General features: G+C 45.3%; 2 protein-coding genes and 1 non-coding gene across 6 annotated transcripts; 2 read left to right on the plus strand and 1 right to left on the minus strand.

Annotated features, from left to right (window-relative positions):
- The first annotated feature begins 15546 nt into the window (after positions 1-15546).
- Positions 15547-21029, plus strand: RBL15 (RHOMBOID-like protein 15). 4 transcript variants are annotated; one of them, XM_048675674.1, is made up of 13 exons: positions 15547-15771; positions 16265-16430; positions 16886-17189; positions 17978-18010; positions 18098-18189; positions 18292-18365; positions 18483-18577; positions 18648-18735; positions 19493-19635; positions 20049-20100; positions 20184-20237; positions 20510-20584; positions 20679-21029. In XM_048675674.1, exons 1-13 carry the CDS (start codon positions 15748-15750, stop codon positions 20682-20684), a joined length of 1206 nt encoding a protein of 401 aa, XP_048531631.1. In that variant the 5' UTR covers positions 15547-15747; the 3' UTR covers positions 20685-21029. The 4 variants fall into 4 exon arrangements, with proteins under 4 accessions (XP_048531631.1, XP_048531632.1, XP_087377807.1 ...); XM_048675675.1 differs by having other exon boundaries at positions 19493-19590; XM_087521681.1 differs by having other exon boundaries at positions 17978-18189.
- Positions 21030-21453: 424 nt separating this feature from the next.
- Positions 21454-21527, plus strand: TRNAE-UUC (transfer RNA glutamic acid (anticodon UUC)). Its single transcript has one exon. It is a non-coding gene; the product is annotated as a tRNA-Glu (tRNA).
- Positions 21528-26486: 4959 nt separating this feature from the next.
- On the minus strand, positions 26487-29089 carry LOC125510481 (glutamyl-tRNA(Gln) amidotransferase subunit C). Its single transcript, XM_048675676.2, has 5 exons — positions 28802-29089; positions 28670-28710; positions 28261-28316; positions 27103-27157; positions 26487-27018 (listed from the first exon to the last, which is right to left on the minus strand). Exons 1-5 carry the CDS (start codon positions 29012-29014, stop codon positions 26943-26945), a joined length of 441 nt encoding a protein of 146 aa, XP_048531633.1. The 5' UTR covers positions 29015-29089; the 3' UTR covers positions 26487-26942.
- Between the last annotated feature and the right edge of the window lie 43000 nt (positions 29090-72089).

Consider the following 72089-nt stretch of genomic DNA (forward strand, 5'->3'; position numbering starts at 1 on the left):
ACCACTTCAGCCCATGGGGCCCTCCGGGATAGGTGGCCCCATCCGGTGGACCCCCGGGACCCTTCCGGTGGTCCCGGTACAATACCGGTAACCCCCGAAACCTTCCCGCTGGCCGAAACTGGACTTCCTATATATAAATCTTTACCTCCGAACCATTCTGGAACTCCTTGTGACGTCCGGGATCTCATCCGGGACTCCGAACAACTTTTGGGTTACTGCATACTAATATCTCTACAACCCTAGCGTCACCGAACCTTAAGTGTGTAGACCCTACGGGTTCGGGAGACATGCAGACATGACCGAGATGCCTCTCCGGTCAATAACCAACAGCGGTATCTGGATACCCATGTTGGCTCCCACATGCTCCTCGATGATCTCATCGGATGAACCACGATGTCGAGGACTTAATCAATCCCATATACAATTCCCTTTGTCAATCGGTACGTTACTTGTCCGAGACTCGATCGTCGGTATCCCAATACCTTGTTCAGTCTCGTTACCGGCAAGTCACTTTACTCGTACCATAATGCATGATCCCGCGATCAACCACTTGATCACATTGAGCTCATTATGATGATGCATTACCGAGTGGGCCCAGAGATACCTCTCCGTCATACGGAGTGACAAATCCCAGTCTCGATTTGTGCCAACCCAACAGACACTTTCGGAGATACCTATAATGTACCTTTATAGTCACCCAGTTACGTTGTGACATTTGGCACACCCAAGGTACTCCTACGGTATCCGGGAGTTGCACAATCTCATGGTCTAAGGAAATGATACTTGACATTCAGAGAAGCTACAGCAAACGAACTACACGATCTTTGAGCTAAGCTTAGGATTGGGTCTTGTCCATCACATCATTCTCCTAATGATGTGATCCCGTTATCAATGACATCCCCATGTCCATAGCCAGGAAACCATGACTATCTGTTGATCAACGAGCTAGTCAACTAGAGGCTCACTAGGGACACATTGTGGTCTATGTATTCACACATGTATTACAATTTCCGAATAATACAACTACAGCATGAATAATAGACAATTATCATGAACAAGGAAATATAATAATCATTTTATTATTGCCTCTAGGGCATATTTCCAACAGTCTCCCACTTGCACTAGAGTCAATCATCTAGTTACATTGTGATGAATCGAACACCCATGGAATTCTGGTGTTGATCATGTTTTGCTCTAGGGAGAGGTTTAGTCAACGGATCTGCTACATTCAGGTCCGTATGTACTTTACAAATTTCTATGTCTCCATTTTGAACACTTTCACGAATGGAGTTGAAGCGACGCTTGATATGCCTGGTCTTCCTGTGAAACCTGGGCTCCTTGGCAAGGGCAATAGCTCCAGTGTTGTCACAGAAGAGAGTCATCGGCCCCGACGCATTGGGTATGACTCCTAGGTCGGTGATGAACTCCTTCACCCAGATTGCTTCTTGTGCTGCCTTCGAGGCTGCCATGTATTCTGCTTCACATGTAGATCCCGCCACGACGCTTTGCTTGCAACTGCACCAGCTTACTGCCCCACCATTCAAAATATACACGTATCCAGTTTGTGACTTAGAGTCATCCAGATCTGTGTCGAAGATAGCGTCGACGTAACCCTTTACGACGAGCTCTTCGCCACCTCCATAAACGAGAAACATATCCTTGGTCCTTTTCAGGTACTTCAGGATGTTTTTGACCGCTGTCCAGTGTTCCTTGCGGGGATTACTTTGGTACATACCTACCAAACTTACGGCAAGGTTTACATCAGGTCTGGTACACAGCATGGCATACATAATAGACCCTATGGCTAAGGCATAGGGGATGACACTCATCCCTTCTGTATCTTCTGCCGTGGTCGGGCATTGAGCCGTGCTCAATCGCACACCTTGCAATACAGGCAAGAACCCCTTCTTGGACTGATCCATATTGAACTTCTTCAATATCTTGTCAAGGTACGTACTTTGTGAAAGACCGATGAGGCGTCTCGATCTATCTCTATAGATCTTGATGCCTAATATATAAGCAGCTTCTCCAAGGTCCTTCATTGAAAAACACTTGTTCAAATAGGCCTTTATGCTTTCCAAGAATTATATATCATTTCCCATCAACAATATGTCATCCACATATAATATGAGAAATGCTACAGAGCTCCCACTCACTTTCTTGTAAACGCATGCTTCTCCATAAGTCTGCATAAACCCAAACGCTTTGATCATCTCATCAAAGCGAATGTTCCAACTCCGAGATGCTTGCACCAGCCCATAGATTGAGCGTTGGAGCTTGCACACCTTGTTAGCATTCTTAGGATCGACAAAACCTTCCGGCTGCATCATATACAATTCTTCCTTAAGAAAGCCGTTAAGGAATGCCGTTTTGACGTCCATTTGCCATATCTCATGATCATAGAATGCGGCAATTGCTAACATGATTCGGACGGACTTCAGCTTCACTACGGGTGAGAAAGTCTCATCGTAGTCAACCCCTTGAACTTGTCGATAACCCTTAGCGACAAGTCAAGCCTTATAGATGGTCACATTACCATCCGCGAATGTCTTCTTCTTAAAGATCCATTTATTTTCTATGGCTCTCCGATCTTCGGGCAAGTCAGTCAAAGTCCATACTTTGTTTTCATACATGGATTCTATCTCGGATTTCATGGCTTCTAGCCATTTGTCGGAATCTGGGCCCGCCATCGCTTCTTCATAGTTCGAAGGTTCACCGTTGTCTAACAACATGATTTCCAAGACAGGGTTGCCGTACCACTCTGGTGAGGAACGTGTCCTTGTGGACCTACGAAGTTCAGTAGGAGCTTGATCCGAACTATCTTGATCGTCATCATTAACTTCCTCTCTAATCGGTGCAGGCACCACAGGAACATTTTCCTGAGCTACGCTACTCTCTGCTTCAAGAGGCATTACTTCATCAAGCTCTACTTTCCTCCCACTTACTTCTTTTGAGAGAAACTCCTTCTCTAGAAAGGATCCATTCTTGGCAACAAAGATCTTGCCTTCGGATCTGAGGTAGAAGGTATACCCAATGGTTTCCTTAGGGTATCCTATGAAGACGCATTTTTCCGACTTGGGTTCGAGCTTTTCAGGTTGAAGTTTCTTGACATAAGCATCGCATCCCCAAACTTTTAGAAACGGCAGCTTAGGTTTCTTCCCAAACCATAATTCATACGGTGTCGTCTCAACGGATTTCGACGGAGCCCTATTTAAAGTGAATGCGGCAGTCTCTAAAGCATAGCCCCAAAATGAGAGCGGTAGATCGGTAAGAGACATCATAGATCGCACCATATCCAATAGAGTGCGATTACGATGTTCGGACACACCGTTACGCTGAGGTGTTCCAGGCGGCGTGAGTTGTGAAACGATTCCACATTTCCTTAAGTGTGTGCCAAATTCGTGACTTAAATATTCTCCCCCACGATCTGATCGTAAGAACTTTATTTTTCTGTCACATTGATTCTCAACCTCACTCTGAAATTCCTTGAACTTTTCGAAGGTCTCAGACTTGTGTTTCATTAAGTAGACATACCCATATCTACTCAAGTCATCAGTGAGAGTGAGAACATAACGATAGCCACCGCGAGCCTCAACACTCATTGGACCGCACACATCAGTATGTATGATTTCCAATAAGTTGGTTGCTCGATCCATTGTTCCTGAGAACGGAGTCTTGGTCATCTTACCCATGAGGCATGGTTCGCACGTGTCAAATGATTCGTAATCAAGAGACTCTAAAAGTCCATCTGCATGGAGCTTCTTCATGCGTTTGACACCTATGTGACCAAGGCGGCAGTGCCAGAAGTATGTGGGACTATCATTATCAACCTTACATATTTTGGTATTCACACTATGAATATGTGTAGCATTACGCTCGAGATTCATTAAGAATAAACCATTCACCATCGGAGCATGACCATAAAACATATCTCTCATATAAATAGAACAACCATTATTCTCGGATTTAAATGAGTAGCCATCTCATATTAAACGAGATCCTGATACAATGTTCATGCTCAAAGCTGGTACTAAATAACAATTATTGAGGTTTAAAACTAATCCCATAGGTAAATGTAGAGGTAGCGTGCCGACGGCGATCACATCGACCTTGGAACCATTCCCGACGCGCATCGTCACCTCGTCCTTCGCCAGTCTCCGTTTATTCCACAGCTCCTGCTTTGAGTTACAAATGTGAGCAACCGCACCGGTATCAAATACCCAGGAGCTACTACGAGTACTGGTAAGGTACACATCAATTACATGTATATCACATATACCTTTCGTGATGCCGGCCTTCTTGTCCGCTAAGTATTTTGGGCAGTTCCGCTTCCAGTGACCACTTCCCTTGCAATAAAAACACTCAGTCTCGAGCTTGGGTCCATTCTTTGGCTTCTTCCCGGCAGCTTGCTTACTGGGCGCGGCAACTCCCTTGCCGTCCTTCTTGAAGTTCTTCTTACCCTTGCCTTTCTTGAACTTAGTGGTTTTATTCACCATCAACACTTGATGTTCCTTTTTGACTTCTACCTCTGCTGATTTCAGCATTGCAAATACTTCAGGAATGGTCTTTTCCATCCCCTGCATATTGAAGTTCATCACAAAGCTCTTGTAGCTCGGTGGAAGCGACTGAAGGATTCTGTCAATGACCGCGTCATCCGGGAGATTAACTCCCAGTTGAGTCAAGCGGTTATGCAACCCAGACATTTTGAGTATGTGCTCACTGACAGAACTATTTTCCTCCATCTTACAGATGAAGAACTTGTCGGAGACTTCATATCTCTCGACCCGGGCATGAGCTTGAAAAACCATTTTCAGCTCTTCGAACATCTCATATGCTCCGTGTCTCTCAAAACACTTTTGGAGCCCCGGTTCTAAGCTGTAAAGCATGCCGCACTGAACGAGGGAGTAATCATCAGCACGTGTCTGCCAAGCGTTCATAACGTCTTGGTTCTGTGGGACGGGTGCGTCACCTAGCGGTGCTTCTAGGACATAATCTTTCTTGGCAGCTATGAGGATGATCCTCAGGTTCCGGACCCAGTCCGTATAGTTGCTGCCATCGTCTTTCAGCATGGTTTTCTCTAGGAACGCGTTGAAGTTGAGGACAACGTTGGCCATTTGATCTACAAGACATATTGTAAAGATTTTAGACTAAGTTCATGATAAATAAGTTCATCTAATCAAATTATTCAATGAACTCCCACTCAGATAGACATCCCTCCAGTCATCTAAGTATAACATGATCCGAGTTAACTAGGCCGTGTCCGATCATCACGTGAGACGGACTAGTCAACATCGGTGAACATCTTCATGTTGATCGTATCTTCTATACGACTCATGGTCGACCTTTTCGGTCTTCTGTGTTCCGAGGCCATGTCTGTACATGCTAGGCTCGTCAAGTCAACCTAAGTGTATTGCGTGTGTAAATCTGTCTTACACCCGTTGTATTCGAACGTTAGAATCTATCACACCCGATCATCACGTGGTGCTTCGAAACAACGAACCTTCACAACGGTGCACAGTTAGGGGGAACACTTTCTTGAAATTTTATGAGGGATCATCTTATTTAAGCTACCGTCGTTCTAAGCAAATAAGATGTAAAACATGATAAACATCACATGCAATCAAATAGTGACATGATATGGCCAATATCATTTGCTCCTTTAATCTCCATCTTCGGGGCTCCATGATTATCGTTGTCACCGGCATGACACCATGATCTCCATCATCGTGTCTTCTTGAAGTTGTCACGTCAACTATTACTTCTACTACTATGGCTAACGCTTTAGCAATAAAGTAAAGTAATTACATGACGTTTATGTTGACACGCAGGTCATAAATAAATAAAGACAACTCCTATGGCTCCTGCCGGTTGTCATACTCATCGACATGCAAGTCGTGATTCCTATTACAAGAACATGATCATCTCATACATCACATATATCATTCATCACATCCTTTGGCCATATCACATCACAAAACACTTGCTGCAAAAACAAGTTAGACGTCCTCTAATTGTTGTTGCAAGTTTTTACGTGGCTGCTATAGGTTTCTAGCAAGAACGTTTCTTACCTACACCAAAACCACAACGTGAATTGCCAATTTCTATTTACCCTTCATAAGGACCCTGTTCATCGAATCCGATCCGACTAAAGTGGGAGAGACAGACACCCGCCGGCCACCTTATGCAACTAGTGCATGTCAGTCGGTGGAACCGGTCTCACGTAAGCGTACGTGTAAGGTTGGTCCGGGCCGCTTCATCCCACGATGCCGCCGAATCAAGATAAGACTATTAACGATAAGAAAATTGACAATATCAACGCCCACAACTACTTTGTGTTCTACTCGTGCATAGTAACTACGCATAGACCTAGCTCATGATGCCACTGTTGGGGATCGTAGCAGAAATTAAAAAAATTCTACGCATCACCAAGATCAATCTATGGAGTATTGTAGCAACGAGGGGAATAGGAGTGCATCTACATACCCTTGTAGATCGCGAGCGGAAGCGTTCAAGTGAACGGGGATGATGGAGTCGTACTCGCCGTGATCCAAATCACCGATGACCAAGTGCCGAACGGACAGCACCTCCGCTTTCAACACACGTACGGTTGGGAAGACGTCTCCTCCTTCTTGATCCAGCAAGGGGGAAGGAGAGGTTGATGAAGATCCAGCAGCACGACGGCGTGGTGGTGGATGCAGCAGGATCCCGGCAGGGCTTCGCCAAGCACAAGCGGGGAGGAGAGGTGTTACAGAGGGAGAGGGAGGCGCCAAGAGCAAGGTGCAACTGCCCTCCCTCCCTTCCACTATATATAGGGGATAGGGGAGGGGCGCATGCCCCCTTGGAGATCCCATCTAAAGGGGGGTGGCGGCCCCTGGGGGCAACGGCCCCCTTAGGGTTTCCAACCAGGGGGGCGCATGCCCCCTCGGGGGGCAACGGCCCCCTAGGGTTTCCAACCCTAGGCGCCTTGGGCCCTTGGGTGGGTGCACCAGCCCATCAGGGGCTGGTTCCGACACCACTTCAGCCCATGGGGCCATCTGGGATAGGTGGCCCCATCCGGTGGACCCCCGGGACCCTTCTGGTGGTCCCGGTACAATACCGGTAACCCCCGAAACCTTCCCGCTGGCTGAAATTGAACTTCCTATATATAAATATTTACCTCCGGACCATTTCGGAACTCCTTGTGACGTCCGGGATCTCATCCGGGACTCCGAACAACTTTCGGGTTACTGCATACTAATATATCTACAACCCTAGCGTCACCGAACCTTAAGTGTGTAGACCCTACGGGTTCGGGAGACACGCAGACATGACCGAGACGCCTCTCCGGTCAATAACCAATAGCGGTATCTGGATACCCACGTTGGCTCCCACATGCTCCTCGATGATCTCATCAGATGAACCACGATGTCGAGGACTTAATCAATCCCGTATACAATTCCCTTTGTCAATCGGTACGTTACTTGTCCGAGACTCGATCGTCGGTATCCCAATACCTTGTTCAGTCTCGTTACCGGCAAAAAGTCACTTTACTCGTACCGTAATGCATGATCCCGCGATCAACCACTTGATCACATTGAGCTCATTATGATGATGCATTACCGAGTGGGCCCAGAGATACCTCTCCGTCATACGGAGTGACAAATCCCAGTCTCGATTCGTGCCAACCCAACAGACACTTTTGGAGATACCTGTAATGTACCTTTATAGTCACCCAGTTACGTTGTGACATTTGGCACACCCAAGGTACTCCTACGGTATCCGGGAGTTGCACAATCTCATGGTCTAAGGAAATGATTCTTGACATTCAGAAAAGCTATAGCAAACGAACTACATGATCTTTGAGCTAAGCTTAGGATTGGGTCTTGTCCATCACATCATTCTCCTAATGATGTGATCCCGTTATCAATGACATCCCCATGTCCATAGCCAGGAAACCATGACTATCTGTTGATCAACGAGCTAGTCAACTAGAGGCTCACTAAGGACACATTGTGGTCTATGTATTCACACATGTATTACGATTTCTGGATAATACAATTATAGCATGAATAATAGACAATTATCATGAACTAGGAAATATAATAATCATTTTATTATTGCCTCTAGGGCATATTTCCAACATTGTCACCTCCGTTTGGCCGTCGGTTTGAGGATGGTACGCCATGGAGAAGAGTAGCTTGATTCCGAGATTGGCGCATTGGATCTTCCAAAAGTAGCTAAGGAACTTGACGTCGCGGTCCGAGACGATAGTATTTGGCACACCATGGAGACGCAATATTTCCCTACAAAAGAGATTAGCAACATGTGAAGCATCGTCTGTCTTGTTGCAAGGAATAAAATGTGCCATTTTTTGAGAAACGGTCCACAACGACAAATATGGAATCTTTCCCATTTAGAGTCCTAGGCAAACCAAGTACAAAGTCCATGCTAATGTCTTCCCATGGTTGGTATGGAATTGGTAAAGGCATATAGAGGCCATGATATTGAGCTTTGGACTTAGCTTTGCGACATGTAGAACATCGGTTGGTGAAACGATTGACGTCCCGAAACATCTTTGGCCAAAAGTAGTTCTTCGAGAGCGTGGCGAACGTCTTGTCGCATCTGAAGTGTCCCATTAAGCCTCCTCCATGATATTCCTGTAAAAGCAACAAACGAAGAGAGGACTCGAGAATGCAAAGTTTGTTAGCTCTCATAAGATATCCGTCTTTAATGTAATAGCGTTCCCAAGATGTATTCGACAAACACTTGGCATAAGGAGTAGCAAAAGTTGCATCATGCTCATACAAGTCTTTGATATGCTCGAAGCCAATGACATCTAACTCAAGCTGCGTGACAAGCATGCATATGCGGGAAAGAGCATCCGCTACAATGTTTTATTTTCCCTTGATGTACTTTATGACATAGGGAAAAGACTCAATAAATTCACTCCATTTAGCATGATGCTTGTTCAACTTTGTTTGTCCCTTAAGATACTTGAGAGTCTCATGATCGGTATGAATGATAAACTCATGGGGACGAAGGTAATGTTCCCATTCATGCAAAACACGGACTAAAACATATAGCTCTTTGTCATAGATGGGATAATTGAGTTGCGCTCCAGAAAGTTTCTCACTAAAGTAAGCTATGGGGCGCTTCTCTTGCGTTAACACACCTCCTATGCCATTACCACTAGCATCGCAATGAATTTCAAAAGGTTTGTCGAAGTTGGGTAAAGCAAGCATGGGAGCATGAGTAAGCAAATTCTTAAGCTCATTGAATGCGGTATCTTGGGATGGTCCCCAAACAAAAGGCGCATTCTTCTTGCTCAAAGCATGCAAAGGCGAAGAAATGGTGCTAAAATCCTTCACAAAGCGACGATAGAAACCCACAAGGCCAAGAAAACTACGCACTTGATGCAAGTTGGTTGGTTGCGGCCAAGTCTTAATAGCATTGATCTTGGACTCATTAACATGAACACCCTTAGAAGAAACAACGAAACCCAAGAAAACGAGCTTATCAACACCAAAAAGGCATTTCTCCATATTAGCATAGAGGCGCTCTTTTCTAAGAGTTTGCAAAATGGTGCGGACATGGGTGACATGCTCTTTGATAGTTTTGCTAAACAGAAGTATGTCATCAAAGTAGACCATAACAAATATACCAATGTAAGGGCGAAAGACATGATTCATAAGGCGCATAAAAGTGCCCGGTGCTTCCGAAAGACCCATAGGCATGACTAACCACTCATACAAACCAAACTTGGTTTTGAAGGCGGTTTTCCATTCATCACCCTCTTGTATGCGGATTTGATAGTAACCACTCTTAAGATCAATGTTGGAAAATATAGTGGCACCGCTAAGCTCATCAAGCATATCATCTAGGTGTGGAATGGGATACCTATAGCGAACGGTGATAGCATTGATAGGTCTACAATCGGAGCACAAGCGAAAACTACCATCACGTTTTGGCACAAGAATGACCGGAACGGCACAAGGGCTCAAACTTTCACGCACATGTCCATGGTCTATGAGATGCTTTACTTGCCTTTGTATTTCTTTTGTTTCGTCGGGGTTGACACGGTATGGAGCTTTGTTCGGAAGAGGTGCTCCGGGGATGAGGTCGATTCGGTGCTTAATGCCTCGTAGATGAGGTAGACCCAGAGGTAGCTCATCGGGGAACACAACTTGAAATTCCTGCAAAAGAGAAGACAACACTAGAGGAAGAGTGTGAGATGTGTTAGTTTGTGGTGCATTGTCCTTGCACACGAGGACGTAGTGTAGGACACTAGATGGGTTCTCACACACTTCTCTTATCTCTCGTTTGGTGGCAAATAGAACTAGGTTCTTGTTTTAGCTCATCGTGGAGGCACTCGATTTTGGCTTGTGGCGCTCACTCTCTTTTTGGTGGCTCGCTCTCTCACTATGATCTCCGTGATGGGTGGCTTGCTTGTCGGTGATCACTTGACTTGGCGACATTGGACGGAGGACGTACTCCTTGCCCTTCATCTTGAAGATGTAGTGGTTCGTTTGGCCGTTGTGGAAGACTCCTCTATCGAATTGCCATGGCCGTCCAAGGAGAAGATGACAAACGGTCATTGGAACGACGTCGCACTACAAGGTGTCTTCATAGGCGCCGATTTTGAAGGAGACTTGTACTCGGTGCTCGACTTGGATGATGCCGGAGTCACTAAGCCATTGCACTTTGTATGGATATGGATGCTTCATCTTGGGCAATTGGAGCTTGGAGCAAAGTTCTTCACTTGCGAGATTATGACAACTCCCTCCATCGATGATGACCTTGACGGATCGTCCATTGATGCCGGCCTTGGTGTGGAATATGTGGCATCGTTGGTCTTCTTCTTGGTGATGTTGGAGAGTCAAGACTTTGGAGACAACAAGTGTGGGGCTTGAGTCTTCATCGCAAAATACTTGTTCTTCTTCATTGTTCACTTGGCGGTGCATGGCGACTTGCTCAAGGGCTTCCATTTCGCCTTCACTCATGGAGTCATAAGTGCCATCGTCGTTGAAGACCATGGTTCGCTTGTTGGTGCACTCGTAGGACTTGTGGCCTCGGCCACCGCAAGTGAAACACTTGAAGGAACTCGTCTTGACGGTCTCATCGGTTGGGGTTGATGATGATGAAGCTCTCGGCTTGAAGTTGCTCATAGGAGGATGGCTTGTAGTTGACGAAGCTTTCTTGGAAGTTGACTTGTCGATGTTGGAAGTAGAAGGCTTTGTAGTCGGTGTTGGAGTCGTTGAAGCTTGGTTGTTGGAGAAGCCGTAGGACTTGGATGAGAACTTGGCATACTTGAAATCATCTTGCACTTGGCGTTCCGCTTTGGTAGCTTGGTGCACTAGCTCGATGAGATTGGAGTATGGTTGGAAGTCGGCGATCTTCTTGATGGGACGATTGAGTCCATTCAAGAAACATGTCATTGTTTGCTCATCATCTTCCGTGACATTGGCTCTTATCATTGCAATCTCCATCTCCTTGTAATATTCTTCAACGCTCTTTGTTCCTTGCTTGAGTTGTTGGAGTTTCTTGAAGAGGTCGTGGTTGTAGTAGGTAGGTACGAAGCGTGCTCTCATGACATCCTTCATTTGCGCCCAAGTAGTGATGGGTTGTTTACCTCTTGCCTCTCGCGCGCTCTATGATTTGTTCCAACCAAATGAGGACATAGTCTTGGAACTCAAGGGATGCCATCGTGATCTTCTTCTCTTCTTCATAATTGTGCAAACGGAAGATCTTGTCAACCTTCAATGCCCATGAAAGGTACTCTTCGGGATCGTTGCTTCCGTTGAACTTGGGCATGGTGAAATTGAGTTTGCCATAACGTTGCCCTTCATTGTGTTGGGGTTGGGGATGATGACGCCCATGTTGTTTATGATTGTGCAACTCGTGGTGCTCTTGGCGCGGAGGGTTGTTATCGTCATGTTGTTCTTGTCGTGGAGGATCTCCATTGTCTTCATGCTCTTGATTGACTTGTTGTTCTTGGCGAGCTTGTGGAGGAGCTTGTCGAGCTCGAGGAGGAACTTGACGATGCACGCGAGCTTGAAATCTTCGTTCTTGAATTTCTTCGCGAAGTGCTTCCTCTTGTTCACGGGCTTGTCGGCTTCGGTCGGCAACGGCTCGACTCGAATCGCGTAGAGCTTGTTGCGCCGCAAGTGCTTGAGCGTCACAGAGTTGTTGTTCTTGACATTGTGCCTCGGCATCTTGAGCATTTTGGTGTAGACGCGCTCGCTCTTCCTCTTCATGTTGGCGTTGTCGTTGTCGTTCTCGGGCTAGCGCAAAGGCCTCTTGAGTTTGACGTTGTCGGCGCTCTTGAGAGTCGGTGTCACGTAGCGGATTGAGGCTTGCTTGACGATCGGTGCGCGTGGCCCGGCGAAGAGTGTTCGATGTCGGTGTACTTGAGCTGGAGAGGGTGAAGTCGGAGTGGCGGCTTGAACGGCTCCTTCTTGAAGTGGAAGGCGAACGGTTGAGCAACAAAGCACGAATTTCGTCCATCCTTGCGTCATTCTCTTGCTTGTGATCGTCGATCTTGTGGTCGAAGTAGTCCCTTGTACGTTGCTCGGAAAGTCGCAAGCCGGCGGCAAGGTTGTCGATGCGTTCACTCATAGCTTGCTGCTCTTGATGCAAAGCACGTTGTGCACCAAAGAGGTGACTCTTGGTGACGAAGGAGTTCATGTCGTCGTCTTGCTCCATGAAGAGTGGGTTGGTAGAAGTACTTGGCCTATCCATCATTCCAAGACAAATGTGAGTGGTAGAAAGAGAAGAACGAGTACCAATGTACCTTGACCGGAGTTGAAAGTGGATTGAGGATCACTCCAATGTAGGACAAGGAAATAGCACAATTGGTACTAGTTCTTGTCGGTTTCTCACACCTACACAAGTAAAAGCTTTTGGTGGAGTTTGGTTAGGATGGTGGCACAAAAATTTGATGCAATTGTAAGTGAGCTTCAATAATGTTGGAAAAGATTCGCAAGATGCAATGTAACAAGTAGACCAAGCATATAAGGTTCACGGAAACACACGCGCAAAAAGATAAGTGGGGTTGAGCAACCAAGGGTGAGCCAAAATGTGGAATCCACAAAAATGCTCTTGTTGCACAACACTAGAGAGACGCTAGCACGATTACACAATAGGCGGATACAAGGACTTGTGCACAACCTACTTAGCAAAAATGCAACGACTTCTATCCCAAATATTTTGTATGAAAGGTGTTGCTATGATATGATCCAAGATGATCGAGTATGACAATCTTAATGTTGTAAGATGCTATGGTTCTTGCTTAAAAGCTCTTTTCTTATCTTTTCTCTTTGCTTAAAAGCTTGTTTGGCTCTTTGATGTTTGAGCTCTTTTCTCATGCAATGCTTGACGAACCAAGATACCAAATGAGTATGCGATGACAACTTTGTGACACAAGAGATGATACCAATATATGCAACAAGGATGTATGTATGCTATGGGAAGTATGATCACTAATGTGCACAAGTCTCGTTGCCAGCAATACTCGATGGCTAGTCTCGATGGGTAAGCAACACAAAGGAGTAAGGCTATGATGGCTATCAATGTAATGGCAAGAGTGATATGTCCAATACCAAGATGAGGTTACCGGTCTTGCTTCCGGTATGGTGTCAAAATGGTGGCACGAATACCAAGATGTAGTCGAGGTGGTCGTTATTGATGACGTTGTAGGACGGCGGTGATGATGTAGGACACGTCCGTGGAGAAGATGAGCGACGGTGATGTCGATGTCGAACCGTACCTAGATAGCCGAAACACAAAAGGATACGGTACCGCAACTCAAATTCTCAAACCTCGAAGTAGCAATTGTGTCGGAGAGCGAAATGGTCCAAAAATGGTTGGGTTATGCGGAAGTGGTGGAGGTATGCGGAAGTATATATGGTATATGGTGGGCACCGGAACAAAATTTGGTGGAAATTGGGCGGAAAACGGGGCGGTGGATGGAGATGTTGCTGCCAGGGGTCGGATGTCCGGGTGGAAGGCCGAATGTCCGGGGGCCGGATGTCCGGGCTGGACGGGCCGGATGTCCGGGCTCTAGATCCGGGGACGAACAGGATGAACACCGCGAGGAGAGGTTAAATCCGGGCGAAATTCGGAGGAATTTGTGGATGGAAATTGGGGGAAAAAGGATGGAAAGTTAGATCCACTCAAAACAAAGCAAATCCACGGATCCAAACCAACAAAATCTCAACACACCAACAAATCACAAAAAAAATTAGGGCTATTTTTGATGAGGATTTTTTGAATTAGGACGAAAAACAACAAAACAAGGCTAGAAACACAACGGGGAGGCTCCGAAATCGTGATCAACCTAGCTCTATATACCAAGATGATGTAGGGTAGAACCCTAATCGCCCGATCTTTCACGAAATGAGCGGATCCCGCGAAAAACACGAGGAACACAAAGAGGGGAACGAGGAAAATCACAAGGGGAAACAAGAGAGGAACACTCAAACTAACAAGAATAAGTCACACATGGGCTAGATCCTCGAGTACATAAAGTAAGATACACGATCCATGATCAACTAGGGACGATACAAAAGGGTAACTGGTTCTTCTCCGTGAGGAGGTCTTGATGTTCTTCCCTAAAGAGGGGTCTTGAATCCGCTTGGGGGATCTTCTCCGGTGGAGGCTCGAATCTCCGAGGAGAAGGTAACCAAGTGGATGAGCAAAGCTCTCACACAAAATATGAGCTAATCCTTTGCTAACCCTAGAAAGTTGTACGGGGTGGAGTATATATAGTCTAGGGGGGAGAAGGGATACACGGGCCTCGGCCCTTCACTGTGCGCAGACAGGGGAAGCCGGATGTCCGGGCTGGTCGGGCCGGATGTCCGGGCTTTCACGCGACGCCGGATGTCCGGGCTGGAGCGGTGGCATTTGTTGCTCTCAGGTTCGGAGGGGCCGGATTTCCGGGCCGGTGGCCGGATGTCCGGGGGCTCGGGAGAGGCCGGATGTCCAGGCTGCTGGGGCCGGATGTCCGGGGCCTGTAGCCTTCTGTGGCTGGGCTACTGTAGTGGAAGACGCTCCAGGGGGTGGACTTCCGGGGCCTTGGCCGGATGTCCGGGGCCTGGGAGACGCTCTTGGCCCCTTCCGTTGGTTCTCCTCTTCCGTGGACTTGGGGACTTGTACATCTTCATGCACATCTTCGGGGGGACCCTCTTGGTACCTAATCATGCACAACACCTCGGACTTAGGTAGTAGCCATGTCTCATGCATAGAAATTGGAAGTTCGGAGAGGAGTGAGTTCACCTTATCTTCGATAGCTTTGGCTCGGACTCGTGTCATTGGTCCAAGTGGTGTCGTTGGAGGTGTGGGTGCGTCCATGGGGATGATCTTGGGATGCTCCGCATCAGTTAAGTATTCTAATTCTATCAACAATGCAAATACTTTACTAAATTAGCGACACTTATTTTGGGACGGAGGGAGTATTCAGTTAGGTTTTGCTTTGACAGGTTTTTTTTGGCTATTTTCTTTGACAGGTTGTACATATTTTCTAATTTCATGGTTAATTTTGTTTTTTCATAAATCATCCCCGCGTGGACCCTGGGACCTGTTCAGGCCCCTTCGAGCCCAAGTAATGCTCATCTTTTACAGCAACGGCACATTTCTTCTTCCCCGAGGTCGCGGCCGGCGCCCCCAAAACCCTCGAGATCTCGCTAGTCCGCACACCCCTCCACAGACACCCCAACCTCCAGCTCTCGATCCCAGCCCGGCGGAGCCACCAGCACCGGAGGCGCGCCCGAGATGCGCCCCAACATCATCACGGAGGTGCGGGTTCCTGTCCCCAGTTTCGATTTCCGGGTGAATTTCCGCGGGCGCCTTCGGATCTGACAGAAGCTAGCCCCAAATCGCCGCGGGGTTCCTCCTGCCACGAGCTAAATCCCAGGGGTTCCGCGGAGAAGCGCTCCGAAGGTTTCGTGGGAAGCCATAGTTCCTATCGATAGGAAATCGATCCTGGCTTGTGCGGGGGTTCCCCCCGGGGGGCACTGATTGCTTGAATTAAGCTAGAAAGAGGAGGCCTGCAAGTTTCGAGCCAGATTATGAATGGGTTTTATTTCCGGGCAGTGGGCTTGGTTCCCCTGGTTTGATTTTGATAAGTCTGCTGCTTCGCTGTTAGGTTTGTAGGGGATTGCTGTGATGGCTCTTAGAGCGGTGTTTATGCAGTGCGTTTACTGGAGTGGAGGATACCACAGCAGGAAATGTGGCAAAATTTTGGCGTTTTATTCTTCTTAATTACATCTATATGTTTTCGTGGATGCAGGCTGGGGTTTCAACTAGGCTGAACCAGTGGTGGGGCAGCACCCCATTCATTACTTCTGGCCTTACCATAATATGTGCGGCGATATATCTGGTGTGCCTGTTGGTTGGATATGACTCCTACGCCGAGATATGCTTCTTGCCTTCTGCAGTGGCCTCACATTTGCAAGGTCTGTTTAATTCACCTTCCTTTTCACGGAACATAAATACAAGTTTCTCCGACAATGCTGGAATAGTTCTTTTGTGGAAAGAGGAAATCTATCATTTACGCTGAGCATATAGGTTCTGTTAAAGGTCACCTGGCTTAAACCTTTCATTCGCAGTGATTGTTTTAATGGTGCACATCCAAGTTCCATTCATGCATATAACACAAGAAGTTCTATTTACACATGCCAATATGCCATCAATTCATGAAACACCTGTTCAATTCTTCCAGAGGTTAATACTACCTGCTGAAATGTTCGTAATCGTTGAAGTAAACGACAAAAGACTCACGCTACTTGGGATATCCACCTTTCTACAGATCCAAATGCTGAACAAGCTCAAGGCTACTTATAAAATTTATGTTGTAGTTCTCATTTTCTTTTGGTACGTCTACCCTGACGTGGTGCTTATTTTCGTTCAGTGTACAGGTTCTACACATCTGTTCTGTTTCATGGCTCTTTGCTTCATGTGCTATTCAACATGCTGACCTTTGTACCCTTGGGGACCGAGTTGGAGAGAATTATGGGATCAGTCCGTCTCTTGTTCCTGATGTTCCTTCTTGCAACAACCAATGCAATTTTCCATCTCATCGTCGCCTTCTTGGTGGATTATAATCCTTTATACCATGTCTCATATCTTGTGGATGAATGTTCGATTGGCTTTTCTGGAGTTATATTCTCAATGATAGTCATTGAGACAAGCCTGAGTGGAGTGCAATATCGAAGGTGCATCCCTTCTCTGGTTGTTAATGCTACACCTACTTTTATGATTTGCATGAGGGTTCAGTTTATCGGCATGAATTGATTATATGCCTAATGTTAAAAATGTTTGCTTACTCAAATTGTCTGTTGAGGTCGTACCCTTTTTTTGGTATGCTGAATATAAGATTGTAAACTGTTGTCAAAATCTTGAAACATGATATCATGCTGTATGATAAGTTTGTAATGCTTTCGGACTAGTATAGATATGGTCAATTGACGGCCATAATTGAATAGTGTTTAATTATTTTCATTTATTACATCCAATTAATAAATGAGGAAAACTCACTCTGCTATAATAGAGTTATATCTATTGCAAAATCGTATTTAAACCCAATTAGGCATGCTAGACATAGACTTCTGTATGGAGGATAGATGGCTCAAATGTGTGGCTAAAGAACATTCCTGCATATGAGGGGTTATTCACTAACCCAGGGGTCCAGGATCAAAGGTTGCACAAATGCAAGCAATATATGTTTCCAGTTTTCACTAGATATCTTGAACTACTATAATTTTCTACATATCCTTATTTGTTTTTTCTGGTTGTTGCTTTTATATTTCCCTGATATTGCAAGAGCATCATCACTCATTAGCCAAGCATCTAGAGAAGTTAAATTGAAACTTTCTCCATTTTCAGAAAGAAAATGCCCCTTCTTGAAAGTCCACAGATACCCAAATTTTTAAATGAAGCCATTACTTCATTTTATTTTATGACATTTAATGCATATGAAGTAACATCCTCTCTCATTTGCCAGTGTCTTCGGTCTCTTCAATGTCCCTGCAAAATGGTATTCATTCTATGCACCTGTTGAATTTCTTGCATCCAGTTTACTATGTTTAATTATACAGCAATATTTATATTTGTGCATTGTCAGGTATGCATGGATTTTGCTGATACTGTTTCAGTTTCTCGCTAGTAATGTTTCATTACTGGGGCACCTCTCTGGCATCTTGTCTGGATTTGCATGTTTGTTCCTTGTACCCATTTGACCTTTTCCTTTTTTGAGTCTTTATGAGCTAGATTAGGTATTTTTATCACCTTTATTGAGCTTTTCTTTACTTCCCTCAGACACTTATGGGTTGTTCAACTACTTGCTGCCTGGACCATCATTTTACTCTTCTATCGAAGGCTTGTCCATGCTAGTAAGTTTTCTTTTCCAAATGAATCAACTTGTCCTTATGTTGTCTTTCATAGTTCCATTCTCCTCTGGGAGACATTTCTTTCTGTTGATATGTTTTTACTGAGATGTTGGATATCAGTCTGTTTGTGTTAGGCGTCCTGGCTTTATTCTCTGTACTGGAGGAACAACATATGGCCAGCTTCCTACACATTCTAACATGTCCACTCCACCCAGGTATTGTTTCCATACTTTTTTATTGTTTTGCTGTCCAGGAAAGTAATGAATCAAGTTCTTGAATTTACAGCGCTCTGATAAATGCAAATTTCTTGAGAAATATTTCGTCATGGATGCCAAGTAGGCGGACATCCACTGTTCAGACGTCTACTAATCAGGTATGAAAAGTAAGAACACAGTTTACTACTTATGTCTGCTGTTGATCTCATGGTCAGATTGGCGAAGCCATATAGTTTTAGCACAATACATTACTACAATGATGACCTAATCGTAGTAGGTCATCAAGAAGACATAATCTGAACATTGTTATAGACTGGAAGTTTCTAGAGCTGCACTTGGTTTACGTTATTGTCCTTGATCTAGTGGAAAAATAACCATGTGATATGGAGGCAGGGCTATTGATCCATGGAGCTTTTCCTGGAAGCTTTCTTGTGAAGCTTCTATGAGCTCTAAAAGACTATTGAGATCGAATCATTCCACAGATAGAGTATATGACTAGTAATAGTTAGTTTTGCTGTTAATATTTTGTAACCTGGCTGTTTGAGTGTGAATAAACCTATTCCAAGCAATTGTGTAGATAGTGGATAGAACAAAAAGCTACAGTTGCTAGTGCAATATATGCATTCATAGAAGATGGTGTATACGAAATTTATATACAGAACTGTAAACTAATACGTAGATTGTATTGTACATTAGACCGTTCCTCGTTGAAACTGGTCCTGCTTGACTCAGTTAGTTGAAAATATGTTAGCTCATATGTCCTATCAATTTTATGGTAGCTCAGTTCAAGTATATAGATAGCACTTATTTTGGCAGCCATCAAGATGATGCTGTCCTAAGCTTACAAGGTTCTCTGAAATATGGGTTATCCCTGTAATGCATAGCTTAAAGACTTTGCCAAATATTCTCTCATAGGAACAAGAAGACCCGAGATTTCCAGGGAGAGGGCGGACGCTTGCTTCTACAGGAACTGAACCAACTGCAAGGGAGGCCAATGCAAATTTGCATGCTAGGTTGTTGGATAACTCAACCCCAAGCGACCTTCTAACAAATTCACAGTAATGCATTTTCTACTCGACACTTCGTCAATGTATTACACATTTACGTTGTCGTCACTTGTATATTGAAATCAGAAAAGCAGCAGTGTTTAGAAGGATATATAATCACAAGCATAATTTTTTAATAAAAAACTTCAAGCATATAATCATGGGGGTCGTCATTTAAAGGATGATCTTTTTTTTGATAAAAAAAATAACACTTAATTAGGTACATTCTCGTATTGAAAGAAAATGCCATAGTTACTACTTAGGAAGTGTGTTATGTAATAGCAAGGAGAAATGGTTTTGCTTAATGTCTCTCCAAGAAATGGCATAAGCTTACATAAGCTGTTATCTAGCTTTTCAAGGGCTATTTACCTGAAAAAAGAGGCACTACTTATTTAGTTTGTAATTTTGGACCTTCGTTGTAACAGGCATACAGCAGCAAACGCTGTCAGAGCTGATGCAACAGTAACAGCTGACCAGGTATTGTGTTATGTACCCTTTGATTTCCCGTCGGCTGTTGCTATTGGTTTAATAATGGTTACTGGACAACTTATCCTCTGCAGACTGATACATTTGATGAAGAGCTTAAGAAGTTGGTTGCGATGGGCTTTGAAAGGGTATTTACTCACAGCCTTTTTGCAGTTTGTCATGCTAGTGCACGTCGGTGTGCAAGAGACCCATAGTAGATTTGAAGTAAAAAATGGGTAAAACAAACCGGATTACTTAGATGATTTAAGCAAATATATTGACGGCCATGCTTGATGTTACTACAATAAGCATCGGAGGACAAACTAACTCAATCTAAAGCCATATTTATGTTAGAGGCCAGAACTGTTTATGGTAGAGGGGATCGCAAGCATCTCACGGATGGAATGGTTTCTTGCTGCAGACTCAGGCTGAAGTTGCTCTTGCCGCCGCGGACGGAGATCCAAACGTTGCCATTGAGATTCTCATGAGCCAGCAGGTTTTTACTGATACTGTCTTCAAATTAATTGTTCAGTGTTCTGTTACTCCTTCTGACATCACTTTCTTTTGCTGCAATTGCGGAAACATTCCAGGATTAGGGATTAGCCACACAATTCTATATCGAAGTGAGCGCAGTTATCGAGCATCATATCTCTTGCTTATCTGGAGGTTAGGTTCAGACTGTGGATGGGTAGTGGACTTTATAGAGATCATGGTGACAGAGTGGTTTTCGGAGAAGGTGCCATTGATTATGCAATTTGTATAGGTGCAGAAGCTACTGTGTAGTGCCTGCTTGCATTTGTCCAATCTTATGTAGTACACTAGTACTGAACATGGAAGTGTCAAGGGCTCCAGTTCCAGGCATCAGTTGACTGATTTCATCACCGCGCGTGTATACACTAAGACTTGAAAGTATTATCCAAAATGATGACGCTGATTATCCAGTTTGTATAGTTGCAGAAGCTACTGCCTAGTGCCTGCCTACTTGCATTTCTCAAATCTTATCTACTGAAACATGGAAGTGTCAAGGGCTCCAGTTCTGGGCGTTTACAGCAAGAACTTAGACGAACCCAACAACCTGTTTTCCCTTGAAAAACGTAAAACGATAAAATGGAAGTTTATGTACAAACCGTGATAGGGCCAACACCCCAAATTTACAACGCCACAACGCCTTAGAACCACTGTCCCTGCTTTCGCCTATGGGTGATAGCAGTAGCAGGCCAGTGAGGTCAGGCTGTGCATTCTCAAAGATCGCTGCGCTATGATGCTTCCTGATCCACCATGGAGCATCATCAGTGGAGCAGTACCCTTGCGGAACCCCTAGGACAGATCGTATGAAATATCAACGACAAAGGTAACATCACACAGTCCATTGTCGTCCAGCCCGGTTAGGATACCTGGCTTTCACCCAGGCGACCCGGGTTCAAATCCCGGCAATGGAGGACTTTTTTTTTGGCATTATTTCTATCATGTTCATGCCTTCCAGCTCTAGCTTCGTTAAATCTTTTGGTTCTGGTTTGGTTTCTGAATCAATGTGACATTTCTGGCCATGCGTGCGTTTTTCTCCAATCCCTCATTTGAGTTTGGACGCCCACATTATTTCTGTCATGTTCACGCCTTCCAGCTCTAGCTTCGTTAAATCTTTTGGTCCTGGTTTGGTTTCTGAATCAATGTGACATTTCTGGCCATGCGTGCGTTTTTCTCCAATCCCTCATTTGAGTTTGGACGCCCACACTATTTCTGTCATGTTCACGCCTTCCAGCTCTAGCTTCGTTAAATCTTTTGGTCCTGGTTTGGTTTCTGAATCAATGTGACATTTCTGGGCATGCGTGCGTTTTTCTCCAATCCCTCATTTGAGTTTGGACGCCCACACTATTTCTGTCATGTTCACGCCTTCCAGCTCTAGCTTCGTTAAATCTTTTGGTCCTGGTTTGGTTTCTGAATCAATGTGACATTTCTGGTCATGCGTGCGTTTTTCTCCAATCCCTCATTTGAGTTTGGACGCCCACACTATTTCTGTCATGTTCACGCCTTCCAGCTCTAGCTTCGTTAAATCTTTTGGTCCTGGTTTGGTTTCTGAATCAATGTGACATTTCTGGCCATGCGTGCATTTTTCTCCAATCCCTCATTTGAGTTTGGACGCCCACACAATATAAATGCACCAAAGAAAAATGATGAAAAATAAATAAATTTTAGGCTTACACTTTTCCGTCCAAGCAAAAGGCGTGACTGATGGTTTGAAGAAGGCATGACATCCCATTGACTCCACACACGTTCATTTGGTACCCTTTTTTTTTACTATTCAGATTTTTATCATCCGATTTGTGTGCACTAGAGAAAGAATAACCAATCCTAGTGACTGTACTCCAGCAGTCCGGGAACATGATCTAGCCAATGCAAAATTTGAACATAGAATTCCGGCTAACCAAGAATATTTTACAGGATTAAAAATCTAAAACCCACGGAAAACTCAAACAGAAAACATGACAAGTCCTGAGGTTAAGCCTAACCCAGAACACGTGCATGGTCAACAAATTAAAGACGGTTTACCAGGTATAGCATCGCATAACCCCTATTGCCGTTTGGAGGCATGGCCACCCCACATTCCAGAACATAAAAGCATATGAAGAAAATGACATGTATTTGGTCCGAACGTAAAATGGCACATCCGTATGGATCATCTATTATAGGCACCTCCTCAAAAGAACTTAACGAACCCAACAACCTGCCATAGTGGGCATTTCCTCTCCAGCGTCTATCAACTAGCGCACCGGCACTTTGTATGGTGCGAGATTAACATTCTCTAATATAGAAATTACTGTAAGAAAAATATTCTCTAGTAGAGAAAGAGGTACAAGGGATAAGTAAAGTAAAATGTAACCTACAACTATAACAAATCTGACATGATTTTCCATGAAACAAACAAACCCATAACTTGTAGGCCTTGTGACACAATACTCCTAGATCATGAGCAAGACGGCCTTCACATTTAGCCTTCAAAAACATCTATAAAAACAAGACCATTCATGTATGTTCCCTTCTTATTGGCTTTACTTATTTGAACTTGTTCTAGCAAAACAGGGAGAGAACATACGTAAGATTACTCTTTGCAAATTGGTCGAGCATCCTATGACATTTCTGGCTATGCCGACCCTTGCATGTATCCGTCTATCTGACTAACCAAGACACATTCACGTTTGTTTTTCTCCAATCCCTCACTTGTCTGAACACCCCCACACTAAATGCACAAACGAAATGTAACATAGAAGCTAAAAACAGAGCAGGTTGTTGCCCACACACGATAATTTGCCATCTGAGAGCAACAGCCATGAGTGTGTATATATAAGCTGCAAGGATGAAAGAAAGCGTGACTAAGGATTTGAAGAAGGAATGGCATCAATTTGAGTCCACAATGCGTTCATTTGACACTATTTCTGTGACGGTCACGCTTTCCAGCTTCTTTAATCATACATGCGTTTTTCTCCAATCCCACATTTGAGTTTGAACGCCTACACAATAAATGCACCAAAGAAAAATAGTTTAAATATAAAGTTTAGGCTTGGGGTTGTGCAACTTGAATGAGAACTAATTCAGGCCAACACGATACTTTTTCATCCGAGCAACAGCCATCGAACTTTCGAATGTCTATAGTCGAAAAAAGTATGACAGATGGTTTGAAGAAGGCATGACATCCCTTTGATTGCACACTTTGGTACCATTTTTTTAATGTTCCCACTATCCAGCTCTTTGTAGTCTGATTTGTGTGCACTAGGGATGCAGAGCGGCACCCGATCCACCCCGCTTCATAGTATAAATAGATCACATTAGCTATAACTTCCCCACCCAGATTTAGCTTAGTTTGAACCATCCCCCTACTTATGCAGGATATGCGGGACGTCCGCTTGCATCCCTAATTCCACCTAACCCAGAACATTTTACTACAGGATTAAAAAGCTAAAACCTGCAGAAAAATCAAAACAGAAAGCAAGACGGGTCCTATAAGCTGGATAAACACTAACCCAGAACACTTACAGGATTAACAAATTAACGACAAATTACCAGTTGATAGCATCACACGAACCCGATCGCAGTTTGGGATGCATAGCCCTAGAAGCCACCCACATTCCAGAAACATAAAAGCATATTAAGAAAATAACATGTATTTGGTCCTAACGCAAAATGGCACATCCGGATGGAGCTTCTGTTGCAGGCACTCCAAATCCGTCGCTCAAATTGTTGAGTCGTGCCGTTCTAGGCGAAAGGATGTCAAACTTAACTCGGCTTGCTGATTGCTTGCTCAATGCTTTGCAAGTTCAATTGTTTCACCGTGCCTCGTTGTACAATGGAATAGAATGTTAACAATGTCATAATTTTGATTTACAGACCCCACATGTCATTCTTTACTCTTTAGTCAGCGCATTTGGCACTTTGTTGTATGGATCATAGTAACTTGGAAGGGCCTCTATTATGGCATCTCTGCATTGATGGAAACAGGAAAGATACTCAGCCTTTGCTGCAAAGCTTTACAACAGGTCAATCGAAGACATGAAGCCTTCTTACCTGTTAGAAAATGGTTCCGCCTTGTCTTCTCTCATAGAACTATCAGCTGCAGTATCTGTGACCCAAGATAGTCAAACATGAAAACAATTAACAGAAGGTGGCAGACAGCCAGAATAAAAGACATGGGCAACATAATTGCTTAGTGGAATTTCTAGGAACTCTGATAGCTTTAAAAAAAGTTGTATGTTTGTACAACGAATGCAACCCGAGGGAGCAAGATTATGGTATTGAGATTATATTGAGGGATATTGCTATACCATATGACATGACGAATGTCCTGTATGTTATTCACATGAATCAGCACAAGCATTCGAGCAGCATATCTGTTGCTTATCTGAAGGTTAGGTTCAGTCCGGATGGATAGTGCACTTTGAGAACGGAGCATAGAGGAGATCTTCGTGACAGAGTGGTTTTCGGAAAAGGTGCCATTGATTATGCAATTTGTATAGGTATAGAAGCTACTTTGCCCTCCAATCTTATGTAGTACTGAAACATGGACGTGTCAAGGGCTCCAGTTCCAAGCATTAACTGACTAATACCATCACTGTGTATACAGCTCCTCGAAAGAAGTTGACGAACCCAAGAATCTGCCCTAGTGGGCTTTTTTCCTCCCGAGAACACGCAAAACCCCTGTGCCTTATCCATTGATAGAATAAAAGTTTATGTACAAACCATGATGGTGCCAACACTCCAAATTTACACCACTTTTTGCCTATGGGTGACTTCGTCGAGCAGCAGTGCCGTAGCCAGGTTCCTCGTACGCCCCCGGGCCAGCAGTGTATATACAGCAGCAATTGTAGCTACAATGCGCTACTACAACTAGCGTCAACGAAGAAACCAAACCCCACGCCTCAGGGCATGACCCTGGCAGCCCTGGGCCTTGCTACGCCCCTGTTGAGAAGGCTGGTAAGGCTAGGGTATGCGTTATCAAAGATAGCTGCCTTATAATGCTTCCTGATCCACCATGGATCATGATCCGTGGAGCAGTGGTACCCTTGCAAGGCGAGAGGATGGATCGGAAGTCAAGTGTCACCAACCTAGTAGATTCACGTCGTTCGTCCATTTATAATTGTTTTTCTCCAATCCCTCACTTGAGCCTGAACGCCCACACACCAAATGCACAAACTAATTGTAACATGGAACCTGAAAACAGAGCAGGTTGTGGCCAGTATGCTAATTTTCATCTAAGAGCGACATCCATGAATGTATATATATAAGCCGCAAGGATTGAAGAAATTAAGCGTGACTGGGAATTTGAAGAAGGCATGGCATCCGTTTGATTCCACAAATGTGTTCATTTGGCACTATTTTTGTGATGATCACACTTTCCGGCTTAACTTTTTGGCCCTGGTTTCTGAATTAGAGTGACATTTCTGGCACTATTTTTGTGATGATCACACTTTCCAGCTTCTTTAACTTTTTGGCCCTGGCTTCTGAATTAGTGTGACATTTCTGGCCACACTTGTGTATTTCTCTCATTTGTGTTTGGACGCCTTGACAATAGATGCACCAAAGAAAAATAATTTTAATTTTAATTTTAGGCTTGGGCTTGTGCAACTTGACTGAATTGTTTAAAAAGAAAACACTGCATGTTCTGGCCAACACGATAGTTTTCTATCTGAGCAACAGCCATCGAACTTTCGTGTGTATGTATATTGTCAAAAAAAAAAGCGTGACTGATGTTTGAAGAAGGCATGACATCCCAATGACTCCACACGGCGTTCATTTGGTACCATTTTTTTATGGTCACACTATCCAGCTTTTTATCATCTGATTTGTGTAAAATAGAGAGAGAATGAACAACCCTAGATATTGCACTCCAACAGTACGGGAACATGATCTGGCCAATGCAAAATTGAAATAGCTAAAACCTGCAGAAAACTCAAACAGAAAGCACGATGAGTCCTGAGGTTCAGCCTAACCCAGAAAACTTACAGGATTAACGAATTGAAGACAAATTACCGGGTGATAGCATCACATGAACCCTATCGCCGTTTGGGAGGCATGGCGCTAGAAGCCCCCACATTCCAGAAACATAAATAAAAGCACATTAAGAAAATGACATGTATTTGGTCCGAACACAGGATGGCACGCAAGGATGGATCTTCTATTGCAGGCACTGCAGATCCATCGCTCAAATTGTTGAGTCGTACTGTTCTAGCCGAGGATGTCAAACTTAACTCAGGCTTGCTGATTGCTCGTTCGATGTTTTGCAAGCTCAGTTGATTCACCATGCCTCATTGTATAATGAAATAGAATGTTAACAATATCACAACTTTGATTTACAGACCCACATGTCATTCTTTGGTCAGTGCATTTGGCACTTTGATGTATGGATCATCATAACTTGGAAGGGCTTCTATTATGGCATCTCTGCATTGATGGAAACAGAAAAGATACTCAGCCTTTGCTGCAAAGCTTGATAACAGGTCAATCGAAGACATGGAGCCTTGTTACCTGTTAGCAAATGGTTCCGCCTTATCTTCTCTTAAAGAACTACCAGCTGCAGTATCTGTGACCAAGATAGCCAAACATGAAAACAGGTAACAGAAGGTGGCAGACAGACAGAATAAAAGACATGGGCAACATAATTGCTTAGTGCAATTTCTAGGAACTCTGATAGCTTTAAAAAAGCTGTATGTTTGTACAACAAATGCAACCCAAGGGAGCAAGATATAGTACAATCATTTAAGCAACATAAATGTGTGTAGATGAAGGAATTTATTTTGTAGAAAAACAATTTTTCAGTGAGCATGTGCAACAATTGATCAACCAATGCCTATGTGTGCCATGCAGCCGGGATACTGTGTGGCTCCTTTCATCCACTACAATTTTGCACAGGACGCCGCGCAACAGCATCCCGGCTGCCTGCTGAGGACTGCATGTTGGTGGAGCAATTATTGCATGTGTTCACAAGGTTTCGTTTGCACCACATACCATGGACGAAAGCATACAATGTTAGAAACAATGAATTAAATTAGTCAAAGAAGAAAGCAAATAGATATTTTTTTCTCACAACTCAGATGGCTCACTGTCTTGTTCTGCTACATATTAAAATTCAAAATTAGTTGTTACAAACATAAATAATTCATGAGATTCTTTTTGTTCTTCACTAATCCTTCAATTTCAGGTCTGTTCCCTATATTATACATTAATTCAAGAGAACTTAAAAGTCGCCGTGCAGTTAGAGAATCTGGGTACAGAGAGAAAAAAGGGTATAAAGTATGGACTGTGACTATTGTCAAGTGTGGTACTACCGAACACATACATATCAAGATTCAAGAGCACATGCACACTGTTACAATGAACTTGTCTAATAAAAAATGGATATAATACTATGAACTGCACAATGGCATAAAATAGAGCTGAGGCAATCCTGAAGCAAATGCCTAATTTTGCTAGTTAAACACAACAAGGCATTATACTTTGTCATAGCTATTGAGATTATTTTGAGGGATCTTGCTATACCATATGACATGATCAATGTACAGTATGTTATTCACATGAATCATCACAAGCATTCGAAATTGTCTTTGGACTAAGGGGCACTAGCACACTAGTAAGTGATAAGCAACCATCCTACATAGAAATGTGAAGAGTTACATGGATGAGTACCAGCTCTAAGTGAAGGCTCAATGGATTCAAGATCAACCGCTTGAAGTTGCCCAAACCTGCAAGGAAAAGAGAGAATAATGATTTCTAACTGCTTCTGATGGCATAAATAAGCATAAGTTCAGTCCCCCGAATCAAGCACGGTTTCTCACAGCCCACCTAAACAACCACCACCACAAGGAGCATAATTTACTGGGCCTAAGTCAAGCATGAGCGCTTGTGGTAAACATTTCTGATGGGATTACAGGAACCGTCAATTTGCCATGAAGAACCACACGATGTTCCTTCTAACCACCGTTCGAGTCTAATCTACATTTATTGTTACAGACTCCAACAATTCCACTACCAGGTAGCAAATGCTAAGGTCTGAATTGTGCAGAGTGATAAAAACAGGTAAGGGATCGTAAATTACCAGTCCACCACCTGCTGAATCTTGGGCGCGAACTCCTCGGCCTAGCGGTCGAACAGGCAGCAAAGCATTAGCTCACGGAAAGTTTGTAGAGGGTTACCATCGAGAGAGAGGGAGAAAGAGTGGCGCGCTGACCTCTTGCGGCGAGAGAGATATGCGGGCAGACTTGGCGAGGCGGGGAAGGTCCGGCGGCTCCAGGGGCCCCGGCCCCGCGGTGGGCGCTACGTTCGGGGAGGAGGAGAGTGGGCGCCGCCGCAGCAGAGACCACCTGGCCCTCGGCGAGGCGTGCCCCGGCGGCGCGGCAGCCCAGCGGAGCCTGGGAATGGCAGAGGCGGCGGCGGAGAGCATGGCCGTCGTTGTTGCCGGCGATGCTAAAAGGGGGGAGGAGTTTGGATTTGGACCAGAGGCGATCCCAGCGGATTATCCCACTGCTGACGCTCTCCCCTCTCCATGTGCACCGTCCGATCTGTACTCTACGGCTGTGATTGTCCTGCGGCATTTTGCGGTCGCTGGCTGGAGCTCTGGCTGGGCTTCGTGGATCCACCTCGCCTGGTGGCTGGGTCGTCGCCTCCGACTTGCTGTGCTGCGAGCCTCGTCACGGTTCACGTGGCAGATTTTGCATGTAAATACATTTTTTTGAGGGGGCATGTAAACACATTTAGATTAATTAATAATCACTCAGGTTTTAAATTAAAATATGTTCTATTTTTTGAATCAAATATATATAGACGCGTTTTAGTGATGTCTTGTGAGGTCTCTTGAGTCTTGGCCTCTTGAATCGGATTTTTTTTGCCAAATCCTTGGGAGGTCTCTCGTGTCTTGGTCTTCCAAGAAGCAAAATTTTGTATCTTTATCTACCACCGAAGCAGAATACATTGCGGTCGGATCATGTTGTGCTCAATTACTATGGATGACACAAATCCTTAAAGATTATGGCATGAATGTGAGACATGTCCTATTACTATGTGACAATGAGAGTGATATTAAGATTGCACACAATCATGTTCAACATTCGAACTAAGCATATTGATGTGCATCACCAGTTTATACGTGACCATGTGGCTAATGTTGGCATTGACCTTAAGGATGTCTGTACCGACAAACAAGTGGCGGACAACTTCACAAAACCACTTGATGAGAAGACATTTTGACGCTTGAGGAGTGAGTTAAACGTTCTTGATGTTTTCAATGTGAACTAGAAACTTAATTGGATGCATGCAAGGACACGAGCTTTCACAACTAATTCTTAATATTTCTCTTATGATGGACTATCGTATATCATGGATACATTGCTTCCTTATATTGCATCTAACCCCGTCTAGGTACTTGGATGAGCTACATTCTACAAATTTGCTTCAACTCGTATCTTGAGCAATCTCACATGAACCAAGTATCAAAGACTTCCTTTGTTGTGTTCAAGGAACAAGACAACCAAAAGTATCATTTGCCAACATATGATTCAAATCTTCACTCTTATCAATTTGGGTATACATGTAGTTCCTTGTGTGACTAATTAGGAAGATGAACTTCAACTTTAATGGATTGCTCCTAGCTCATGGTGGACATCATCATCCTTGAGTATCCACAACAAATTCAACTACATGATTTCGTCAACAACAAAACCCAATATAATTCCTCACATCTAAGAGAAGTTTTACTCCAAGTCATGAGCTAAAGCAACTCTAGAAGATGTGAATGCATTGAAATGCTTCAACGAAAAATGTCAACCCCATTTGAACTTAAACGATGAGTAAAACCTATGATCAAGTGTTCTAACTTGACTCCTAAGTCAATGTACTCAAATATAGATTAGATGACTTAGTCGACGACCCTATCTTAGTTGAAGTTTTGTGTTTTCTTTCTTTGTTGTGTGTTTTGTTGTTCATATTTGTCTTTATGTTCATGTGTTCCTTGTGATCTCATTTGGAAAAACTTTTATAAAAATACCAAAAACTCCTTTGATATTATCTTCTTTCTATTTTCTCTATCAATTCATTGCAAATACTTTACTGGTATAACTGCAAAGTGAGATGATTATTCACAAAACCTACTTTATCATGTGCAGTTGGTCTCTCCGATCAAAACTCCTTGGTGACACCAGGTCAAATTTAACTAACGCATAGCAGTTCTTCGGTCTGACAGACAAGAACTGGCTCAGTGACACCGATGTGATCAATCAGAAGATCCAACCCTCGGTTGAAGCTTCATAATTTCTAATTAATATTTTTTTGGAGACACTGAAGTGCATAAGAAAAAGAATGTTTTGCCAAGAAAGTTACATCTATTTTCTCCAGCTCCACTCAATGATCCTCCTCTACAAAGAATTTCCAACTATAATTCTGCTTCATGTGCAAGTCCAGGTCCCTTACCATTTGACCTACAAAAATAAGAAGAATAAACCCTTCTTGGAAATTGATTTCAAAGGGGAGAGATATGCACATCAAAGCTTATATAACTTCAAAGCATAGCAATAGAGAAACATAAGAGGAGAGATATATGTTTCTAGTAGGGAGAAACATATGAACATATGTATGGTAATTGATTTATCTTATCCATAAGGTATATACCAGTATGGTATATTGTTGGGGAACGTAGTAATTTCAAAAAAAATCTACGCACACACAGGATCATGGTGATGCATAGCAACGAGAGGGGAGAGTGTTGTCCACGTACCCTCGTAGACCGTTAAGCGGAAGCGTTATGACAACGCGGTTGATGTAGTCGTACGCCTTCACGATCGACCAATCCTCAGTACCGAACGTACGGCACCTCTGCATCCAGCACACGTTCAGCTCGGTGACGTCCCACGAACTCACGATCCAGTAGAGCTTGGGGAAGAGTTTCGTCAGCACGACGGCGTGGTGGCGATGTTGATGAAGTTCAGCAGCAGGGCTTCGCCTAAACACCGCTACAGTATGACCGAGGTGGATTATGGTGGAGGGGGCACCGCACACGGCTGGGAGAGATCTTTGTGATCAACTTGTGTGTCTAGGGTGCCCCTGCCCTTGTATATAAAGGAGCAAGGGGGAGACCGGCCGGCCCTTGTTGGCGCGCCTAGGAGGAGTAATCCTCCTCCTAGTAGGAGTAGCATTCCTCCCTTTGCTACTCCTACTAGGAGGGGGAAAGGCAGGGAAAGAAAGAGAAGGCAAGGGGCGCGCCGCCCCCCTTCTCCTAGTCCAATTCGGACAGGGGGAAGGGGGCCGCTGCCTGCCCTAGGCCGGCCCCTCTCTCTTTCCCTTATGGCCCAACAAGGCCCATTAGCCCCCCGGGGGTTCCGGTAACCCCTCCGGTACTCCGGTAAAATCTCAATTTCACCCGGAACTATTCCGATGTTTAAATGTAGGCTTCCAATATATCAATCTTTATGTCTCAACCATTTTGAGACTCCTCGTCATGTCCGTGATCAAATCCGGGACTCCGAACTACCTTCGGTACATCAAAACATATAAACTCATAAAACCGATCGTCACAGAACTTTAAGCGTGCGGACCCTACGGGTTCGAGAACAATGTAGACATGACTGAGACACGTCTCCGGTCAATAACCAATAGCGGAACCTGGATGCTCATATTGGTTCCTACATATTCTACGAAGATCTTTATTGGTCAAACCGCATAACACTATACGTTGTTCTCTTTGTCATCGGTATGTTACTTGTCCGAGATTCGATCGTCGGTATCTCAATACCTAGTTCAATCTCGTTACCGGCAAGTCTCTTTACTCGTTCCGTAATACATCATCCTGTAACTAACTCATTAGTTATCATGCTTTCAAGGCTTATAGTGATGTGTATTACCGAGAGGGCCCAGAGATACCTCTCCGACAATCAGTGTGACAAATCCTAATCTTGATCTATGCCAACTCAACAAGTACCATTGGAGACACATGTAGAGCACCTTTATAATCACCCAATTACGTTGTGACGTTTGGTAGCACACAAAGTGTTCCTCCGGTATTCGGGAGTTGCATAATCTCATAGTCATAAGAACATGTATAAGTCATGAAGAAAGTAATAGCAGTAAACAAACGATCAAGTGCTAAGCTAACGGAATGGATCAAGTCAATCACATCATTCTCCTAATGATGTGATCCCATTGATCAAATAAAAACTCATGTATATGGTTAGGAAACTTAACCATCTTTGATCAATGAGCTAGTCAAGTAGAGGCATACTAGTGACACTATGTTTGTCTATGTATTCACACATGTATTATGTTCCGGTTAATACAATTCTAGCATGAATAATAAACATTTATAATGAAATAAGGAAATAAATAATAACTTTATTATTGCCTCTAGGGCATATTTCCTTCAGTCTCCCACTTGCACTAGAGTCGATAATCTAGATTACACAGTAATGATTTTAACACCCATGGAGCCTTGGTGTTGATCATGTTTTGCTCGTGGAAGAGGCTTAGTCAACGGGTCTGCAACATTCAGATCCGTATGTATCTTGGAAATCTCTATGTCTCCCACCTGGACTTGATCCCGGATGGAGTTGAAGCGTCTCTTGATGTGCTTGGTTCTCTTGTGAAATCTGGATTCCTTTGCCAAGGCAATGGCACTAGTATTTTCACAAAAGATTTTCATTGGACCCGATGCACTAGGTATGACACCTAGATCGGATATGAACTCCTTCATCCAGACTCCTTCATTCGCTGCTTCCTGCTACCTCTTGAGCACTGCGTTGGATTTCTTCCCCGAAGAGGAGAGGATGATGCAGCAAAGTAGCGTAAGTATTTCCCTCAGTTTTTGAGAACCAAGGTATCAATCCAGTAGGAGGCTACGCGAGAGTCCCTCGTACCTACACAAAAACAATAGCTCAACGCAACCAACGCGCTTAGGGGTTGTCAATCCCTTCATGGTCACTTACGAAAGTGAGATCTGATAGAGATGATAAATAATATTTTTGGTATTTTTGGTATAGAGATGCAAAGTGAAAAGTAAAAGGCAAAGTAAAAGTAAAGCAATAATGAAGTGATGGAGATTGATATGATGAGAAAGAGACCCGAGGGCCATAGGTTTCACTAGTGGCTTCTCTCGAGAGCATAAGTATTCTACGGTGGGTGAACAAATTACTGTTGAGCAATTGACAGAATTGAGCATAGTTATGAGAATATCTAGGTATGATCATGTATATAGGCATCACGTCCGAGACAAGTAGACCGACTCCTGCCTGCATCTACTACTATTACTCCACTCATCGACCGCTATCCGGCATGTATCTAGAGTATTAAGTTAAAAACAGAGTAACGCCTTAAGCAAGATGACATGATGTAGAGGGATAGTTTCATGCAATATGATTAAAACCCCATCTTGTTATCCTCGATGGCAACAATACAATACGTGCCTTGCTGCCCCTTCTGTCACTGGGAAAGGACACCGCAAGATCGAACCCAAAGCTAAGCACTTCTCCCATGGAAAGGACAACCAATCTAGTAGGCCAAACCAAACTGATAATTCAAAGAGACTTGCAATGATAACCAATCATACATAAAGGAATTCAGAGAAGATTCAAATATTATTCATAGATAGACTTGATCATAAACCCACAATTCATCGGTCTCATCAAACACACTGCAAAAAGAAGATTACATCGAATAGATCTCCACAAGAGAGGGGGAGAACATTGTATTGAGATCCAAAAAGAGAGAAGAATCCATCTAGCTACTAACTATGGACCCGTAGGTCTGAAATAAACTACTCGCACTTCATCGAAGGGGCTTGGATGATGATGTAGAAGCCCTCCGTGATCGATGCCCCCTCCGGCGGAGCTCTGGAACAGGCCCCAAGATGGGATCCCGTGGATACAGAAAGTTGCGGTGGTGGAATTAGGTTTTTGGCTCCGTATCTGATCGTTTGGGGGTACGTGGGTATATATGGGAGGAAGAAGTACGTCGGTGGAGCAACAGGGGGCCCACGAGGGTGGAGGGCGCGCCTAGGGGGGGGGCGCCCCCTACCTCGTGGCCTCCTGTTAATTGGGTTGACGTAGGGTCCAAGTCTCCTGAGTTGTATTCGGTGAGAAAATCACGTTCCCGAAGGTTTCATTCCGTTTGGACTCTGTTTGATATTCCTTTTCTTAGAAACCCTAAAACAGGCAAAAAACAACAATTCTGGGCTGGGCCTCCGGTTAATAGGTTAGTCCCAAAAATAATATAAAAGTGGATAATAAAGCCCAATAATGTCCAAAACAGTAGATAATATAGCATTGAGCAATCAAAAATTATAGATACGTTGGAGACGTATCAAGCATCCCCAAGCTTACAGAACTTTTGATGCGGAGTGCTACTTGGCATAATTTCAATGTAAATCTTCTTAATTGTGGTATGAATATTCAGATTCAAAAGATTGAAGACAAAAGTTTATGTTGACATAAAAATAATAATACTTCAAGCATACTAACAAAGCAATTATGTTTTCTCAAAATAACATGGCCAAAGAAAGCTATCCCTACAAAATCATATAGTCTGGCTATGCTCTATCTTCACCACACAAAGTATTTAAATCATGCACAACCCCGATGAAAATCCAAGCAATTGTTTCATACTTTTGACATTTTCAAAACTTTTTCGATCTTCACGCAATACATGAACGTGAGCCATGGATATATCACTATATGTGGAATAGAATGGTGGTTGTGGAGAAGGCAAAAAGAGGGGAAGATAGTCTCACATCAACTAGGCGTATCAACGAGCTATGGAGATGCCCATCAATAGATATCAATGTGAGTGAGTAGGGATTGCCATGCAACGGATGCACTAGAGCTATAAGTATATGAAAGCTCAACAAAAGAAACTAAGTGGGTGTGCATCCAACTCGCTTGCTCACGAAGACCTAGGGCATTTTGAGGAAGCCCATCATTGGAATATACAAGCCAAGTTCTATAATGAAAAATTCCCACTAGTATATGAAAGTGACAGAATGAGAGACTCTCTATCATGAAGATCATGGTGCTACTTTGAAGCACAAGTGTGGTAAAAGGATAGTAACATTGTCCCTTCTCTCTTTTTCTCTCATTTTTTGGGCCTTCTCTTTTTTTATGGCCTTTTTTTTCTTTTTTTATTTTTCGTCCGGAGTCTCATCCCGACTTGTGGGGGAATCATAGTCTCCATCATCCTTTCCTCACTTGGGACAATGCTCTAAAAATGATGATCATCACACTTTTTATTTTTCTTACAACTCAACAATTACAACTCAATACTTAGAACAAAATATGACTCTATATGAATGCCTCCGGCGGTGTACCGGGATATGCAATGAATCAAGAGTGACATGTATGAAAGAATTATGAACGGTGGCTTTGCCACAAATACGATGTCAACTACATGATCATGCTAGAAATATGACAATGATGGAGCGTGTCATCATGAACGGAACGGTGGAAAGTTGCATGGCAATATATCTCAGAATGGCTATGGAAATGCCATAATAGGTAGGTATGGTGGCTGTTTTGAGGAAGGTATATGGTAGGTGTATGATACCGGCGAAAGGTGCGCGGTATTAGAGAGGCTAGCAAAGGTGGAAGGGTGAGAGTGCGTATAATCCATGGACTCAACATTAGTCATAAAGAACTCATATACTTATTGCAAAAATCTAGAAGTTATCAAAGCAAAGTATTACGCGCATGCTCCTAGGGGGATAGATTGGTAGGAAAAGACCATCGCTTGTCCTCGACCGCCACTCATAAGGAAGACAATCAATAAATAAATCATGCTCCGACTTCATCACATAACGGTTCACCATACGTGCATGCTACGGGAATCACAAATGTTAACACAAGCATTTCCCAAATTCACAACTACTCAACTAGCATGACTCTAATATCACCATCCTCATATCTCAAAACAATTATCGAGCATCAATTTTTTCTTAGTATTCAACGCACTCAAAAGAAAGTTTTACAAATCTTGAATACCAAGCATATTATTATTAAGCAAATTACCATGCTATTAAGACTCTCAAAATAATCTAAGTGAAGCATGAGAGATCAATAGTTTCTATAAAACAAATCCACCACCGTGCTCTAAAAGATATATGTGAAGCACTAGAGCAAAATTATATAACTCAAAAGATATAAGTGAAGCACATAGAGTATTCTATCAAATTCCAAATTATGTATGGCTCTCTCAAAAGGTGTGTACAGCAAGGATGATTGTGGTAGACTAACAAGCAAAGACTCAAATCATAAAAGACGCTCCAAGCAAAACACATATCATGTGGTGAATAAAAATATAGCTCCAAGTAAAGTTACCGATAGAAGTAGACGAAAGAGGGGATGCCTTCCGGGGCATCCTGAAAGTGCTAGTGATCGACTAGAGGGGGGGTGAATAGGCGATTTTTATGAAAGTCTTCAAAACATGGAAGTTTCGAAGACAAACGATAGAAATAAACCTATTACCATGCAGCGGAAGGTAGACTACACTAGGCAAACCATAGTCAAGCATTCAATGAAGTGACAGCGCAATGACTAATAGCAGCTAGGCAGTAAGGATCAGGTAGGAAGATATTGTGAAGCCAATCAGAACAAGTAATCACTCAGTGAAGCCAAATGGTGATGCAATCGTACAATGACTTCACAAGGACCAACAGTAAGTAAAGGGAAGGGAAGGATGAAACCAGTGACTCGTTGAAGACAATGATTTGTTGGACCAGTTCCAGTTGCTGTGATAACTGTACATCTGGTTAGGGCGGCTAGGTATTTAAACCTGAGGACACACAGTCCCGGACACCCAGTCCTGAACACGCAGCTCAGGATACCCAGTCCTCACCGTATTCCCCTTGAGCTAAGGTCACACAGACCTCGCCCAATCACTCTGGTAAGTCTTCAAGGTAGACTTCCAAACCTTCACAGACTTCGTTCACCGGCGATCCACAATGACTCTTGGATGCTCAGAATGTTGGGGAACGTTGCAGAAAACAAAAATTTTCCTACGGTTTCACCAAGATCCATCTATGAGTTCATCTAACAACGAGTGATCGGATGCATCTAAATACCTTTGTAGATCGCGAGCGGAAGCGTTCAAAGAACGGGGATGAGGAAGGCGTACTCGACGTGATCCAAATCACCGGAGATCCTAGCACCGAACGGACGGCACCTCCGCGTTCAACACACGTACGGTCAGCGTAACGTCTCCTTCTTCTTGATCCAGCAAGGGGAGAGGAGAGGTTGAGGAAGATGGCTCCAGCAGCAGCACGACGGCGTGGTGGTGATGGAGCTGCAGTACTCCGTCAGGGCTTCGCCAAGCACTATGGAGGAGGAGGAGGTGTTGGAGAGGGAGAAGGAGGCAACCAAAGGCGTGTATGAAAAGCCCTCCTTCCCCCACTATATATAGGAGGGCCAAGGGGGGGCGCCGGCCCTAGGAGATCCAATCTCCTAGGGGGGCGGCGGCCAAGGGAGGTTTCCCTCCCCCCCAAGGCACCTAGGAGGTGCCTTCCACTAGTGGGACTCTTCCCTTTTGTGAACCCTAGGCGCATGGGCCTCTTGGGGCTGGTGCCCTTGGCCCATGTAGGCCAAGACGCACCCCCTACAGCCCATGTGGCCCCCCGGGGCAGGTGGACCCACCCGGTGGACCCCCAGGACCCTTCCGATGGTCCCGGTACAATACCGATGACCCCGAAACTTGTCCCGATGGCCGAAACAGGACTTCCCATATATAAATCTTTACCTCCGGACCATTTCGGAACTCCTCGTGATGTCCAGGATCTCATCCGGGACTCTGAACAACATTCGGGTTACTGCATATACATATCCCTACAACCCTAGCATCACCGAACCTTAAGTGTGTAGACCCTACGGGTTCGGGAGACATGTAGACATGACCGAGATCGCTCTCCGGTCAATAACCAACAGCGGGATCTGGATACCCATGTTGGCTCCCACATGCTCCTCGATGATCTCATCGGATGAACCACGATGTCGAGGATTCAAGCAACCCCGTATACAATTCCCTTTGTCAATCGGTATGTTACTTGCCCGAGATCTGATCGTCGGTATCCCAATACCTCGTTCAATCTCGTTACCGGCAAGTCACTTTACTCGTACCGTAATGCATGATCCCGTGACCATACACTTGGTCACTTTGAGCTCATTATGATGATGCATTACCGAGTGGGCCCAGTGATACCTCTCCGTCATACGGAGTGACAAATCCCAGTCTTGATCCGTGTCAACCCAACAGACACTTTCGGAGATACCCGTAGTATACCTTTATAGTCACCCAGTTACGTTGTGACGTTTGGCACACCCAAAGCACTCCTACGGTATCCGGGAGTTACACGATCTCATGGTCTAAGGAAAAGATACTTGACATTGGAAAACTCTAGCAAACGAACTATACGATCTTATGCTATGTTTAAGATTGGGTCTTGTCCATCACATCATTCTCCTAATGATGTGATCTCGTTATCAATGACATCCAATGTCCATAGTCAGGAAACCATGACTATCTGTTGATCAACGAGCTAGTCAACTAGAGGCTTACTAGGGACATGTTGGTGTCTATTATTCACACATGTATTACGATTTCCGGATAACACAATTATAGCATGAATAAAGACAATTATCATGAACAAGGAAATATAATAATAATGCTTTTATTATTGCCTCTAGGGCATATTTCCAACAGTCTCCCACTTGCACTAGAGTCAATAATCTAGTTACATTGTGATGAATCGAACACCCATGGAATTCTGGTGTTGATCATGTTTTGCTCTAGGGAGAGGTTTAGTCAACGGATCTGCTACATTCAGGTCCGTATGTACTTTACAAATATCTATGTCTCCATTTTGAACATTTTCACGAATGGAGTTGAAGCGACGCTTGATGTGCCTTGTCTTCTTGTGAAACCTGGGCTCCTTGGCAAGAGCAATAGCTCCAGTGTTGTCACAGAAGAGCTTGATCGGCCCCGACGCATTGGGTATGACTCCTAGGTCGGTGATGAACTCCTTCACCCAAATTGCTTCATGTGCTGCCTCCGAGGCTGCCATGTACTCCGCTTCACATGTAGATCCCGCCACGACGCTCTGCTTGCAACTGCACCAGCTTACTGCCCCACCATTCAAAATATACACGTATCCGGTTTGTGACTTAGAGTCATCCAGATCTGTGTCGAAGCTAGCGTCGACGTAACCCTTTACGATGAGCTCTTCGTCACCTCCATAAACGAGAAACATTTCCTTAGTCCTTTTTAGGTACTTCAGGATATTCTTGACCGCTGTCCAGTGTTCCTTGCTGGGATTACTTTGGTACCTTCCTACCAAACTTACGGCAAGGTTTACATCAGGTCTGGTACACAGCATGGCATACATAATAGACCCTATGGCCGAGGCATAGGGGATGACACTCATCTCTTCTATATCTTCTGCCGTGGTCGGACATTGAGCTGAGCTCAATTTCACACCTTGTAATACAGGCAAGAACCCCTTCTTAGACTGATCCATATTGAACTTCTTCAATATCTTATCAAGGTATGTGCTTTGTGAAAGACCTATGAGGCGTCTTGATCTATCTCTGTAGATCTTGATGCCTAATATATAAGCAGCTTATCCAAGGTCCTTCATTGAAAAACTCTTATTCAAGTAGGCCTTAATGCTGTCCAAAAGCTCTATATCATTTCCCATCAAAAGCATGTCATCTACATATAATATGAGAAATGCTACAGAGCTCCCACTCACTTTCTTGTAAACGCAGGCTTCTCCATAAGTCTGCGTAAACCCAAACGCTTTGATCATCTCATCAAAGCGAATGTTCCAACTCCGAGATGCTTGCACCAGCCCATAAATCGAGCGTTGGAGCTTGCACACCTTGTCAGCATTCTTAGGATCGACAAAACCTTCCGGCTGCATCATATACAATTCTTCCTTAAGGAAACCATTAAGGAATGCCGTTTTGACGTCCATTTGCCATATCTCATAATCGTAGAATGCGGCGATTGCTAACATGATTCGGACGGACTTTAGCTTCGCTACCGGTGAGAAAGTCTCATCATAGTCAACCCCTTGAACTTGTCGATAACCCTTAGCGACAAGCCGAGCTTTATAGATGGTCACATTACCATCCGCGTCTGTCTTCTTCTTAAAGATCCATTTATTTTCTATGGCTCGCCGTTCAACGGGCAAGTCAGTCAAAGTCCATACTTCGTTTTCATACATGGATCCTATCTCGGATTTCATGGCTTCTAGCCATTTGTCGGAATCCGGGCCCGCCATCGCTTCTTCATAGTTCGAAGGTTCTCCGTTGTCTAACAACATGATTTCCAAGATAGGGTTGCCGTACCACTCTGGTGCGGAACGTGTCCTTGTGGACCTTCGAATTTCAGTAGGAGCTTGATCAGAAGTATCTTGATCATTATCATTAACTTCCTATCTAGTCGGTGCAGGCACCTCAGGAACATTTTCTTGAGTTGTGCCATTTTCCGGTTCAAGAGGTAATACTTCATCAAGTTCTACTTTCCTCCCACTTACTTCTTTCGAGAGAAACTCCTTCTCTAGAAAGGATCCATTCTTGGCAACAAAGATCTTGCCTTCGGATCTGAGGTAGAAGGTATACCCAACAGTTTCTTTAGGGTATCCTATGAAGACGCATTTTTCCGACTTGGGTTCGAGCTTTTCAGGTTGAAGTTTCTTGACATAAGCATCGCATCCCCAAACTTTTAGAAACGACAACTTAGGTTTCTTACCAAACCATAATTCAAACGGTGTCGTCTCAACGGATTTCGATGGAGCACTATTTAAAGTGAATGCGGCAGTCTCTAAAGCATAGCCCCAAAAAGATAGCGGTAAATCGGTAAGAGACATCATAGATCGCACCATATCTAATAGAGTGCGATTACGACGTTCGGACACACCATTACGCTGAGGTGTTCCAGGTGGCGTGAGTTGTGAAACTATTCCACATTTTCTTAAGTGTGTGCCAAATTCGTGACTCAAGTATTCTCCTCCACGATCTGATCGTAGAAACTTGATTTTTCTGTCACGTTGATTCTCAACTTCACTCTGAAATTCCTTGAACTTTTCAAAGGTTTCAGACTTGTGTTTCATTAAGTAGACATACCCATATCTACTCAAGTCATCAGTGAGGGTGAGAACATAACGATAGCCACCGCGAGCCTCAACACTCATTGGACCGCACACATCAGTATGTATGATTTCCAATAAGTTGGTTGCTCGCTCCATTGTTCCTGAGAACGAAGTCTTGGTCATTTTACCCATGAGGCATGGTTCGCACGTGTCAAATGATTCATAATCAAGAGACTCTAAAAGTCCATCTGCATGGAGCTTCTTCATGCGTTTGACACCTATGTGACCAAGGCGGCAGTGCCACAAGTATGTGGGACTATCATTATCAACCTTATCTTTTGGTACTCACACTATGAATATGTGTAGCATTACGCTCGAGATTCATTAAGAATAAACCATTCACCATAGGAGCATGACCATAAAACATATCTCTCATATAAATGGAACAACCATTATTCTCGGATTTAAATGAGTAGCCATCTCGAATTAAACGAGATCCCGATACAATGTTCATGCTCAAAGCTGGCACTAAATAACAATTATTGAGGTTTAAAACTAATCCCGTAGGCAAATGTAGAGGTAGCATGCCGACGGCGATCACATCGACCTTGGAACCATTCCCGACGCGCATCGTCACCTCGTCCTTCGCTAGTCTCCGCTTATTCCGCAGCTCCTGCTTTGAGTTACAAATGTGAGCAACTGCACCGGTATCAAATACCCAAGAGCTACTACGAGTACTGGCAAGGTACACATCAATTACATGTATATCACATATACCTTTTGTTTTGCCGGCCTTCTTGTCCGCTAAGTATTTGGGGCAGTTCCGCTTCCAGTGACCACTTCCCTTGCAATAAAAGCACTCAGTCTCGGGCTTGGGTCCATTCTTTGGCTTCTTCCCGGCAGCTTGCTTGCCGGGTGCGGCAACTCCCTTGCCGTCCTTCTTGAAGGCTTTCTTACCCTTGCCCTTCTTGAACTTAGTGGTTTTATTGACCATCAACACTTGATGTTCCTTCTTGACTTCTACCTCTGCTGATTTCAGCATAGCAAATACTTCAGGAATAGTCTTTTCCATCCCCTGCATATTGAAGTTCATCACAAAGCTCTTGTAGCTCGGTGGAAGCGACTGAAGGATTCTGTCAATGACCGCGTCATCCGGGAGATTAACTCCCAGCTGAGTCAAGCGGTTATGCAACCCAGACATAGTGAGTATGTGCTCACTGACAGAACTGTTTTCCTCCATCTTACAGCTGAAGAATTTGTCGGAGACCTCATATCTCTCGACCCGGGCATGAGCTTGGAAAACCATTTTCAGCTCTTCGAACATCTCATATGCTCCGTGTCTCTCAAAACGCTTTTGGAGCCCCGGCTCTAAGCTGTAAAGCATGCCGCACCGAACGAGGGAGTAGTCATCGGTACGTGCCTGCCAAGCGTTCATAACGTCTTGTTCTGCAGGGAGAACAGGTGCGTCACCTAGCGGTGCTTGTAGGACATAATCTTTCTTGGCAGCTATGAGGATGATCCTCAGGTTCCGGACCCAGTCCGTGTAGTTGCTGCCATCGTCTTTCAGCTTGGTTTTCTCTAGGAACGCGTTGAAGTTGAGGACTACGTTGGCCATTTGATCTACAAGACATATTGTAAAGATTTTAGACTAAGTTCATGATAATTAAGTTCATCTAATCAAATTATAATGAACTCCCACTTAGATAGACATCCCTCTTCTAGTCATCTAAGTATAACATGATCCGAGTTAGCTAGGCCGTGTCCGATCATCACGTGAGACGGACTAGTCAACGTCGGTGAACATCTTCATGTTGATCGTATCTTCTATACGACTCATTCTCGACCTTTTGGTCTTCTGTGTTCCGAGGCCATGTCTATACACATGCTAGGCTCGTCAAGTCAACCTAAGTGTTTGCATGTGTAAATCTGTCTTACACCTGTTGTATGTGAACGTTAGAATCTATCACACCCGATCATCACGTGGTGCTTCGAAACAATGAACTGTCGCAACGGTGCACAGTTAGGGGGAACACTTTCTTGAAATTATTATGAGGGATCATCTTATTTACTACCGTCGTTCTAAGTAAACAAGATGCAAAAACATGATAAACATCACATGCAATCAAATAATAATAGTGACATGATATGGCCAATATCACATAGCTCCTTTGATCTCCATCTTGGGGCTCCATGATCATCTTGTCACCGGCATGACACCATGATCTCCATCATCATGATCTCCATCATTGTGTCTCCATGAAGTTGCTCGCCAACTATTACTTCTACTACTATGGCTAACGCGTTTAGCAATAAAGTAAAGTAATTTACATGGCGTTTCTCAATGACACGCAGGTCATACAAAAAATAAAGACAACTCCTATGGCTCCTGCCGGTTGTCATACTCATCGACATGCAAGTCGTGATTTCTATTACAATAGCATGAACATCTCATACATCACATATAGATCATTCATCATTCATCACAACTTTGGCCATATCATATCACAAAGCACTTTGCTGCAAAAACAAGTTAGACGTCCTCTAATTGTTGTTGCAAGTTTTACGTGGCTGAAGTAGGGTTCTAGCAAGAACGTTTGCTTACCTACGTGAAAGCCACAACGTGATTTGTCAACTTCTATTTACCCTTCATAAGGACCCTTTTCATCGAATCCGCTTCAACTAAAGTAGGAGAGACAGACACCCGCCAGCCACCTTATGCAACTAGTGCATGTTTGTCGGTGGAACCGGTCTCACGTAAGCGTACGTGTAAGGTTGGTCCGGGCCGCTTCATCCCACAATACCATTGAAGCAAGATAAGACTAGTAACGGCAAGAAAGTTGACAACATCTACGCCCACAACAAATTGTGTTCTACTCGTGCAAGAAGAACTACGCATAGACCTAGCTCATGATGCCACTGTTGGGGAACGTTGCAGAAAACAAAAATTTTCCTACGGTTTCACCAAGATCCATCTATGAGTTCATCTAGCAACGAGTGATCGGATGCATCTACATTCCTTTGTAGATCGCGAGCGGAAGCGTTCAAAGAACGGGGATGAGGAAGGCGTACTCGACGTGATCCAAATCACCGGAGATCCTAGCACCGAACGGACGGCACCTCCGCGTTCAACACACATACGGTCAGCGTAACGTCTCCTTCTTATTGATCCAGCAAGGGGAGAGGAGAGGTTGAGGAAGATGGCTCCAGCAGCAGCACGACGGCGTGGTGGTGATGGAGCTGCAGTACTCCGTCAGGGCTTTGCCAAGCACTATGGAGGAGGAGGAGGTGTTGGAGAGGGAGAAGGAGGCAACCAAAGGCGTGTGTGAAAAGCCCTCCTTCCCCCACTATATATAGGAGGGACAAGGGGGGGGGGCGCCGGCCCTAGGAGATCCAATCTCCTAGGGGGGCGGCGGCCAAGGGAGGTTTCCCTCCCCCCAAGGCACCTAGGAGGTGCCTTCCACTAGTGGGACTCTTCCCTTTTGTGAACCCTAGGCGCATGGGCCTCTTGGGGCTGGTGCCCTTGGCCCATGTAGGCCAAGGCGCACCCCCTACAGCCCATGTGGCCCCCCGGGGCAGGTGGACCCACCCGGTGGACCCCTGGGACCCTTCCGGTGGTCCCGGTACAATACCGATGACCCCGAAACTTGTCCCGATGGCCGAAACAGGACTTCCCATATATAAATCTTTACCTCCGGACCATTCCGAAACTCCTCGTGACGTCCGGGATCTCATCCGGGACTCCGAACAACATTCGGGTTACTGCATATACATATCCCTACAACCCTAGCATCACCGAACCTTAAGTGTGTAGACCCTACGGGTTCGGGAGACATGTAGACATGACCGAGATCGCTCTCCGGTCAATAGCCAACAGCGGGATCTGGATACCCATGTTGGCTCCCACATGCTCCTCGATGATCTCATCGGATGAACCACGATGTCGAGGATTCAAGCAACCCCGTATACAATTCCCTTTGTCAATCGGTATGTTACTTGCCCGAGATCTGATCGTCGGTATCCCAATACCTCGTTCAATCTCGTTACCGGCAAGTCACTTTACTCGTACCGTAATGCATGATCCCGTGACCATACACTTGGTCACTTTGAGCTCATTATGATGATGCATTACCGAGTGGGCCCAGTGATACCTCTCCGTCATACGGAGTGACAAATCCCAGTCTTGATCCGTGTCAACCCAACAGACACTTTCGGAGATACCCGTAGTATACCTTTATAGTCACCCAGTTACGTTGTGACGTTTGGCACACCCAAAGCACTCCTACGGTATCCGGGAGTTACACGATCTCATGGTCTAAGGAAAAGATACTTGACATTGGAAAACTCTAGCAAACGAACTATACGATCTTATGCTATGTTTAAGATTGGGTCTTGTCCATCACATCATTCTCCTAATGATGTGATCTCGTTATCAATGACATCCAATGTCCATAGTCAGGAAACCATGACTATCTGTTGATCAACGAGCTAGTCAACTAGAGGCTTACTAGGGACATGTTGGTGTCTATTATTCACACATGTATTACGATTTCCGGATAACACAATTATAGCATGAATAAAGACAATTATCATGAACAAGGAAATATAATAATAATGCTTTTATTATTGCCTCTAGGGCATATTTCCAACACAGAACGCGACGCCTAACCGGCTGGAGGATTCACAGTCCTCAAGTGTAATAAGTCTTCAGATCACACAGACAGGAAGACTTAAGTGATGCCTAACACTCTTTGGCTCTGGGTGGTTAGGGCTTTATCCTCGCAAGGAATTCTCTCTCAAAGGCTTCGAGGTGGGTTACTCTCAAACGGCAAAAGCCGTACGCTAACTCTGAGCAGCCAACCGTCTATGGTTGTAGGGGGTGAGCTATTTATAGCCACTAGCCAACCCGACCTGATTTGTCTGAAATGACCCTCGGTCACTAAGGAACTGACACCTGTTCCAACGGTCAGATTTCAAACACACACGGCAACTTTACTTGGGCTACAAGCAAAGCTGACTTATCCAACTCTGGACAAGATTTGCTCTCATAGTCTTCACTCGAAGACATAGGATTTTGGTTAAGCATCACTTCAGTCATTCTGACTGGTTCTCTTGGACCCCACTTAACAGTACGGTGGTTCCTATGACTCAACAAAGAAGAAAAAGAACGACGAAAGAACTAAGTCTTTGCGCTCCATAGTCTTCATGCGATGTCTTCTCTTGTCATAGTCTTCAATGTGAATGTCTTCACATACCACCTTTGTCTTCAATGTCTTCTTACATTTTTAGGGGTCATCTCTGGTAGGAAAACCGAATCAATGAGGGACTTCTACCTGTGTTATCCTGCAATTCTCACAAACACATTAGTCCCTCAACTAGGTTTGTTGTCAATACTCCAAAACCAACTAGGGGTGGCACTAGATGCACTTACAATCTCCCCCTTTTTGGTGATTGATGACAAACTAGTTGAAGTTTTCAATGGGGAATATAATATGTGAAATTGTAAAGGATAGGGAGTTTTCTTCATAAGTTGCAAGGGATCCCCCTGAAGATGTGCATATAAGTAATTTGCTTTTGGAATGCAAATGCACATGGCAGGTTGTACTTGTGGAGATCCTCTTCAACTTATGATGACAATTCATCATGCATGAAAAGTATGTGAAGATAATGACATGCATAATGAAAAATGGACGTCTGCAAAATGATCTAAGTGCGGAATTTATCGTCGCACATGCGGAATTTATCATCGCATCACAGAACAAAAAATAAGTAGCAGACGACCATCGAGTTTAAGTGTTACAACTCAAAGAACCAAATGTATCAAAACGAGAGTTGTAAACACTAGGCAAAATATAAAGCAACCGCCCATATGGACCCACTTGAAGACTATCAAACTCATATGCTTCTCCCCCTTTTGTCAGTAAGGACCAAAAAGGTTTGAAGACATAGAGCATCTACTCGTTCCCATGAGGAGTAGGTGAAGCAGCAAGGTCGTCGGTGTTGTTAGGCGGTGCAGACGAACTCGGGGCAGTGTCGATGCGTGCAGAAGTGGGGGCGGTGAAGTAGCATCGTCTTCGTCATCGATCACTCTGGCATTCACAGTTGCCGCGGAGGAAGAGAACTCAGAGTCTTCAAGAGACGGAGTTCGTCGCAGCATAGTCCTTCTTGGAGGTTGAAAGGATCGATATGGTTGACTAGAGGGGGGGTGAATAGGAAACTACCAATTTTTACTTTTCTTTACCAAATTAAACTTTGCATCAAAGTAGGTTGTCTAGATGTGCAACTAGGTGATCAACCTATATGATGCAATAACAACAAGCATACAAGCAAGCAAGGGAAGAAACACTAAAGAGCTTGCACAAGTAAAGGTAAGAGATAACCAAGAGTGGATCCGGTGAATACGAGGATGTGTTACCGAAGTTCCTTCCTTTTGAAAGGAAGTACGTCTCCGTTAGAGCGGTGTGGAGGCACAATGCTCCCCAAGAAGCCACCAGGGCCACCGTATTCTCCTCAGGCCCTCACACAATGCGAGATGCCGTGATTCCACTATTGGTGCCCTTGAAGGCGGCGACCGAACCTTTACAAACAAGGTTGGGGCAATCTCCACAACTTAATCGGAGGCTCCCAACAAGACCACGAAGCTTCACCACAATGGACTATGGCTCCGTGGTGACCTCAACCGTCTAGGGTGCTCAAACACCCAAGAGTAACAAGATCCGCTAGGGATGAGTGGGGGAATCGAAAATCCCTTGGTGGAAGTGTAGATCATTGCCTTCTCAACCACTCCCGAGCAAATCAACAAGTTTGATTGGCTAGAGAGATAGATCGGGCGAAAATGGAGCTTGGAGCATTTAATGGAGCTTGAGTAATAAATGGAGCTTGGGGGAGGAAGAGGTAGGTGAAAGAGAAGAAGGGGACTCCCTTTTATAGTGGGGGCAACAATCCAACCGTTGCCCCCCACCAACCAGCCTCGCACAGGGTGGTACTACCGCTGAGAGAGGGCGGTACTACCGCCAGGACAGCGGTACTGCCGCGCCAGCTAGCGGTACTGCCGCGCTGAGGCGACTAGTAGGGAAAGGCCCCAAACGCGGTACTACCACGGTGGTAGGGGCGGTACTACCGCTCCTTGTACGGTACTACCGCCTCTACAACCGCAACTAGTGCCGCAAAACCCGACACGAGAAAAAGACCTCTTGAATCGAGGCGGTAGGAGCCAGACTGCCCAGTGGTACTACGGCAGCAGGGTCACGGGCGGTACTACCGCTGTGGAGCGGTACTGCCGCTTGTGACCCTTCGGCCGTACTACCGCTGGCAGTGCGGTACTACCGCTAGGGCGAGAGAGAGAGAGAATCTCTCAAAGATGCTGAGGACAAGGCGGAGGTGCCCAACGGTACTACTGCTATGGAGCCACGGGTGGTACTACCGCTATGGAGCGGTATTGCCGCTTGGCTCCTCAGCGGTACTACCGCTGGGTTGCGTGGTACTACCGCTTGGACCCAGACAGGACAAGGAAGAGAGGAGAGATCTCTTCAATGGAATGGAGATGCTCGGAGGGTGAGAAGCTGATGTGTACGTGATGATTCCACCCATGCAATACCCCAGGGACCCCCTCTTGATAGTACGGTGCCCTCTACGCAACTAGTCCACCGAGAAAGAAACGAAAGAGCTACACCGTCTTGAAATACACTCTGAGGGGAAGAAAGCGTCTTGTGCCAGGGGAGAATCTGTGAATTATTCAAAGCACAAGATTAGTCTGCAAACATGTTGTCATCAATCACCAAAACTACCTTGAGAGATATATGCCGTAACAATCTCCCCCTTTTTGGTGGATTGATGACAACTAGGGATTTGCGCAAGGAAAAGAAATAAAACGAAGAAAACTAAGAACTACAAAATATAGATGGGCTCCCCCAGAATGTGTGCACCAAGATATGGCACGACACACACATTCGGATCAACACTCCCCCTATATTTTATAGTCCAACAATACTAAGCACAAGATATATGAGAGAAGAGAATAAACAGGACAAGCATGCATCTCATAATAAACTGCAGTACTCTGAATAGACATAAGTAATAAGGTAGTGATAGGGAGCATATGTCTCACACCATATGTCTAGAACTTAGGTCTCACACCAAACCAAACCAAATAAAGACACCGAGAGAACACACAAGAAACCACAAGACGACTCAAAGCTCGGCAAACAAACACAAATCCGTACACTCTCTCCCCCTTTGGCAGCGAGACACCAAAAAGGGGAAAGAGTGACGCTACGACTCCAGGTAATGGGAAGAAGAAGATCTCGAACATCACAACTCTGCATCTTCATTGTGGGTTGAAAACTGCTCGGCATCGGAGTCGGTCCAATGGCAATTCTGATGAATCCAGTCCTCCTCTTCAGTGATCTGACCCTCAGACCCACTGGCAACTGTTGCTCCCAACTGACGCATGAGCTCCTTGTGGCGCGTCCTGGCATGCTTCTCCGCCACATGAGTCATGTACTGACCATGAGACTCCATGCAGAAAAGCTTCTTCATCTTGCGCTTAAGCTTCTATGCTCACGACGGTTCTGTACTAGAGGGGCCAAAATCCTCCTCACGATCATCAGTAGCAGCCCCACCCTCGGTCCCCATGGCAGTAGCAGCAGCAGACGGATCCCCCATGGCAGCAGCAGCAGACGGACCCCCTGTGTGAGGCGCTGTCCAATTGTCCTTCTTCCTTAGACGCTTGATCTCATGAGAAACCAAGTCTCCAGTTTCTAGCAACACTCTGGGATAAGTCTGTGCCCAGGCCCTCTCAATGAGCCTCATGATGAATGGACCATATATAGGGCACTTGCGCTCAGACACGGCAGAGAGAAGTTCAGACCACATGACATGAGAGATATCCAGGCTCTCTCCAGTGCTTGCTTCCTTCTCATGCTGACAGAAAAGGAGCATGTCCACGAGGTAAGAGTGGACCATATCCAGATTCCCGATCCGAGGGAAGAGAGTCTCACGAAAGATGCGATGAAGAATGTCCAGATACGAAGATAGCTCATAGATCTTCTTCTCAGTTACTGGGTGAACTTTCACAGTGCAGTAGGGCCAAAGGGCTTGCTTGTGGGTGGACGTAGCATTGCGGTGAGGGCGGAAACCGACAGGAGTCTCAAGCCCGTGATCCACCACATCAAGTAACTCCATGAAAGCCTTCCACTTGACAGAAAGCAGCTTGCCATTGGTCATCCATGTCAGAGTCCTCTCGACATCCGTCCCAATATGGACGGTGGCATAGAATTGAGCCACTAAATCCGCATCGAAATCCTTGTTGAATTGCATGATCCTAAGAATGTTCAGCTGAGTGCACATCTGAAGGCTTCGCCAAAGTACTCCGGGTCCTTCTCCATAGCATCAGTGTCAATAGAGCGAACATCAACAAAAAGATTCTTCTTGGCCTTGATCACATCAAAGTAGATGGCAAACTGAAAACGGTTCCAGAACGGGCGGTTGACCAAAGTGGGTTCTTGGTCCACCGCATAGGGGTTGCGGCGACGCTTCTCCCAAAACTCCGTGTTGGTCATCTCAGTCACAGTCTTCCCCTTGGGCTTGTTGGAGGATCGCTTTGATTGCTGAGGAGGTGGAGGAACACTTGCAGATGCACTTACTGGAGGCGGTTGGGTGCTCGAGGAACCACCGGCTGGCTCTGAGGTGCGGTAGCATTTTGATGTAGCACGCCCGGGGTTGATACGGCGACCTTGCTGCTCGGAATGGTCATCACCTAGAGCCAAACACAAGAACACGCAAAACAACCAGAAAGAACGAGCATAAGCCAACAAACACAACAAAAAAGATCAAGGAAAGGCAGGAAAATGATGGAATTTGGCATGCAGTGGTAGTACCGTGACATGCCCGCGGTAGTACCGCCCCAAGCGGTAGTACCGCCCCAAAGGGAGTGGTAGTACCGCTCGAGGTCAAGCGGTAGTACCGCTCCAATGAGAGCGGTAGTACTGCTCGAGGCGGAGAAACAACAATTTCCTATAACACGAGGCGGTGAAACAGCGGTTTCCTACTACCGTGGTCAGATCCGGCACTACCGGCCTACCAAATTCAAAAATATTCCTACCAAACTCTAATCGAGATAGTCTAGTTGCCTTCTCCAACCAACTCAAGCCTAGATTTAGCCAAAAATCTAGAGATGAAACCACCATTGCCCCTAAGAAACAAGATCTGAAAATGAGACAAAAGGAAAGAAGGAACGGGGGCAATACCAGCATCCATGGCAAGAGAACGAGGTGGGGATCGACTCCACCAAAGGAAATGGAGGGACGCCCCGGACACGAAGATCCGCCGGAGCCCTCCCGCGACGAGTGGAGGCTGGAGAGAGGAAGAGAAAAGAGGGGGCGAAGTGAATGGGTATGGGGGAGAAGAAACCTCCCCCTGCCCTGACTTAACCCCCTAGTCTCGTCCCTCAGCGGTAGTACCGTGCTGGGGGCGGTAGTACCGCTTACGAGCGGTAGTACCGCGCACCACCAGCGGTAGTACCGCCCAGCACGCCATGTCAACTAAACAGACACGGCTTTTGCTCGACGAAACGACAAAAACGGCAAGAGAAAGAGCACACCAGCAAACGACCAAGACACACCTCTTCAAAAGAGGGCGGTGGCCGAGGCCACCTATGTTTGAGTCAAAAGGTATGGCGCCGCGAAGATTTTAACCTTGGGCCCATGACCAAAACTCGTCTTTGAAGCACAAGTACCATCAACAATGGCTAAAGTGAAAGACTTGATCAATTTATGCATAATGGGGGGAGGGAGAGTTCATTGAGAGAACAACACTCCCCCTATGTCCATGCCTACACCTAAACTAGACAACAAAATGAGCGTGGTGGGGTGTGCAAGGGTTCATGCCACATTGCTCGAATCAATGATATTTAGCTCAGGCCTTAACTCGTGAAATCTTGCTTCATCCAAGGGCTTCGTGAAAATATCTGCAAGGTTGTCATGAGTGTTGACATAGTTGAGCTCGATCTCTCCTCGCCTAATGTGATCCCGGATGAAGTGATACCGAATCTCAATATGCTTCGTCTTGAAGTGTTGCACCGGGTTGAGAGAGATCTTGATGGCACTTTCATTGTCACATCAAAGAGGCACTTTGTCACAAGTGACACCGTAATCCTTTAAAGTTTGCCTCATCCATAGGAGTTGTGCACAACAACTACTGGCGGCAACATACTCCGCCTCAGTGGACAAGAGAGACACACAACTTTGCTTTTTGGAAGACCAACTTACCAAAGAGCAACCAAGGAATTGGCACCCTCCGGAAGTGGACTTCCTATCCACTTTGTCTCCCGCCCAATTGGAATCCGAGTACCCTACAAGCTTGAAGTTTGATCCTCTTGGGTACCATAAGCCAAAGTTTGGGGTATGAGCCAAATATCGAAAGATTTGTTTGACCGCCACATAGTGACTTTCCTTAGGTGCGGCTTGAAACCGTGCACAAATTCCCACACTCAACATGATGTCCGGTCTAGATGCACAAAGGTAAAGCAAGGATCCAATCATGGAACGATATACCTTTTGATCCACCACTTTACCATTGGGATCTAAGTCAAGTTGGCACTTGGTGGGCATTGGAGTGGAAGCCGGCTTGACGTCACTTAGCTTGAATATCTTGAGCATGTCTTGAGTGTATTTGGATTGATTGATGAAGGTTCCTTCTCTTCTTTGCTTCACTTCAAACCCTAGAAATAACTTCAACTCTCCCATGGAGGACATCTCGAACCTCGACTTGGGAGTAGCCTTGTGCTACCAAACGAGCCTTGTTGCGAATGATAATCCCATGGGCATCTTGCTTGTTCTTAAATATCCACTTGGTTCCTATGACATTGTGATTCCCGGTTGGTCTTGGCACCAATCTCCACACTTTGTTGCACTCGAAGTTGTTGAGTTCTTCATGCATGGCATTGAGCCAATCCGGATCTTCTAGCGCTTCATAGACCTTGTGGGGTTCCACACAAGAGACAAACGCGTGATGCTCACAATAATTTGCTAATTATCTACGAGTGCTTACCCCCTTTCTTAAGCTTCCAAGCACATTCGTCATGAGATGATCCTTGGTGGAGAGCTTGGAAGCAACCTTGGCGGCACAACGCTCTAATTCCTCCTCGGGGTGAGACGAGGAGTGGTCACTTGATCATCTTGAGCGTCGTCTTGGGCTTGTTCTTGTTCTTGAACTTGCTCGGAGGAGAGAACTTGACCTTGGACATCACTTGATGTGTCAACACCGTCTTGAGCGTGATCTTGCCGTTGGTCATGTTCTTGAGGATGAGAACCTTCATGTTGTTCTTCAGAAGCGTGTGGGCCTTGGGTTGGTGATGGCTCCACTTGAGTGGAGCTTTGTCCTTCTCCTTCGGCCACAAGGAGTTCCTCAATGGGTAGGATAAAGCCAACACCCATTCTTCTTATGGCTTGGGGAGGAATTTCATCACCTACATCACAAGTGCCACTTTGCTCCACTTGGGAGCCGTTATTCTCATCAAACTCCATGTTACACGTCTCCTCAATAAGTCCCGTGGATTTATTAAGGACACGGTAAGCATGAGAGTTTGTAGCATAGCAACAAATATGCCCTCATAAGCTCTAGCCTCAAATTTAGACAACCGAACACCTTTCTTGAGAATGAAACACTTACACCCGAATACCCGGAAGTACTTGAGGTTGGGCTTATTACCGGTGAGTATCTCGTATGGAGTCTTGTTCAAGCCCTTGCGGAGGTAGAGCCGATTGGATGCATGACACGCGGTGTTGATGGCTTCGGCCCAAAAGTTGTACGGAGACTTGAACTCCGCCATCATGGTCCTTGTTGCATCCATCAACATCCGGTTCTTCCTCTCCGCAACACCGTTTTATTGAGGGGTGTATGGTGCGGAATATTGATGCTTGATTCCCTCATCACTAAGAAATTCATCCAAGGTGTAGTTCTTGAACTTGGTGCCATTGTCACTTCTTATTGTCAAGATCTTTGCATTGTATTGACGTTGTGCTTCATTTGCAAAGTCAATGACGGTTTGTTGGGTCTCGCTCTTCCTCTTGAAGAAATACACCCACGTGTACCTTGAGTAGTCATCCACAATCACCAAGCAATACTTTCTACCTCCAAGACTATCGAAGGATGGGGGCCCAAAGAGATCCATGTGAAGGAGATCCAAGGGCCTCTTTGAATAAATGATAGTCGTGGGAGGGTGAGCCTTCCCATGTAGCTTTCCTTCGATACAGGCACTGCAAGCACGATCTTTAGCAAAACTAACATTCGCTAGTCCACGGACATGGTCCCCCTTGAGGAGACTTTGCAAAGATCTCATATTGACATGGGCTAAACGGTGATGCCAAAGCCATCCCACATCAACTTTAGCCATTAGGCATGTCGCGGTCTTAGTGGGTCGCTCCGAAAAGTTAATCACACATAGACCGTTCTCGACATGCCCAACAAAAGCTACTTTAAGAGTCTTGCTCCACAAGAGGGCCACGGTATCGATATCAAAGAACATGGCAAAGCCCATGATTGCAAGTTGACGAACGGAAAGTAAATTGTATGCAAGGGACTCAACAAGCATGACCTTCTCGATCGTGAGATCATGAGAGATGACCACCTTGCCAAGTCCCAATACCTTAGAAGATGAGGCGTCACCCCACTCGACATTGGTGGGCATAGATGGAACTTTGTGCACATCCACCACCAAGTCCTTGCTTCCGGTCATATGATTTGTAGCTCCGCTATCGAGCAACCATGATCCACCACCGGAAGCAAACACCTACAAGAGATCAATGCTTGGTTTTAGGTACCCATTTTGTAATGGGTCCTTTGATGTTAGTAACAAGGGTCTTAGGAACCCAAATAGACCATTCAATGTACTCATGAAGAGAACCAACAAATTTGGCATAAACATGCCCATCACTAGCACGGCATAACACATAAGAAGGGTTAAAATCGTTGGCTTTGTTGAGAGGGGTGACATTGCCCTTCTTGACATTGTTCTTCTTCTTCTCCTCAGGGGCACTCTCTCCCTCCCTCACAAAGGTTTGCATGAGGGGAGGAGGTCATTTGGTCTTGTCATTCTTCTTCTTGTTCTTGGAGTCGGGCACGTACCCAACCCCTTCCTTGGCCACACCTCCCTTTTGGTTGATCAAGAGATCGTTGAGGTTCTTCTTGCCTTGTATGCAAGTCGCAAGACCTCTCTCAAGTTGCTCCTTCAACCTAGCATTTTCCTCAACAAGATGTATATGCTCACAACACGGGTTAGTAGCATTTGCATTATCAATTAAAACCATATGAGGAAAAGTTGCTTTCTCCTTAGTTAGCTTCACTTGGAGTTGATCATGAGACTCCTTGAGACTAGCGTGAATACCCTTCAAGGCCTTGTCAAGTATATCAAACTCCTCTTTGAGTCTAGCAAGATCAACCCCGAGTTTGGCCTTCTTGGAATTTAGCACACGAGAAACAATGAGGACATGATCATAATCTTTCTTTAACTTAGCATGATCAACGTTGTGTGACTCCTCAAGAGCCAAACGAAGACCACGCTCTTCCTCAAGAGCATTGGAAATATCCGAAATCTCATCGGCATAGTCACGACTATGCCCTTCCATCTTAGAGATGGTGTCTTCATGAGCCTCGATCATGTCATTGGCTTCACCAAGTTGTTCCAAGAGAGCAACAAAGTGCTTCTTGGATTTTCCCTTGAGTTTGCCCATAAAGGCCTCAAACTCGTTAGCCTCCACATTAGCTCCCTCAAGTTCATTAATGCTATCCGTCGGAGAAGGATGATTAATGATGGTAGTTTTGATATTGGGGGTTACCTTGTTGGTGGCTTTAGCCATGAGTCACTTGGCGGTGATGCTCTCATTGGGTGAGTCGAAGAGAGACACCCGTGAAGTCGTCGCAATGGCAACGGAGGCCATGGCAACTGACTCATCATCTTCATCATCGTCATCATCCTCATTGTACTCTTCTTGTACAACCAATGCCTTGGGAGGAGTCTTCTTGGTGAAGTTGTTCTTGTTGGGGAACGACTTGGCCTTGTCCTTTCGGATGAGCTTGCCACCATTGTCTTACCTCTTCTCATACGGGCATTCCACAACAAAATGACTCACATTGCCGCAATTGTAGCACGTCCTTACACGTTGCTTGCCCCTCGTGCCACTCGAGTTGTTTTTGCTAAAGTTTGGCCTCGAGTTTTTCTTGCTCCAAAATTGCCTTGAAGCAAGTGCCATGTGTTCATGACATGCATACTTCGTATCTTCGGGGTTTCTCTCCTCTTCTTCCTCTTCTTCTTCTTCAACGGTGAGCTTGGCCTTCAATGCAAGGTTAGGCTTCTTTGCCCGTTGAGACCGGAGCACCGCATTGTCGGCGGTCTTGTCCAAAATGTTCATGGCCACGAACTCATCCAACACTTCGCTTGAGGTCAAAGTGTGGAAGTCCGGTCTTTGACGAATGATCGAGGACATGGCCTTGTGATAGGGCATCATTGCCTTGAGGAATTTGCGCTTGATCCAATTGTCATCCGTGTCCTTGCTCCCGTGATCTCGTAGTGAGACCGCGAGTTTGGTTACTCTCCGATAAAGCTCACGAGGTTCTTCATCTTCTTTCATTGCAAACTCATCGGCCTCATCTTGTACCACTTCATAGTTGGAGCATTGAATACTTGCGCTTACCCGGTAGAGAGAGACAACACAATGCCATGCATCTTTGGCCAAGGCGAAGGGACGAAGATGAGGTAGGTCTTCGGGTGGAATTGCATCTTGAATGATGAAGAGAGCATTCTCATTGAATTGATTGTCCGCGGCTTCTCGAGGAGTGAAGTTGCTTGGATCATGTGGATAGAAACCTTCTTCAATGATTCTCCAAAGGTTAGTGTTCACATGATTTAAATGACGTTTAAAGCGGTAAACCCAAGAATCAAAATCTTCATTTTTCACAATCTTAGGGGGAGGACCGGCATGATTCAAATGAGTGGAAGGAACCAGTCCACCATAAACAAGTGGTGGTTCCACATGGGCAAAGATGCCGGTGCCATTCTTACCACTAGAAGAAGGAGCCTTTTCACTACTAGCTTCCCCCTTGTCGGGGATAGCATCCATCACCTTGTTGGCGGGGTCACCCACTTTCAACGGTGCGGTGGATAGTTTAAGCCCCTCAAGAAATTTAGTAAACATGCTTTCAACTTCGGTCGTCATGGAGGTTTTCAATGTCTCCAAGGCCACATTGAACTCCTCACAAGAGACCGAGGTTCCCCCATCTCCCGTAGACGAGATCGGATTCACACCGGAGTGTTCCTCCACACCGTCTATGGTATCAACCATACTCTTTGGACGGTAAAGTCCTTAATAAAGAGACGAGGCTCTGATACCAATTGAAAGGATCGATATGGTTGACTAGAGGGGGGGGTGAATAGGCAACTACCAATTTTTACTTTTCTTTACCAAATTAAACTTTGCATCAAAGTAGGTTGTCTAGATGTGCAACTAGGTGATCAACCTATATGATGCAATAACAACAAGCATACAAGTAAGCAAGGGAAGAAACACTAAAGAGCTTGCACAAGTAAAGGTAAGAGATAACCAAGAGTGGATCCGGTGAAGACGAGGATGTGTTATCGAAGTTCCTTCCTTTTGAAGGGAAGTACGTCTCCGTTAGAGCGGTGTGGAGGCACAATGCTCCCCAAGAAGCCACTAGGGCCACCGTATTCTCCTCACGCCCTCACACAATGCGAGATGCCGTGATTCCACTATTGGTGCCCTTGAAGGCGGCGACCGAACCTTTACAAACAAGGTTGGGGCAATCTCCACAACTTAATCGGAGGCTCCCAACAAGACCACGAAGCTTCACCACAATGGACTATGGCTCTGTGGTGACCTCAACCGTCTAGGGTGCTCAAACACCAAAGAGTAACAAGATCCGCTAGGGATGAGTGGGGGAATTGAAAATCCCTTGGTGGAAGTGTAGATCGATGCCTTCTCAACCACTCCCGAGCAAATCGACAAGTTTGATTGGCTAGAGAGATAGATTGGGCGAAAATGGAGCTTGGAGCATTTAGTGGATCTTGAGCAATAAATGGAGCTTGGGGGAGGAAGAGGTAGGTGAAAGAGAAGAAGGGGACTCCCTTTTATAGTGGGGGCAACAATCCAACCGTTGCCCCCCACCAACCAGCCCCGCACAAGGCGGTACTACCGCTGAGAGGGGGCGGTACTACCGCCATGACAGCGGTACTGCCGCGCCAGCTAGCGGTACTGCCACGCTGAGGAGACTAGTAGGGAAAGGCCCCAAATGCGGTACTACCGCGGTGGTAGGGGCGGTACTACCGCTCCTTGTATGGTACTACCGCCTCTACAACCGCAACTAGTGCCACAAAACCCGACACGAGAAAAAGACCTCTCGAATCGAGGCGGTAGGAGCCAGACTGCCCAGCGGTACTACGGCAGCAGGGTCACAGGCGGTACTACCGCTGTGGAGCGGTACTACCGCTTGTGACCCTTCGGCCGTACTACCGCTGGCAGTGCGGTACTACCGCTAGGGCGAGAGAGAGAGAGAATCTCTCAAAGATGCTGAGGGCAAGGCGGAGGTGCCCAGCGGTACTACTGCTGTGGAGCCACAGGCGGTACTACCGCTGTGGAGCGGTACTGCCGCTTGGCTCCTCAGCGGTACTACCACTGGGTTGCGCGGTACTACCGCTTGGACCCAGACATGACAAGGAAGAGAGGAGAGATCTCTTCAATGGAATGGAGATGCTCGGAGGGTGAGAAGCTGATGCGTACATGATGATTCCACCCATGCAATACCCCAGCGGACCCCCTCTTGATAGTACGGTGCCCTCTATGCAACTAGTCCACCATGAAAGAAACGAAAGAGCTACACCGTCTTGAAATACACTTCGAGGGGAAGAAAGCGTCTCGTGCCAGGGGAGAATCTGTGAATTATTCAAAGCACAAGATTAGTCCGCAAACATGTTGTCATCAATCACCAAAACTACCTTGAGAGAGATATGCCGTAACAGAGGTGTTGAGTCAAACTTGAAACGTTCAGAGAAGCCATCCTCTTGAAGATCATTCTCAGAGCACATAAGCATCAGCCCTTTCCATGTACGCCGACAGGTTTCATGGGCAACAAAGGCATTCTTGGTGGCAAGATTGTGAATCATGTTTACGTCCACCAAGAGGCTTTGCATTTGGCGCTTCAGCCAGTCATGATGCCTATCCTGTTTCTGATGAAGGGCAACCAGAAGCTCTCGGTCATTGAGAACACGGGATCGCTTCTTGGGCCATTGGGCAATGGTGCTGTCAGTGGCTTTAGTGAGGGCACGGTGAGGTGCACGTGTAGTGCCAGCCAGAGGATAAACACGAGAGACTGCTTGAACTCCTTCAATGTTTTGAGAGAAGCTTTGATTCTCAGCATTCTAAAGACTAAGAGGCTCCTTGGCAGGCTCTGGATAGATGGCTTCGACTGACATATCAACGTCAGGCAGAAAGATCCAATGATTGCGAGCAGAGGGCTGATAGGTGACAGCTGAGTGTAGTTTGATCAGCCACATAATCCATGGAGCGTAAAACTTCAAGCCAAAGAGATCGGATCCTGATGCAGCAAGTTGGCGGATGAAGAAGTCTTGTGCATTGAAGCATTTTCCATGAAGAATATGGAAGACCAAAGTCTTCATTGCACCTTCCATCTTTGCATGTGGAGAATGTCCTTTGATGGGCCAGAGAGTTCGCCTTATAATGTGATAGATAGTGTGTGGCAGATACTCAAGGTATTCAACAAAGAACTCCTTAGGATATGCAACATCTGGAGGCAAAGGCTTCATCATGCTAAGCATCTGACTCATGTTTGGTTCAGTCTTCTGAAAAATGCTCTCCATAGCTGCACTGTGAAGCTGACAACCAGGTTCATAAAGATCTCCTGGAGTGGGCAGACCAGTGAGCTCAATGATATCAAAGGCTTTGGCTTCTTGATGAACATCGCCGGTCATCCACTGAAGGACCCACGTCTTCGGATCTCTGTTGTAGCCACGAATATGAAGAGTGGCATAGAATTGGAGCAGCAATTCTTCGTTCCAGTGCTCTTTGTCGGTGACGAACGACAACAATCCAGACTCTTTGAAGCAATCCAGAGCTTCTTCCAAGCAAGGCAGACCAGTTATGGCTTCAGTGTCAAGACGCATATGTGGGAAAATGTGACCTTGCTTGTACAGAACGCATGAGTAATAACTGCGCTGCTGATAGCTCCAGAACCGATCAGAAGATATTCTTGCCCTTGAGTAGGGGTTCTTGGTGCTATTGAAGAAGGTGTTGTGTGCCTTGAAGCCATTGATATTGAACGATCCGGGTGCAGATGCAGTGCCTGGAAACCTGGGCAACCTTGGTATTGGCTTCTGAACCTGAGGCCTGTGCTCAACGTGATAGTCAAACTGAGGACCAACAGCAGGCGGAGGAGTCAGAAAAGGCCATTTGACAGTGAAAAGTTGGCCATAGTTGAATGCTTGCTCGATAGTGTGTGGCCTCGGTGGTGGAACAGGAGTAGTGGCATCAACAGAGGCGTCAGGCTGCACATCTGTTGCAGTTGCATCATTGGCTTCATTGGCCTCTAGCACATTGGTTGGTGCAGGCTCCACATTTGCTTCAGCCATGACTACGTCATTGGCTTCATTTGTGTTGGTGGTGGCAGCCTCAAGATTCTCAACCTCCACTTGATGAGCTGGAGGGTCGGGCACAGACACGTTCACTTCAGGAATAGCTTCTTCAGAGTTTGGTGGTGTAGGGACACGATCTTCTTCTTGTTTGTCATCGACTGATGCAGCCGGATTGTCTTTAGCACCTTTGGCTTCAGACTCAGAGACAGTCACAGTAGGAGTGGCATCTGGAAACACTTGACGTGCAACAGATTGGTGGTGCTCTTCTCCTTCTGGAACGCTCGAAGAGGGACTTGAGACCTTGGTCCTTTGCGAAGCCTGCGTAGCGCTGGCGACGCCTGTGGAGATGGAGTTGGCTGGGCCTCAAAGTCATCCTCTTCTTGCACTGATGGGGTTGCTTGGAGAGATCTTGGAGTGTCTTGTCTCTATGGGTGATCAGCCCACAATGCATCCTGAGCAGTTGGCGTCAGAGGATGACCAATGCTGATGAGTTCGCTGTGCGTAAGCACAGGCGATGATACCAGTTGGTGCTCGATCTGAGGAAGGACTTCATCATCTTCAACATTGTCATGGTGACCAATGTCTTCAGCAGCGGTGGGGTCAACTGCTGGAATGTCTTCAGCATCAGGAGCCTCTGTGGAAGCAGGCTCATGAACAATCAGTTGGTGCTCGTGGTGTTCAGATGCAGGGCGAACCATTGAGATAGGTTCAACAACTAAGGGCTCTGTGGGAGCAGCCCGATCCTTCTTGGTTTTGCACTTCTTCTTAGAGGGAGCGACATCAGAAGCTTCAGGATTTTTCCTTTTTCTGGCTTCAGCCTCGGCAGTCCTCGTCTTCTTCAGTTCTGAAGCGGTTGACCTGACCTTTGGTTTCGAGCCAGTCATGCTGCTTGGGAAGACTATGCGAGGTTCTTCCTGTCTTGAAGGTGCAGATTGGTCAGTTGAGGGCTTCTTCTTCTTTGCAGCCATTCTTGGGTCGATGCCAGGACGACCAAGAGCCTTGCGCTTCTCAGCCTCATTGTAGGCTTGCACACACTTGTCAGCCAGGCTCTTCATGTGTTCACGAGAACCTTGAGCTTCTTCACGCTTTTTGAGAAAGGCTTCCTTGAGCTCGTGCAGCATAATCTTGAAGTTTTTCACATCTTGCACGCTGAGCTTGGCCATGTGCTTCTTGAACTGAGCTTTCTCATAGTCGATCTTTTGCTTCAGTTCAACGATGCGTTGAGCTGGAGATAGCTCAGAAGCAATGGCGCCAGTGAAGGCGACACTGAGGCTAATTGGAAGTTGCAGATCTTCAAAGCTGAGGTTGGGCGTGTCAAACCACTCATCAATGAAGTTATGGATGATTGCCACATCAAAGAGAGGCAAATCATTGAAGATCTCTGCTTCTTCCTTGCTCTTGATCAGTTTCTCAAGAGCGTCATCTGCAAGCTCTTCATCGCTGGACAGATCAATGGCATCATTGCGCTGAATAGCAGCAGCAGTCAGTGCCTGATCAGTATTCTTTCTCATCTCAGTCTTCTTGGAGATACGTGAGAGATCTTCAGACTGCACACTGTCTTCAGGAGGTGCAGTAGCCAGTGGCTTCGCCCGTAAGATTTTTGGTGCCGAGGCAGACTTTGAAGCTTTAGCCTTCTTCTGCTTCTGCGGCTTCGGTGGTGCAGGTGCTTCGTCAGATTCAGCATCATCTGCAGGTTGAGCCACGACTGCCCCTTGAACCATAATATGAGTGATGAGACCTTCTAGGTTGTAGAAGGGTCCAACCAGATTGGGTTCAGCTTCTCGTGTGCCATCAGCACGTGGCGCAGAGGGGCCTGGGTTGAAGTCTAATCCCAATGACTTCTTGTTTTCCTTGGTAGAGTTCTGTGCAAACTGATAGTTGCGCTTGAAGAGATTGTCTTCGCGACACCATAACAGAGAGGATGGGTCGGCATTAGCAGGCTGAGGTCCACGAAGCATGCATGGGTAAAAGCCTTGAGCAATAGCTTCGGACTGTGATTTGGGCTGAAGACCTTTGTATGTGATATCTCCCCATGGTCCCTTGATGGCACTCTTCTCAGCATATTCGTCGGTGACGAATCTGTACTTGAACCATTCCTCTACCCAATGTCTTCGAATCCATTGGATTCGGTTCTTGCGTTCTCCATAGGTTTCTTCTGGATCTGACTTGTATTGCTCATATAGATCTGGTGGCAGGCCCTTAGCAGTGTTTCCACGGCGTTGTCTGCCTCCCTTCCTTGTAGATTTCTCTGTAGCCATGAACTTCAAACTGAATGGCTTCAACACGTTCAAAGGTTTCAAAGGCTTCCGCCTGCGGGTCAAATAGGAACTGGCTTCGGAAGAATTTATATGATGCTGTAAGAATTCTGCAAATGAATGCAGACTATGAGAACCAAGGGATTCTCCCACGGACATGTACATGTGACAGCATTAAGGTGCGAGGGAAGGGGAAGAGGTCATATGCATTCTCAGAAGATTTTGAAGATAAATCAGTTTAGAAGACATTGACCTCATCGTGCGAAGACATTCACTCATAGATAAAGAGTTGGTTCCAGATTTGTACGAATCCACGGATCAGTACAAGTGAGGAATCTAACTACTTTGTGAAGCATAAGTGAACATACTAGACATATTATGAGATGCAGTATGAAATAGATCCAACTTGTGTGAATAGAAACTTCTTGTGGCAGAAAGTGATAAATCTATAGGATCAAAGGGGCCGTAAAAAGGAAGTTTTATTTACCACACTAAGAACTGCTAGACGAAGTGGAAGAGGAGGCCGAGCAGTTTGATCGTCCGTGCCCTAACTTGGTGACGGAGGACACCTATGGCGACGGCGGAGAAGATGATGTCCGCGGCCGGCGTGAAGACGGCGTCGGAGAGGTTGCGGCAGCTAAGAGCTTCGTCGCCGGCGTCGTCGAGGGCTAGCGGAGGCGCTAGGGTTTGTGCGAGAGTGGAAGAAAGGATAATGACTGTGGTGAGGCGTGTATTTATAGGGACAGGGACGACACAGTGTTATTACACAGGTGCCCCTGGCGATTCACATCTGAAGGACACGTGGCCATCATGCAACATATCGGAGGTTGTTCCACGTTCCCACGCACGCCTGGATTGTCGGGTGCTCGTTCCTACTTCTTCGGGTTTCAGGTGAAGAAATTAGCATTGAAAACGGACTTAATGTTTGTCTCTGTATCTTCTGCTGACAAGGACGCAGAGAAGACATTCGACAGTTTCAAGAGAATGCATATGATTTGGACAGATAGAGTTTGAGATAGAAAGCATAGAGAGGTTAGGGTCCGATCACATTCACTTAGTTCAAAAGATTCAACAAGAAGACATAGCTATAAGTGAATGCTGTAGAGGACAGAACACTAGTATATATATATATATGAGAAAGACAATCAAATCAACATAGTGACGATAATCATGAAGACAAGTTGAAAATGAAGACAAACAAAATGTGAAGACATAGCAAATGTAACGCCTTAGGTAAAACACTTCAAACAGAAGAATTTGGTGGTGGCGTTACCCACCGTATAGGAAGTATTAGACCCAGACACGGCGCACCATTATCGTGGCGCTCCGAAGTCAAATTCCACATTAATGTATTCACACTTAGAATGTAAGTCTTCATTGATTGAAGATATACTTTACTTCGTGTGTTGCACATCTAAGTCATCAATATGCATAAGTGTTAGGATGTGTTCCTGATCACAGGACATTTGAGGATTCCAAGATATTTAGCTCACACCGTAACTTGCAAAATCTCTTCTCATCCAAGGGCTTGGTGAAGATATCTGCCAATTGCTCTTCAGTGTTGACGTGTATGATATCAATATCTTCCTTCACAACATGATCTCTGAGAAAGTGATGACGAATTTCAATGTGCTTTGTCTTCGAGTGCTGAACTGGGTTGTTGGCAATCTTGATGGCGCTTTCGTTGTCGCAGTAGAGTGGCACTTGCTTCAGATGAATGCCATAGTCTTTGAGTGTTTGCTTCATCCACAGAAGCTGAGCGCAGCAAGATTCAGCAGCAATGTATTCAGATTCAGTAGTGGAGAGAGAGATACACAGTTCTGCTTCTTTGAAGACCAACATACAAGTGATCGTCCCAGAAAATGACATGTGCCTGATGTAGACTTGCGATCCACCTTGTCACCAGCATAATCAGCATCCGAGAATCCAACCAGATCAAACTCTGAGCCCTTTGGATACCATAATCCTAGTGTTGGGGTGTAAGCCAAATATTGAAGAATTCGCTTCACAGCTAAGTGATGCGATTCCTTTGGTGCCGCTTGGAATCGAGCACACATGCAAACACTAAGCATAATATCTGGCCTAGATGCACATAGATAAAGTAAAGAACCAATCATGGAGCGGTATACCTTTTGATCGAACTCTTTACCATTGTCGTCGGGACCGAGATGACGTTTGGCTGGCATTGGCGTCGTGAAGCCTTTGCAGTCTTGCATCCCAAATTTCTTCAGGAAATCTTTGAGGTACTTCTCTTGAGATATGAAGATGCCATTGCGTTGCTGACATATTTGAAGACCAAGGAAGAACTTCAGCTCACCCATCATGGACATCTGATATTGCTCTTGCATCATATATCCAAACTCTTCATTGTATTTCTGATTGGTGCAGCCGAAGATAATGTCATCCACATATATTTGGCACACAAACAGTTCACCATCATATGTCTTCGTGAAGAGAGTGGGGTCGAGGGAACCAGGTTTGAAGCCTTTGCTCTTCAGGAAGTCTTTGAGTGTGTCATACCAAGCCCGATGGGCTTGTTTGAGGCCATACAGTGCCTTGTTGAGCTTGTACACCATTTCAGGATGTTTTGGATCTTCAAAGCCAGGCGGTTGTGCAACATACACTTCTTCTTCAATCTTGCCATTGAGAAAAGCGCTCTTCACATCCATTTGATATAGAAGAATGTTATGATGATTTGCATAGGCCAGCAGTATGCGTATGGCTTCAAGTCTAGCCACAGGAGCAAATGTTTCATCGAAGTCAATCCCTTCAACTTGAGTGTATCCTTGAGCAACAAGACAAGCTTTGTTTCTGACAACTTGACCGTGCTCATCTTGCTTGTTGCGATATATCCATTTGGTGCCTATTATATTGTGCTTGCGAGGATCAGGACACTTAACCAGTTCCCATACATTATTCAGCTCAAACTGTTGAAGCTCTTGTTGCATAGCTTGAATCCATTCAGGTTCCATGAAGGCTTCTTCAACTTTCTTGGGTTCAGATATTGAGACGAATGCGAAGTGCCCACAGAAATTTGCTAGCTGTGTTGCCATTGAACGAGTGAGTGGACCTGGTGCATTGATGCTATCAATTATTCTCTCAATATGTACTTCATTTGCAACACGAGGATTTACAGGACGAAGATTTTGCTCTTGCTGATCATTGTCATCGTTAGAAGGAATGTCTTCAGGCTGAGCATTGTCTTCAGGTTGATCAGGTGCAGAGATGATAAGTTCCTCTTCAGGCTGAGCTCCAGAAGGTATGATTTCTCTAGTTCCCATAAGTTTGATTGATTCACTGGATGGAACTTCATCTAGCACATTTGGCAGGTGCTCTCTTTGCGAGCCGTTAGTCTCATCGAACCGCACATCCACTGTTTCAACCACTTTATAGTGAAAAATGTTGAAGACTCTGTAGGAGTGCGAATCCTTTCCATATCCAAGCATAAAGCCTTCGTGTGCTTTTGGTGCAAATTTTGAAGTGTGATGTGGATCCTTGATCCAGCACCTGGCACCAAATACTCTGAAGTAACTGACATTTGGCTTCTTGCCAGTAAGGAGCTCATAGGATGTCTTGTTCAGAAGCTTGTGAAGATAAACACGGTTGATGATATGGCATGCAGTATCAATGGCTTCAGGACAGAATTTTCTTGGAGTCTTGTATTCATCAAGCATCGTCCGAGCCATCTCAATAAGTGTTTTGTTCTTGCGTTCAACGACGCCATTCTGCTGTGGCGTGTACGGAGCTGAGAATTCATGTGTGATGCCCAAAGTATCAAGATATGTATCCAGGCCAGTGTTCTTGAATTCAGTGCCATTGTCACTTCTGATGTGCTTTATCTTGATGCCATAGTTGTTCATTGCTCGATTGGCAAAGCGTCTGAAGACATCCTGCACTTCAGTCTTGTAGAGGATTATATGCACCGAAGTATATCTTGAATAATCATCAACAATGACAAAGCCATAGAGACAAGCAGTAGTAGTAAGAGTTGAGTAATGAGTGGGACCAAAAAGGTCCATGTGGAGCAGTTCGAAGGGTTGAGTCGTTGTCATGATTGTCTTCGAGGGATGCTTGGCCCTCGTCATCTTTCCTGCCTCACAGGCACCGCATAAGTGATCCTTCTTGAACTTGACGACCTCGATGCCTATGACATGCTTCTTCCTTGCAAGGGTGTGGAGGTTCCTCATGCCAGCATGCCCTAGCCTCCTATGCCAGAGCCAGCATTCAGAAGCTTTTGCTAGAAGACATACTGCAAGTTGTGGTCCTGCTGAGAAATCTACCACGTACAAATCATCTTTCCGATACCCTTCAAACACTAGACTTGTCAGATTCCATTAGAACAAGGCAACGATATTTTCCAAACATCACAATCATGTTTAAATCGCAAAGCATTGAGACAGACATTAAGTTGAAACCAAGGGATTCAACAAGCATGACTTTATCCATATGTTGATCCTTTGAGATTGCAACTCTACCTAGACCCAATACCTTGCTTTTACCAGTGTCAGCAAATGTGATGTGACTTTTGTCAGATGGACGTAAGGTTGAGTCCATGAGAAGGCTTCACTTGCCAGTCATGTGATTGGTACACCCACTATCAATAATCCATTCTGAAGCAGTTGGTGTCGTACCCTACAGTGCAGTTAGGGGGGATAGGCTTCACAAAGAGAATTGTGAAGCAAAAACATTTGACGAGCCAGTGGATTATGAAAGCTTAGATCAAGATTAGGACTGATAGGGCAAGTAGCAAGCGACTCAGGAACAAAGTACATAATAAGACCATTTGGGCATTTGATCTTGCGCCCTACAAGATGTTTAAGGTCCCCAGCAATAGCGTCAGACGATTTTGGTTTTCGGCTGGAGACCTTTCCCTGCAAAAGAGAGTTAAGCTTTCTTAGCCACCCACATCTTCAAGGGTGGCTTCGAAGCAATGAGTCTAAGTGCAGCATCTGAGAACTTTGGCTTTGGAGCCCTAGCAAAAAGTCTTGCAGGTGGACAATAGTACTCATAAGAATAAGCAGAATAGTTCTTGGTCTTATGAACATGGCGGTTTGATGAACCGCGCTCATATTCATAGGCCTGAGTATGGCTTCCCTGCAAAACATTTGCATTAGTGCGATTCAGGTGAGTCCTCTGTCTATATGAAGCCTTTGGGCCGTATGAAGCCTGTGGTCTGGGTTTTGTCTTCTTCACTTGTGGTGTCATGACGACATTCACAGGAAGATTCTCCAAACACCTTTTCGGCACCCAGATCTTCTTCATAGGTGGCCCATTCCTGCAGTTAGTACCAATATACCTGGAAAACACTTTACCATTCTGATTCTTAAACAGTTTATAGTTTGCATCAAAGGATTCATCAATAACAATGGGATTAGCACAAGTGAAGCCAGATAGAGTGGATGGATCCACTAAAGGTCCCTTTGCAGCAACCCATGTGGTTTTGGGGTACTGCTCAGGTTTCCAGTAAGAGCCATCAGCATTCATTTTCCTTTCGAACCCAACACCCTCTTTCCTAGGGTTTCGGTTCAGGATCTGCCTTTTGAGGACATCACATAGTGTCTGATGCCCTTTGAGACTTTTGTACATCCCTGTTTCAAGCAGTTTCTTCAACCTAGCATTCTCATCAGAAATAGCAGTGGTATCCTCAGCAGAGGGGTTAGTTACCACATCAACAGTTGAAGATATTGCAATAGTAGCAGCAGTAGAACATTCAGCAATAGAAGTAGCGTTATCACGCTCAATGCATTTAAGACATGGTGGTTCAAATCCTTCCTGAGCTGAACTGATCTGTTCGGCGCGAAGTGACTCGTTTTCCTTTTGAAGATCTTCATGAGCCGCTCTCAATTTCTCAAGATCTTGCTTCCTTTGAAGATAATCATAGGAAAGCTTTTCATGAGTTGTTGAGAGCGTTTCATGACGACTTTCAAGTTCCTCATACTTAATGTGAAGATTTTTTATGTCTTCAATTAAGGACTGAGATCGAGTCATTTCAGCGTCTAACAGATCATCGCTTTTGTCTAACAGTTTTTGAATATGTTCCATAGCTTTATGTTGTTCAGTTGCAATTTTAGCAAGTGTTTTGTAGCTGGGTTTGGAACCACAATCAGAGTCATCGCCACTAGATGTTTGATAGTGAGTAGTGCGTGTGTTTACCTTGGCACCGCGTGCCATGAAGCAGTAGGAAGGAGCGGAGTAGTCCTTGTCATTTGCATCGGTGTCGGTGATGAAGTCATTGTCTTCAGTGTTGAAGATAGACTTGGCAACGTATGCTGTAGCCAGACTCGCAACGCCAGAATCGGACTCCTCCTCAGACTCCACCTCCGCCTCCTCAGAAGCGGACTCCTCCTCTGAATCCATTTCCTTGCCAAAAAACGCACGTGCCTTGCCAGATGAGCACTTCTTGTGTGATGAAGACTTTGAGGAAGACTTGGAAGAAGACTTTGAGTGTTTCTTCTTCTTCTTGTCGTCAGAGTCATACTCCTTGCTCTTCTTCTTCTTGTTGTTCTCATTGTCCCACTGCGGACACTCAGAGATGTAGTGGCCATGTTTCTTGCACTTGTGGCATGTTCTCTTCTTGTAGTCATGAGCAGAAACTTCATCATTCCTTGAGCTTGATCGTGAAGACTTTCTGAAGCCTTTCTTCTTGGTGAATTTTTGGAACTTCTTCACAAGCATAGCAAGCTCCTTTCCAATGTCTCCAGGATCATCAGAACTGCTGTCAGATTCTTCTTCAGATGAGGAGACAACTTTTGCCTTCAAGGCCCGACTTCGCCCATAGTTGGGACCGTAGATGTCTCTTTTCTCAGAAAGCTGAAACTCGTGTGTGTTGAGCCTCTCAAGTATGTCAGACGGATCGAGTGTCTTAAAGTCAGGACGTTCTTGAATCATCAGGGCTAGGGTGTCAAATGAGCTGTCAAGTGATCTCAGGAGTGTCTTGATGACTTCATGCTTGGTGATCTCAGTAGCGCCGAGGGCTTGAAGCTCATTTGTGATGTCAGTGAGTCGATCAAACGTGAGCTGGACATTCTCATTGTCATTTCTCTTGAAGCGGTTGAAGAGGTTGCGAAGGACACTGATTCTCTGATCTCTCTGGGTTGAGACGCCTTCGTTGACCTTGGAGAGCCAGTCCTAGACTAGCTTGGATGTTTCCAAAGCACTCACGCGGCCATACTGTCCTTTGGTCAGATGACCACAGATGATGTTCTTGGTAGTAGAGTCCAGTTGAACGAACTTCTTGACATCAGCAGCGGTGACACCTTCTCCAGCCTTGGGAACGCCATTCTTGACGACATACCATAGGTCGACATCAATGGCTTCAAGATGCATGCACATCTTATTCTTCCAGTAGGGATATTCAGTTCCATCGAAGATGGGGCGCGCAGCGGAGACTTTAATTATCCCTGCAGTCGACATAGCTAAAACTCCAGGTGGTTAAACCGAATCACACAGAACAAGGGAGTACCTTGCTCTGATACCAATTAAAAGTGCTAGTGATCGACTAGAGGGGGGGTGAATAGACGATTTTTATGAAAGTCTTCAAAACATGGAAGTTTCGAAGCCAAACGATAGAAATAAATCTATTACCATGCAGCGGAAGGTAGACTACACTAGGCAAACCATAGTCAAGTATTCAATGAAGTGACAGCGCAATGACTAATAGCAGCTAGGCAGTAAGGATCAAGTAGGAAGATATTGTGAAGCCAGAACAAGTAATCACTCAGTGAAGCCAAATGGTGATGCAATCGTACAATGACTTCACAAGGACCAACAGTAAGTAAAGGGAAGGGAAGGATGAAACCAGTGACTCGTTGAAGACAATGATTTGTTGGACCAGTTCCAGTTGCTGTGACAACTATACGTCTGGTTAGGGCGGCTAGGTATTTTAACCTGAGGACACACAGTCCCGGACACCCAGTCCTGAACACGCAGCTCAGGACACTCAGTCCTCACCGTATTCCCCTTGAGCTAAGGTCATACAGACCTCGCCCAATCACTCTGGTAAGTCTTCAAGGTAGACTTCCAAACCTTCACAGACTTCGTTCACCGGCGATCCACAATGACTCTTGGATGCTCAGAACGCGACGCCTAACCGGCTGGAGGATTCATAGTCCTCAAGTGTAATAAGTCTTCAAATCACACAGACAGGGAGACTTAAGTGATGCCTAACACTCTTTGGCTCTAGGTGGTTAGGGCTTTATCCTCGCAAGGAATTCTCTCTCAAAGGCTTCAAGGTGGGTTGCTCTCAAACGACAAAAGCCGTACTCTAACTCTGAGCAGCCAACCATTTATGGTTGTAGGGGGTGGGCTATTTATAGCCACTAGGCAACCCAACCTGATTTGTCCGAAATGACCCTCGGTCACTAAGGAACTGACGCGTGTTCCAAAGGTCAGATTTCAAACACACACGGCAACTTTACTTGGGCTACAAGCAAAGCTGACTTATCCAACTCTGGACAAGATTTGCTCTCATAGTCTTCACTCGAAGACATAGAATTTT

The sequence above is a fragment of the Triticum urartu genome, chromosome 5A, assembly GCF_056163025.1.
Source record: "Triticum urartu cultivar PI428250 chromosome 5A, HENAU_Tu73, whole genome shotgun sequence".
NCBI classification, from domain to species: Eukaryota; Viridiplantae; Streptophyta; class Magnoliopsida; order Poales; family Poaceae; genus Triticum; species Triticum urartu.

Bases quoted from the DNA above. Each gene is read 5' to 3' on its own strand.
- RBL15 (XM_087521681.1), top strand. From the start codon at position 15,748: ATGCGCCCCAACATCATCACGGAG. The intron at 15,772-16,264 runs GTGCGGGTTCCT...TCGTGGATGCAG, and splicing joins GCCCCAACATCATCACGGAG to GCTGGGGTTTCAACTAGGCT. The intron at 19,636-20,048 runs GTAATGCATTTT...TCGTTGTAACAG, and splicing joins GACCTTCTAACAAATTCACA to GCATACAGCAGCAAACGCTG.
- LOC125510481 (XM_048675676.2), bottom strand. From the start codon at position 29,014: ATGCTCTCCGCCGCCGCCTCTGCCATTCCCAGGCTCCGCTGGGCTGCC. The intron at 28,317-28,669 runs GTAATTTACGAT...TTTTCCTTGCAG, and splicing joins ATTCAGCAGGTGGTGGACTG to GTTTGGGCAACTTCAAGCGG. The intron at 27,019-27,102 runs GTAACAAGGCTC...CCATCAATGCAG, and splicing joins GCGGAACCATTTGCTAACAG to AGATGCCATAATAGAAGCCC.